Below are 72,089 nucleotides of genomic sequence, written 5' to 3'. Positions count from 1 at the left end.
AGGGAGAGTCTCAAGTGACATGTCAAATACTAATTGTATGACCAAAAGAATTTAGATATCTCTACAATGGTATGATATGATCCACTTTGGACCTAAGCTCTCATGGTTTTATTTTTAGGCTTTACCCAAAAGGCCTCATATCAATAAAGATATATTTCTCTTATAAATCCATGATCTTTCCCATGTGTTTTTAATGTGGGACTATATTTGCAACCTTTCAACCCCGACAATTCCCCCTCAAATGAAAGACCATAGGGTCCCCTCAAGCAGAAAGCATATTCGTTTGATGTTTGATTCTTGACCCACCAGGTCTTCCTACTCCTTGGTCTAATAGACCTACTAGGGCTTCATTGCCTAGCCATAACATAGGACTTCCTACCCCTCAGTCCAACTGACCTAATAGGATTTCATTACCTATCACATGGCTTGATTAGACCATAGCTCTTATGCGCAGTCGACGGTTAGACCTTCTGGCAGTCCAGGTTCTGATACCAAATAAAGCTAAGGTCGAGAATATCAATCAAAAAATTTGTTTCTTGTGATTCCAATAATCTCTACTTCATAGGATTGTGATTGTTCTACATATTTAACATGAATAATTAATCACAACACACAAAGAATTAGAGATTACCGTTGAAGTGTGCTTTAACAATTCTTCTCTTCACTGGATCTATGCTTTAAACCTCTAAGCCTTCTCTAGTGTTCTCCCAAACTCAAACGTAGGATTATTATGTGTGTGTGGTCACAACTTTCTACCCAACTATGTAATTTATAAAGTATCCTAGAAAGATGAGATAATTCTAAACCAAGATATGCAATTATCTCTTTTCCATAAATTAATAGATTATCAAATCATATCATAACATATCTTATCATATTAGGAAGATTCTGATATAAACTTTCCATAGATAATGACATAATTATCTAATTAATTTATTCTTATAAATTTCATAAATTATAACTCATATAATTTATTTGAGTTTATATTCGAGTCGCCAAAGGGACCTAATTAGACCCAATTAAATTAAGCTCTAATAAATTAATTTGATCTAATCAACTCATGATTAATCAAAATAATTTATTAATCTTATTCTACTCCACTAAAAGAATAAGACTTCACTCTCAATGTAATTGAAATCACTGAAGCCTAAAATCAATAATCATATCCTCTAACTGATCGACCCAATAAATACTGGTCGAGCCATATGGGCTGAGAATGCAAAGTGATAAATACTAATTGATCCACATAGACACATTGTATCCTGATCTATCCATTACGAGTATTAGCATTCATACTAAAATCATTTGGGTTGGTATAATTCAGACCCTAGATTCACACATCTTCTTACTCTAAATACCAACTTCAATGTCACTCAACTCTCAATGTGGGACTAATGTCTCGTTCATATTATAGTCTATTTCTATCTATCACTTTGTTTCATTCATATTTTTCTAACAATCCTCCATATGAATGGAAATAATATATGTGATAACCTTTGATAGTTGAGTCAGGTATAGGATAGGTAGTTGGTTACCCTTTAAACCTTCCCTTATAAAAAGTTGTTTGCTCGCTACTAACTAGTAGACGTGATATCTTTAAATTGTTATATAACTTGTATAAGTATGGATAGATCTCACTCAGGATTCTCCCTAATATAGCTCATTTCTCATGAGTATGTTCGTTTATGGCTATGAACACACTTAATTTTGTAAAAAGTCCTAAGAATTGTGTCTTTAATTATCTTCGAAGTGATCCCACTTCTTTATCACATAAGTGATCTATCAAGAGTATTATATTACTCTATTGCAATCATTAAAAGTAAGAATGCTTACCCTTTATCCTATCACTAATTCATCGAGTTGTTCCCCCATAGGATTGTCATTCGGTGTAGTTATGTTATTCATTTGAACCTAGTTCTTGGGATCTCCAATTAACATAGGTTGGGTTTCCTTTGAACTTACATTTGGTATTGGCATCAACACCAAGATCTTTCTTCATAATGAGCTTATAACTAACTCTCTATTTTGTTGGTGCGGGAAGCATCCGACGATCGAACCCAAGTTTTGATAATGGCAAAGGAATTCAAAGTAAAGTTGTTTTGTTATCTTACAAGTGTGAATGAGGTTTTTCAGGAAAGACTTAACTGCGGTTAGGCAGGTGGAAAATTCTAGGGGGTGGTAACCCAAGTTCTAGGGGGTGGTAACCCTTGGTGAAGGAAAACCCTAGGGGGTGGTAAGACTAGGTCTTAGGGGGTGGTAACACTAGGTCCTAGGGGGTGGTAACCCTAGGTGGAGGAAATCCTAAGGCGGGGTAACCTTAGGTCCTAGGGGGAGGTAACCCTAGGTGGCGAAAAACCCTAGGGGGTGGTAACCCTAGGTCCTAGGGGGTGGTAACCTTAGGCAAAAAGTCCAGTTAGTCTGGAGGACTGGACTGGTATCAAGTATGCTCTCCTGAGTGGAGTAGGTGAGGACGCGTTCCTCGGAAGAGGGAGCAGTAGGCGTCGGTTGAACCTAGGGTTTCTAGTCAAAAATTCAAAGTCAGAACCAGACAGTCCGTGACTGTCAAACATTCTTATTATTATGATTATTGTGTGTGATAACTTTGTTTTGTAGGATATATAGTTGGTTTATGGACTAATATGTTTTATAGGAACAAAGAAGCAAGATTAGCCTCGGATGAACAGTACCCGAGGCGCCCTCATAGAGCTTGAGGCGCCTCGGGTGCAAGGCAAAAGCAGCGCTGGAAGCTACATTAGAGGCACCCACATAGAGGCTTGAGGTGCCTCAGACAGCAGGTTAGAGGCACCTTCAAGGCTTATGGAGGCACCTTCAAAAGGATTATCGAGGACTTCTTCAGTGTTTATCCACGCGGTTGACTCGGCTCGTTGGAGGCGCCCTCAAGGGGCTTTAAGGTGCCTCCAATAGCCTTTATATGGGGTATTCAACCAGTAGCTCAGATAATCAATTCCAAAGTTATTCATCCTTCGTGTGCTGCTCAAGAAACGACCTGGCTAAGCTACGACAAGTCCCCGATAACCCGAAACTTCTAAATTTCCATTTTTTTTGTTGGTATAGCTTTTATTGCACTTATTGTAATATTCAATTGTAACTTTTGTGCTATATTAGTTGTTGCCCAAAGTAAACGCTCAAGAAGTGTGGGCCTTGAAGTAAGAGTCACCCAAGGCTCCGAACCAAGTAAATCTTGGTGTCTTTGTGTCTTGTTTTTATTTCTTATTCCACTACTTTACTCTTGTCGATTTTTGAATCTAAAACGCGTGAAAGCCACAAGCGCTATTCACCCCCTCTAGCGCTTCTCGATCCAACAATTGATATCAGAGTGGGGGCGCTTCGACTCAGTGCAACCACCAGTCAAGCACTTTTTCGTGGTATTTTTTAGTTTTTCAGAGTCGATCGGAATTGGTATTCTTGCCATCTTCCGATCTAGTTTTTCGTAATTAGATTCTTCTCTTGAAGTAAGTACAACACCACTCGAGATCGTATTTCATTTCTATTCTTAAATCGCACTACTAATCCAGGATCAAGTCCTAAGACTCATTTTCTGTTCATTTTTTTCGTGCAAGATCTTTAATGGCTCTCCAAGAAGGATATAGCACGGACCGCCCACCGCTCTTCATCGGAGATGACTTTGGTTACTGGAAGGGTCGGATGGAGGCATATCTCCAGACTCACTTTGAAGTCTGGATGATCGTCAAAATCGGGTTGGAATTACCAATTGATGGCACCGGCAAGCCACTACCTTGCGAGAATTGGGATGCAACCCTAATCAAGAAGGTAGAAGCTAATACCAAAGTAACCTGCACCCTCTAGTGTGGCCTGACAAAGGAGGAACTCAACAGAGTAGTGTTGGTGCAAGTTGCACCAGAATCAAACCTAAGTTTTGATGTTGTCAAAGGTTCAAGTTAAGTTTTATTGTGATCTAACAAGTTGACTGAGTGTGCAGGTTGTTTACTCAATCAGAAAGACCTAGTTGGAGGCTAGGCAGGAAAATCTTAGCAGATCGTGGAACTCAGGTGCAAGTCCAAGTGGGTCGAGGGACTCGATGCTTGGCGGTGTGATCGAGAGGTTTGGAGGACCGAAGATCAAGGAAAAAGTCCTGGAGAGCCAATCAAAGCTAAGTGAAAAGTCCAAACTAGATCTGGAGGATCTAAGTTTGGCAGGTAGGTTGAGGTAAACAACTGGAGGAGCGACAGTGAGGTCAGGTTCCCGTAGGGAATAACCTTAGGTCACTGATCCAACTGAAGAAACCGAGAAGGTTTCAAAGTTGAGATCAAGACAGTTCTACTATCTTTTATATTACTCATGCATTATAATATTATTACTGTGCTAATATCTGTTTTACAGGTTTATTGTCTAACACTGTTTTGCAGGTTTGGCTGGATCGGTCGACCGAACCAAAGAATCGGTCTACCGAACAAGAAGAGATCAAAGTAGTGTTCAGATCAGACCAGAACAGATCGAGTCCGATCAAGCCATGATCGGTCGACCGAACCGTAAGATCGATCGACCGAACCCTAATGACTTAGTATAGATAGTAATGATCAGGAGCAGAAGGAAACTACACTGATCGGTCGACCGAACCGGATGATCGGTCGACCGAACGATTAATATTAAATGCACAGTAAATGAGAATCTCAGCGAATCTCGACGAACAGGAAAGGAGCCTGTTCGATCGACCGAACAAAGGGATCAGTCGACCGAACTTTTAATAGGCATTTAATGCCGAAGATTGAATCAGCAATCGGATCTCAGCCAGGAAGGAAGGGAGCTGGTTCGGTCAACCAAACATTGACGATCTTATAAATTGAAGCTCGAGCTCCGAGGCTGATAATGCAATCTATTGTGATTCAATTCTATGCTATTGCTGCTCGTGCGACTGCTCTACAATTCCTCTACACACAAACAAGTGTCGACCAAGCTTCAACTCTTACATACAGTCGATATACTTTATTGTTTTTGTATTGCACTTAATCTTATATAAGATAGTGTTAGTATTAGCCCTAGTACCAATTATGAGATGATTGTAAAGGGCACATTATTGTATCATATATCATTATTAATAAAAGGCAAAGTTGGTTATTATATTTATTTCAGTTCAGTGCCAATTAAATAAGTATAATAATATCCTTGAGTAGTAGGTTCTTATCTACAATATACAATTAGTTGAATTGATAGTGAGATATTGTAGAGAACACTACTCTTAATTATTTCTAGTCAAGCATTAATATATAAAGGACAATATTAATGCGTTGAGACTAGCATGTAGGTCAACGGATGACTTGATCTCACAAGTCATGGATATGAGATATCAGGTTGACACATAAGTATATATTAGAGAATATATACTGAATGACCCGTCATGAGAATGTTTCATGCATCGTTATATGAGTGTCATAAACATTCTCATGTGACTATTGGTATGAATAGTCCTTTGACCTGAAGTCACTACGGTTCCCTACATAAGGAATTGTATACTTTGGTATCGGCAAACGTCATCTATAATAAGGTGGACAATAAAGTCGATCACTGGGTATGCAATGAATTATGCGAAGGGATATGAGTGATGTAGATGAGATCTATCTCTTCTATATGATGGAAGCGATATCTATGGGCCCCTTGATTAGTAGGACACAAGAAAGCATGGTCATGCGTAAATGAGTCAATATGAGATATTGAGCTTATTTTATTGAATGTGTCTACTTAGAGATCAAGAAACACAAAGGTTGATAAGAGGATGACACGGTCTATACCTCATTGATCAACCTAGATATCAAGAATAGAGGGACCAAGTCATACAAGATAATAGTCACGGACAGGTTAGGTCGGATCTTGACCTTCTCGTCACTTGGGTAGCAATGATGCTTTGCTAGATGTCACTCATTGCTTATGTATCTAAATGGTTTTAGATACATTACCAACGTTACGAGAGCCTATTGGGTCACACACAAAGAACACGCTGACTTGAAGATGGATTATGGGGTTAAGTTTAATCCGAATTATACACATTGAGTTAGACTCGAATGAATTCGGATTAGACTTATTGAGTAATGGGTTAGACTCATTGGTTTATTGAGTTAATGACTTATTGGGTTAATGGTTAATTCAATATTCTAAATCCAACCTATTAAGATTAATGAATATTAATAGATATTAATATATCATTAATCAAAAGGAAGATCAAGAGACAAAAGTATTTCATATTCATTGGATGAATACAAAAGTCGTTTGTAAAAGTAACCTTTAGGTGAAGTAATCTTTTTGGTAAAGTAACCTTTTTGGTGAAGTAACCTATTTGGTAAAGTAACCCTTTTGTGAAATCGCCTTATATAGATGAAGTGACCTTTTGGGTGAGTGTGCTTTTCTTGGTTTTGCTCTTCTTCCTTTTCTTCTCTTGGCCAAAAACAACCTTGTAGAGTTGCTAGCACGACGAAGGTTGTTTCTTCTCCAAGTTGTGAGTTTGTGAGACGGACGGAGAACGTGTTCGTGTGGATACCGTAGAGGCGCGGACGTACTGATCGCGCTGAGATCCGCATTTAAAGAAACGTTGCTGTCGGGATTACGAAGGGCACGCAACAAAGGTATAACTTTCTCATGTAGAAGAATTAGTACTTAGTATATGGTTTCCTTTCACATGGATCTTCTGGAAAGGAACTATATGTTTTCTGCTGTACTTTCGCGTGTTTAGCGCCCTAGTTCCTAACAGATAGTAGGTTGTTACTATCTTATATCATTGTATTTTGTACGCATTACTTCTTACCGAGGTTTTCAGGAAGAAGAATCTTAGTGGATTGCTCATCAGTGCGGTCAAGGACCGCGGGCCTTCGAGTAGGAGTCGACCTAGACTCCAAATGAAGTAAACAAACTTATCTATTTACTTTCCGCTGTGCACAACTCTGATTTCAAAGCAAAAGAGAAGTTTTTAAAAAGGCGTGATATTCACCCCCCCCCCTCTATCGCACTCATTCGATCTATCAATTAGTATCAGAGCCTCGTAAGCTCTGAAATAACTTAACCGTTTTTCAAAGCATTTTTTTTAACTTTTTCTTTTCTTTTAGAATTGTTTTTCTCATATCTATTTTTCAAGCACTACTAATCCCAAGACGAAAGTCTTGGAAATATTTTTTCTTTAATTCTTTTCTTACAAGGATGTCGAACTCGTATCAAGAAGGTTACAGTACTGTCTGGCCTCCACTATTCAAATGAGAACATTTCAATTATTAGAAGAATAGAATGGAGTGTTACTTGAAATCCGATATCGAGTTATGGTTCACGATCTTGAAAGTCTACATTCCTCCGATGAAAGATGGAATACTATTAGAACCAGAAGAATGGACTCCCCCAATGATTAAGAAGGCACAACTGAACTATAAGGTGATCAATACCATTCAGTGCGGGCTCACAATGGAGGAGTTGAACCGAGTCGGTCCCTACGACAACGCTAAAGAACTATTGGACTCTCTAGTCAAACTACACGAAGGGACTGATGAATCTAAGGTAAATAAAAGATATTTACTTTTAAATAACTTGTTTAACATTAAAATGTTTCCCGGAGAGACGACATCGCAACTACACGCCCGACTGAAGGACATCCTAAATGGCCTACATCTGATCGGACACAACTTGGAAAATCGTGACACAATAAGGTACGCGCTGAACGCCTTTCCAAGGAATACTTTGTGAACATCAATTGTAGATGCTTACAAAGTTTCTAAGGATCTTTCAATTCTAAAGTTAGATGAATTATTTTGTGAATTGGAATTACACGAACAATCTAACGTAAGCCATGTCAAGAAAGGAGTTGCTTTGTATTCAGGTCCAAGTAAGGAAATAAAATCAAAAACAAAGATCGAGTCAGAAAGTGAGTCAGACTCTGACTCGACAAATGAAGAAGAACTAGTCAACATGGTCCGGAGACTTCTGACGAAGAAGAAATTCAGAAGAACTGCCAAAAAGACACCTCTTAACCAGACCCAAAATAAATCAGAAATGATTAGTTACTGATGCAACAAGAAGGGGTATTTCAAAAACGAATGCCCAAATCAGAAGGAAGAAAGACCTAAATCAACAAGACGAAAGAAAGCTCTTCAAGCGACATGGGGCGAGACTTCTTCCGACGAATCCGACATGGAGCAAACAAAGCATTCGAGCCATCTTTCTTTTATGGCAAGAAACAAAAGATTCCAACTCCGAGTCCGATGAAGAGTACGAGTCCAAGATCGACATTGATTCTAAGGGAAGCCATGAATCAGAAGATCCAAATATGGTAACGATTTATTCTAAGTCTAACTTGCTGAAAGTAGTTAAATGTTTGTTTAGAAAATTGTCAAAATCTAAAAAATAAAATAACTTGTTACTTAAGGAAATAGACCACCTTAAGCAACAAGTTAACTTGAGTGATTCGACTTACCAAGTTCAAGTCGGAACCTCAACTCAAGTTGAAAAACTTGAAGAAGAGAATTCTAACTTGAAGGGTCAAGTCGAGCGACTCAAGAAAACGTTGGAAAGGTTCGAACTGGGATCCAAGTGTCTAAATATGGTACAACAAATCAGGACTTGGTTACAACCCTAAACAAACAAACAAATCATATTTATCATTAATTAGCCAAAATATTAGAAGTCAAGTCCAAGCATGGGTCCAAACAAAACATTTAATAAAACTAATTAAAACAAACATCTGCTTAGTCCTTAAGAGTCAAATTCATTACTTAGATAGACATTATCTAAGCTATAACTCAGGGGGAGCAACTAGAAAGACAATTCAACCAACATGATTAACCAAACTCATACACTTAGGATTAAGTTTGCTTTATGCTTAGAACGGTTAGATAAAAAAGGTTTACCAAACCTTACAACATAGCATCAGAATAGATTGGGATGATAGTACGTTAAGGAAACTTTGTCGAAGACATGTTTAGGCTGAATCTTGTGTATTCTACCTGGTGCACTAGACTTAGTGGATTTTGAGTGATTCGACTTACCAAGTTCAAGTCGGAACCTCAACTCAAGTTGAAAAACTTGAGGAATAGAATTCTAACTTGAAGGGTCAAGTCGAGCGACTCAAGAAAACGTTGGAAAGGTTCGAACTGGGATCCAAGTGTCTAAATATAGTACAACAAATCAGAACTTGGTTACAACCCTAAACAAACAAACAAATCATATTTATCATTAATTAGCCAAAATATTAGAAGTTAAGTCTAAGCATGGGTCCAAACAAAACATTTAACGAAACTAATTAAAACAAACATCTACTTGGTCCCTAAGAGTCAAATTCATTACTTAGATAGACATTATCTAAGCTATAACTCAGGGGGAGCAACTAGAAAGACAACTCAACCAACATGATTAACCAAATTCATACACTTAGGGTTAAGTTTGCTTTATGCTTAGAACGGTTAGATAAAAAAGGTTTACCAAACCCTACAACATAGCATTGGAATGGATTGGGATGATAGTACGTCAAGGAAACTTTGTCGAAGACATGTCTAGGCTGAATCTTGTGTATTTTACCTGGTGCACTAGACTTAGTGGATTTGACCGAAGCTATCCCAGTCAAACATGGGCTAGTTAGACCAAAATTTAGTATTAAGTTTTTTGAGCGGGAACAGTTTGGAAAGTTTTTAGCAAGTGGCCCACCGTTGATACACAAGAAGGTCATAAGCTTCGCCACTGTACTGAAAACATATCTTTAGGAAGCCTGCTTGATTAACGCAAAGTTAAATTTGAATCTAACATGTTCAACAACCTTTTTCAATAATTCAATAATAAGATAATTTAAAATTATTTTAAACTTAACTTAAATTATTTTAAAACTTATTTAAAATTATTTTAAAACTTAACTTAAAATTATTTTAAAACTTAATTAAAATTATTTTAAAACTTAACTTAAATTATTTTAAAACTTAATATTTTTTTTTTAAAACTTAATCAAATTTTTTTAAAACTTAATTAAAATTATTTTAAAACTTAACTTAAATTATTTTAAAACTTATTTAAAATTATTTTAAAACTTAATCAAAATTTTTTTAAAAACTTAATTAAAATTATGTTAAAACTTAACTTAAATTATTTTAAAACTTATTTAAAATTATTTTAAAACTTAACTTAAAATTATTTTAAAACTTAATTAAAATTATTTTAAAACTTATCTTAAATTATTTTAAAACTTAACTTAAATTATTTTAAAACTTAATTAAAATAGCTAATTAAAAATTATTTTAAAATTAATTAAAACTATTTTAAAAAATTAATTAAAATTATTTTAAAACTTAATTATTTTAAAACTCAATCAAATTTTTTTAAAACTTAATCAATTTTTTAAAAAAACTTTAAAACTTAATTAAAACTATTTTAAAAAATTAATTAAAATTATTTTAAAACTAAATTAAAACTATTTTAAAAAATGATCGGTCGACCGATCATATTTACCGGTCGACCGAACAGACGTTGTTTTGAACCAGTCAATTTTCTTTTTTAAAACGGATAAACAATAAATTTATCGGTCGATCGATCATCATTTTCGGTCGACCGAATACTATATGATCAACCGTTCACTCTGTGTTGGTGCACGAAAAATCATGCATCTTTAAGTTATCGGTCGATTGAACCCCTTGGATCGGTCGACCAAACATCCAACACTCGGATTCGGATGACAACAAATTTATTGGATCGGTCGACCGAACCGCTTATCGGTCGACCAAACCGCTTATCGGTCGACCGATCGCGGTCTATATAACACCCACAGAACCGAAATCTATCATACACCTCTCCTTTCCTATTTCTCCACATCTATCCGGTGATTTTTCGAGTTTCTACGTTCACAAGCCATGCCTCGGTATGAATTGGAGTTTAGTTCTTTCTTCTCGCACATTTACTTATTTTTTATCCTCTTTTTTAGTGAAAAACTGCGTAAACTTGCCCAAAAGGGGGCTAGCTCCTCAAATCCCAGCCATGACCCTAGGTTCTCCATAGAAGACTTGCATCAATCTTTTTCCAACAAGACTTTTTTAGTTGCGGGTACTAGATGCCTTGATCTACCATTTTATCAAACCTACTGTCCTGAAATAGTCGATATTATATACCATTACTCGTTAGACAGTCTGATTCTCTGTAGGCATGCATATAATCCCACACTTTACACTGAATTTTATCATAATTTATGTGAGATTGATGCATATCATTTTAAAACTAGAGTTGCTTCGAGGGATATGTTGTTTGATTTTAATATATTTTCTCGCTTCTTACGCATGCGCCCCTCAACTACCCGGATCTTTCCTTATCCATCGTATCCTGACATTTTGCCCGATCCATTTTCCCATCTCACACTAGACCTCATGTATGCTGATTTCTTCCAAGGTCCTCGACCAAGGAAGATGTCTTCCATCCCACTAAGCCCAAATGACAATGCATTATACAAAATAGTCGTCTCATGCATTCATCCTCTTTCATCCAGAGATCAAGCAGTTCTCCGTCGATCGATCATTCTGTTCAATTGACCGAACACCAGATCGGAGACGCATATTTAGTGCAACAGGCAAGCGAGCGAAGTTTTTTTTGGGGGGGGGGATCGATCGACTGATAAAAATATTTGGTCGACCAAACGATGAATTATCCGAACAGAAGTCGAATCTGGATGCAAAGCCGGGCAAGCTCAAGAGATTCGATCGACCTATCAAAAGGATCAGTCGATTGATAAACTCTGGATCACGATAACTGATCCCAAATGGTCAGTTCGACCAAGAGAGCTATAAATAGAGCCGTGAACCTCGAGTTAAAAAAACATTTGTGTACAACACTCATTTCTATTGTTTACTGCTCTCCAGTTTTTTGTACTTAATTGTTGTAAGAGGCTACTCCACCAGAAGGAGATTTTTAGTAGAATTTTCAAAGTCTTGGACTAACAACCTCCTGGTTATAATCAAGTAAATCGTTCTTGCCTCTTACTATTATTTTATGTTTTTTATTTCTAATTAATTAATGTGTGTTGTCTTTGCTAAAAAGAAAGCAAAAGATAGTTGATTTTTACTTGTAGGAGGATATTCACCCTCCCTCTAGTCACCCTAACGCGGACCTACACATATTTCCTTAATTTTATTTACTTTCTCTTTAATTGCCTTATCGACTTCAGCCAATTGAGGATTTTGTTTTACTATTTTTAGTAATTTTTATATTTTTGATATTTAAGATATTTTAGTCTTACAATTAGGATTTTGGATTTATATAAACATCTTATTTATTTGTTTTGAGACAATTTTAATTAATATTATTTTTTTGCTGCCATTTCCTCTTTGGAAATGTTGAGTTTTTCCTATTTTTAAATATTTCTATTTGAATCAATAGGTTATAGAAGATTACTTTCAATACTCATGTGGGAATCAATGAATTTAATAGCTTACACTCTGTCAATCATCCTACCGAATGCCAGAGGTAATACTATTGGTAAGCATCATAAGTCTAAATGACACAATCCTCTTCTTTGAATTGGAGTCCATTTTCGGTGTTCAAGTTTCATTTACAGAATCTTTCCGGAGCTTTGTTTCAACAAAAATATAATAAATTCCGTGCCAACTCGTTTTGACGGTAAACTTCATTGCCTTTTTAAGAGAAGTAGAATTAGATCTTATTTATACTTTCCTCTAGCATTTCAGTCCATCATTGATATGTACTTGTAGTTCATGCTCACTGTCCCCAGGGCGTAGCACAGATGGAGAGTGCATGGTTCTGTGGCTAAAAGGTCCAGGGGCCGATCCCTGGGGTGTCACTGCCTGGGGTTAACGTCTCCGCTATGCACTTTCCACCTGTGTACCTGCATTTACCTCCCTCCATATCCGTGGGACCGGCTCTAGGGGGCCGCTGATGTGACAATTCCATATTTTTTTTTTTTTTGTAGTTCATGCTCACTTGAGGGGAAGTGATTTTCGACTATAGCTCCTAAAAATAAACTTAATAAAAAATATATTAGAATTACATTTGAATGAGTTTTAACCTGGGTTCGAACCACCTTTTCTAGTTTTTTTTTTTTAAAAAAACTAACTCAAAATCCAACTTTTGAACTTGCAAAGCTCAACTTAGTCCTACACAAACTATTACCCACTAATCACTTATAGTCTTCTTAGCCATGTGGATCTAGTCTTCCTATGTGGCAGCCTCCCTTTGTGGACCAGGTTGATTGAATGCATGGCATATTATATTTTGCTCCCTTTTTAAAATTGGGCCTTGAATGAGATTTGGGCCTTCGATTCTATCTAGTTAATGTGCTTCGAGTCCCGGACCATTTCACTTTTGGAGGGAATTAAAGAGAGTGTGGGTGTGCGAAAGAGGCGGTGTTGAGACGGGGAAGCGACATGCCGCCCAAGCCCGACAGCGCTGAAGGTAACGCTCTTCTTCCTTTCGATTTACCTTCTTCAACAGTTTGAATCAGATTGATTTGCCATTATGTGTTATCGTCATCCTTTATAGGTTTTTTTTTTGGTGTTTTTTCTTCATTTTTTCGCAGGCATTGTTCTCAGTTTCGTCGATGAGGTAAGAAAAATGTTACCTCATGATCTAGTCGGAGCTATTTTGTTCTCGTTACTCTAGTATTTCTTATCTTTTGCTGATGGGTTTAGTTCGATGGGATGGTTTTATCTGGTTGAAGGGTTTCCTTTCTCTGTTCGCTTTATTTTCGGCCTGCTTCGCCCAGTTTTCCTTCAGGCTTATCAATTGTTATTTTCTTCTAATCCACTTTATCTCTGAATTGCCACTGTAAAGTTTCGATGAGTAATTCACTCTATTTTGGCTGGAGCATCTATTTGATGAGCATTATATGTTCTGTTGTTTTTGCAAGTCAATAGGTGTGACTATGTGTGGCTTATTATTTGATGTTCTCTATACCTATTTGAAATTTCATTCATTTTTGTGAAATTTTATGCTTTCTAACCTTCTGAAATGGTCCATTAATGTTGACGCACCAAGCCGTAATTTGAGGGGCTTGGGACACTACTGCTCTTCATCATTTCACTCTATTCTTGTTTTACCTCACAAAATTCATTCTCGTTGGGCATTTATCTATTGCCTTTCTTTTCTAGAATCATGCAGGTGTTAATCAGACCAACCACCAAACAACAACATGCTATATAAAAGTTCTTGTGAAGTGTTTGTTTGTGTTGAAAAAGTGTGTTGTGAATTGACCTATAGTAGTGAACTATGGCATGGCGAAACCAATGATGATGAATTGGATTCAACATTTGTGACCAGGTCAATTCTGAGACACCATCTCCCTCCTTACTTCCTCATTTGGCATCATCAAGTTTAAGGAAGATTTTTTCAATGGAGAACAATTGGAAAAGAAAGAAACCAGTGAGGATAAGAGAAAAATTGAGGATGATAAATTGTCATGAGAAGTTAAGAGAAGATGGCTGTAGTTGGACGGGGATGAATCATGGTGTTTGTGGTGGCTTCAAGATCAGGAAGCTACATGATTCCTTATGTCATGACGTACAGAATGTGGAAAATAGTTTCTTCCACCCTTGCCACAACATTGTTGCCAACAAAGTGAGATTCCTATAACTTGTCATGAGTTGAGTTTTCTTTGGTGGGAGAGAGACGGGGAAAAACTAGAAATTTTAGAATTAGGAATTTTAATCTATCAAGCTTTAAATTTTATCAGTTTTCAAAAGTTGATAAATTTTATTTTGGTTAAGTGATAACAAACTAGATAATTATTGTTATTTTTTTGCAATATATGTTTAGATTGGGGATAGGTTATTTATTTACCAAGTTTGTAGGAAATAGAGAATTTGTTTTCAAATTAGGTTAGGGTTAGACCATTAAAAGAAGTTGTCGTCTTTCTTGTTATTTTTTCTTTCAAATTCATTTTATAATCATCATCATCATTATCAAATTGTGTTTTCCAACTATTTGATGTCTATTAAGTATTTTTTTCCCTTCATTGAACTCTATGCATGCCTATATCATGCATACAAAAGAAAAGTTATTTTATTTAACAAACAAAAGAAAAGTTAAGGTAGTAGTGAAAAAAGGTAAGTTAGATGTCAAGTTACTAAACAATAATAACAATCAAACTTATCCCATTAGGTGAGTCGGCTATATGGATCCTCCTATTCCATTAGTCTCCATCCTCTACTATATCATTATTTATATTTAAATAAAATTTATATTATTTTATTGTTGCTAACCAAGTCTTCTTTGGTCTTCCTCATTTAATGTGCGTATTTATCATAGTTTCACATCGTCTAACTGAAGCATTAATTGATCGTCTAAATACATGTCTATACTATTTTAAATGTCTCTTGAAGTTTTTTCTCAATAGATGCAACCTCAACTCCACCTAGTGAGATAAGACTTGGTTATTGCTATTGTATATGTTCATCTTCGTATGTCCGTACATCACTCTCATCTTCTGTTCCTGTGCTCGAGTTATAACCTAACATTCAGTTCCATATAACATAGTATATCTAACCGTCGTTTAAAACTTTCCTTTAAATTTTATTCGTATTTTACGATCATAAAGAATACCTAATATCCTCCTTTATTTTCACCATGTTGTTTATATTCTATGTACGACATTTCTTTCAACTTTTCCTATCCTTTTATAAAAATGATACTAAATACTTAAGCCCTTAGCTATAAGTAGCTTGTTATCTCCTATTTTAACAATTTCCTTACCATGTCTAATATTGCTAATGTAGATTTCATGTATTCTGTTTTTATTTTAATAAGTCTAAAACCAATGTTCTAAATGGCAGTTGAGGCAGCCGCTTAGCCGGGAGGTGGGTCTCAACCACACTGCATTTGGGAAAGGCGGTGGTTTAGGTGGTGACACAAATGAAAAACCTAACTCTTAGTTTCATGTTTCGGCTTCAGACACGTCATCGGGCCCGGACGACTTGTCTGTGTAGGATCGAAAAGAGCTAGGGGGGGTGAATAACGCTCATGACTTTCATTTTCGTTTTGAAATAATCGATCAAAGATACGCAGCGGAATAATAAACATCAAACACAAACACCAAGATTTTACTTGGTTCGGAGCCTGTAGCGACTCCTATTCCAAGGCCCGCACGTAAGAGTGTTTTCGATGGACAATCACTATAGCTTCGGAAATTTACAAATCAAAGTACACTTTAAATGCAATAAATAAAAGTATATTGACAAATAAGAAAAGAGAATTTAAAGCTTCCGATTGTCGGAGTCGAGTTACGGCTTTGTCGGATCGTCCTTTGAGCAGTGCGCAGTAGAAAGATTACTGAAATCAAGTCTTGTTTAGCCTCTGCTCGAGACTGCCTTAAGTAGCCCATTGAGGGCGTCTCCAACCTCCATAGGAGGCGTCTCCAGCTGGGACTTTTATTCGAATTCACAGCGTCGATAAACTCCGCAGCTCCCGCTACTTATCCACCCGAAGGCGCCTTTAAGCTCCACGGAGGGCACCCTCCATCCAGCGTCCAAGGTGCCTCCAGCAGCCTTGGAGGGCGCCTTTTGCCCTGCTATGCGGAGTCTTCGACTAATGCACCCGAGGCGCTTCTAAACTCCATGGAGGGCGCCTCGGGGATTGTTTATTCGAGGTTTTAAGCCCTTTTCACTCATTGCAAGATGCGTTAGTCTAAAATACCAAACATATCCTGCAAAATAGAGTTAGCACAATAAAATATGAAATAGTAAGTTATTTTGACAGTCTCTGGACTTTTCGGTTCTGACTTTGGATTTCACCTCCGAAAATCCTAGGTCGAACCGACGCCTGCTGTTCTCTCACCGGGGAATGTATCCTCATCTACTCCTCTCAGGAGAGTTTACCTGTTGCCAGACCGGTTCTCTAGACCGACTGAACTTTTGCTCAGCGCCCGAGGCTTCCGGTCTTCATGTTGGACGCCCGCTCCACAACCCGTCCAGATTTCCACCCGGTCCGCGACTACCAGGATTTCAACCTAGAGTCCTCGACTCTAGGATTTTGCCCGAAGCGCTCGACCCGCCAAGACTTTCCGCCTAGGGTTACCACTCCTAGGACCTAGGGTTACCACCTCCTAGGGTTTTCCACCTGCTTAACCGCAGTTAGGGCTTTTGCCTAAGAACACTTAGGACTATCCTGTAATCTCATTCAAACTTGTCAGACAACAAATAACCTTAACTTTGAACCTTTTTACATAATCAAAACACAGGTTCGATCGTCTGGTGCTTTCCGCACCAACAGTCCGGGCTTGTCGTCAGGCTTGGGCAATGCTTCTGGGCCCGTCGCCAGGCTCGAGCGACGCTTCCGGGTTAGACGATGAGTCCGAATGCGTCGCTCGGGTTTGGCGATGTGTTGCCTTGGTTTGGCGACACGTTGCATTGAAGCCGAATGCTTTTTTTTGTTTGAACTTAGAATTTAATCGAAACTTTAGATTAATAATTTTAATCAACTCCCATTTATGATTGAGATAATTTAAATAGGCTTAATTAAAGCCTAATAGAATTATCCTATTAATTTGATATATATTTAAAAAAATATTATATATATATATTTTAAAAATATTTAGATTAACTTGTTTTTAGTTAATATATTTTATATTTAGTTTTTAATATGGTTATTAGTTTTTATTAATATTATGTATAAAATAGTAAAAAAATTCAATTGTCTAGGTGATCGAGGGAGTAGACGATCACTACCATTCCCCACTGCCTATCGCCATTTACAACATTATCTAAAATCTTTCATTTATAATGTTTGCTACCAAGATTTGAGCGTAATATATACTCCTTCATATGTCTTATCTATCAAAATAATATTATTTGTAGACAACATGTACTATGACATCATGTCTTAGATGTGTCCCGTGAGTTCATCCATCATTAGTGTAATAAGATAGAGATTTAGAATTGATTCTTGATGTAATCTTATTTGTATAGAAAACACTTCTATTAATTCGTCTAGAACCTTGACTCTTATCATTATATCCTCACATATATCCTTAATTATTTCAATATACGTTACGCTAATACCTTTCTTTTCTATAATTTTTCACATAATTTCCCTCATGATTTTGTTATAAGTTTTTTTAGGTCGATGAATGCTATGTGTAAGTCTTATTTCTTTTTTTTTAGAAAATTGTCAATTAGTTGTTTGAGAAGATATACAACTTTTATTGTCGATCTTCTAGGCATGGATTTAATTTGATTTTCTATCACTGTTGTCTCCTTCGTATTTTTTTATCATTTTTTTCTAAAATTTAATGGTATGATTCATTAGCTTAATACTCTTATAATTCATACAATTTTGCATATCTCCTTTGTTTGTACATCAATAGAGTATTTACTCTCTACCGATGAAATATCTTTTTCATTTTCAATATTAGATTGAATAATTTGCGTATCCTCTACTAATTAAATATTTTTTCATTTTCAATATTAGATTGAATAACTTCGTAATTTATGTAATACTCTGCTTCCCTAGTCACTTTCAATACCTTTATTGGAGACGAGTACTTTCATACCTCTATCGGAATATCATCTAATCCAACCACTTTTTTATTTTGCATCTCATTTGAAGTCTGTTTTGCTTTTGAATTTCTGTACTCCTCTAATCTATTTAAATAACTTAAGTTAAATTGATCATCTAAACTTTTTAATAAACTTTTATTAAAATGTTAATGAAAATACCTCTTTTATTTCCTCATTATTATATTCATCTTTAATACATCTTATTTGGGTAAGAACTTGTGTCTTCCTCCTTCTCGCTTTAATTATTTTATAGATGTCTTTTTCTTCTTTTTTTTTGTATCTAGGTGTTGGTATAAGCATTTCAAAGTTATATTCTTGGCTTCACTCATCGCTTTTTTGGCCTCTTTCTTAGTTATTGCACATTTTTTAAAGTTTTCTTGGCCGCTTTAAGTTACAAGTGTATAATAACTTATAGTCTGTTTTTTTTTCCTTTACTTTCTCTTGTATTTTCTCGTTCTATCACTGAGATTTTTTACTTGGTGGTCCATATTCTTTTGACTCTCCAAGTATACTCTTGGTTACAATTTTCAAATTTAAGTTCTTTTGATACAAAATATTAATTTTTCTTCTAATCATTATATCTACTATCTTCATTGAGCGAACATTCTTATGTTCTATGTTCTAAATCTAAGACTATTAAAGATGCAAATTACTAAAATGGATAAATAAATTATCAAATACTAATATTGGTTTGTTTGTCCATTCACCACCTTGATCCTTCAATATCGAGCTGAACCTGGGGACACGTGGTGCTTCTTGGGCAACCTTGTTACTTCGCAAAGTTTACCCTACATACATTGACCACCATCTAAAACAAGGTCCCATATTGATCCTTATTCTCACACTTGGATCACACCACCATCTACACCATCTGTCGTAGATTTGGCAATAGTTGGGTTTGAAGGTTAATATCCTTATATTAGTCACTACTCTTCATATTGCAATTTACTAGAATTTTTGTAAAATTTGATATGAAATCCAGCACCCCATCTCCACTTTTTACTTTTCCTCAGCAAAATTCCCCACTAGCTCTTTTCCTCTTTCCTAAAAATTTTCTTTTTCTATAAATTTAGGTGCCTTTAAATATAGAAGAGGATATAGTAAGAGATTGAGTCCAACGACGTAGAAGAATTCATATAGCCGACCCCACTTAGTGGGTTAAAGGCTTAGTAGTAGTAGTTGTTGTTGTATAAATAAAGGTGCATGGGGTTCAAAAAATTACTTTTTCTTTAATGCTCCCTAACCTCTCCAAACCACTCTGCTCCTAGTTCAGTTTACTCTGATTGTCATAGGTGTCGCTTCTTACTCTTCGTGTTTTGAGTTTTAATTTTTGTTTTTCTAATCATATTGCAGTTGTTCTTTCCTCTTGACCACTACGTACCTTAAGATTCCCTTTTTCTGTAGTTTAATCAAGGCTTTTCACAGATCAGTCAAGTTGCCCTCTTATCACCTACCTAGCTCAAATTAAAGTCATGTTGACCCACTTTGGTAGAACTGTAGGATTTGCAGCTCCCTTTGATTAAACTGTGGACTACCAAGACAGACCCCTTGAATCTTGAGAGGTGAACATAACTAGTGTAAGGACTATCTCAAAACCTTCCACTGTTAACGAGGTCAAACTTGCTAAAAGATTCTCTCTAAAATTACTTTATCCTAGAGTAGTTTCCTAATAGATTCTTTCAATCAAGACAGAGCTTACAGTCTTCCCCTAACTGTCTTACTTTCTTCCGAGAGTTTCTTGATGCGGTACTTCTTTCCCCTCCTTGCATTAGGAATGCCATCCTGTGGCATTACTTGCTAAATGCTATATATTCTGCGGAGACAATATCACAAGGTGACATTTCTTGCTAAATGGAATTTCTTCTATGAGGACAATATTTTCACTTGTTCTGTCCCATGGATTTTCAATTTTGGTAGGGACCTAAGATTCATACTCTCACCACGCTCTTTGTCTTAATAGCTCATTCTTTTACCAGTTAAGATTGTTTCCCCATTTATCTTTTACAGTTTAATAGCTTATCCTCTTTCATGTTTGGTAGGTACCTAAGAACGCTCTTTGACTTTCCCATTACAACTTAATAGCTCATCCCCCCCCTTTTTTTAAAATTTGGTAGGGACATATGAGAGACTCTCCATTTGCCATTTTAATCTAGTCAATGCATAAAATCAGATCGTTTGAACTCAGTACTATATTTTCATCTCAACTAGATTGGTCAACTTGTTTGCTCAAGTCATTTGATAGCTTATTATCACATGCTTCAAGGATTTCTTTTATGATACATAAAGATGAATACTTCAAATGGTAAACAGCCTTAATTCAAAGCTTCTCTTGATTAGATGACTGAGTCCAAATGTCTATCCAAACCTAAAAATAATATTCTAAAATTTACAAAATTTAAGCATACAACTTTATCAGTTTTGTTATATTCCAGGTCCGTGATAATTTTTTCCCTCCAGTGCTTAGCCTGTATGTTTTTGGATACACCTCAATAATGACCATATATAAGCAGTCCCAATTGGATGCTATCTTCTCTTGTTTCATTAATCAATTGACGTTTTCATTTCTTAGTGCCAATCACGATTAATCACAGTCAACATGCACTAGAAGTAATTCTTAAGGCTTTATGACTCATACAATTCACTATTCAAAAGTAAATGCCTCATATAACATTTTGATTATTCTCAGCCTAGTTTTGATTAATTTGCCCCTGGGTTTGTTTCCAGATTGACTCTCACAAAACTAGGTTTAGTTTGCGGATTCCATTTCTTTTTTATCAAAGTTTGCAGTCTTGAAAGAAGGAACTTGGATTTCAAACCGGGACACTGTTTTGGAGCCGAAGATTAGGTTGAAGGGGGACACCTAAGTTGTGGTCTGTAGAATGGTCCTATGTGACTATAGGATGGAAGCACCTCCCCCTTGTTAGTTCTAAAGCCCACAAGTCTATTCTTTATAACCTCCAACATAATTCGGTGGTTGCTTTTGTTTGCACATGTTCTATGAATGAATAAAACTATGCCATATTCCATACAATTCTTGAACTTGAACTTATTGGATTTTTCATCATTAATCATGACAATTATCCTAGGAAACTCATTTAGAGTGTTAGTGTTTCTTCATAAGAAATTGTTTCTTGAGATTGTTTTAATTGATTAAGCTTTAACCCACTTTGAGAAGTGGTCCATTCCTATAATTAGAAATATATATTTTTTTAATTATTTCCCATTCTTAAATGAACTTAAAATATCAACACCTCATTAATAGAAGGACCATACATAGTCTAGTACGCTTAAATCAATGTTGTTCATGTGGAACCCTAGAAAACCACAATTTCGTACTTCACCAAATCAACATCTTCAACCCTATAATAAGAGATCCAATTGATTTGGGTACTAAATTTTTGACTCTAATGTGTTTTTCATATATCCTTCTTGGAATTAAAACCTACACCTTCAGGGTGCAAACATTGTAGCTACAGAAATGAAATTGCCTTCTTACATAGTAACCTCATTTATCAAAGTATATTTGTTCACCCTAGCTTGAAGTGCTATAAACTTTTATAGCATAACCTACCCTTCTCTTTGAGAGTGCATTGTTTCAAAGATAAGCTATGATCTCATCAACCAAACATTGCCATCCTTCTACTTTAACTATAAAATGTTGTGCATTAGGCGTGTTCACTTATTCTAATTTGGTCTCTTGTCTTACTTCCTTAGAAACTATGATTGTGAAATTGGAAAGTGAATTATCCTTAGCATATAGTTTCCTTCACTTCAAATCCTCTCTTGTTTCACCACAAGCTAAGGATATTAAACACCCAAATGGCTTGCTAATGTTTTTTCGGTCAAAATGAGTCTTATTAATCAATGTTTGGTATTCAACAATGTTGTTAGTCACAAAGAATTAGGTGTTTGATTTGTGGATAATTTTCCGTTTTTTCTATTTTAATTTTAAAAAAAATAAAAGTTGAGCATATAGCAGAATAAAATAAAAATTAAGCTTTTCCCATTAGGTGGGGTCGGCTCTCAGACCGGAACGTACCGATACGGTTTCGGTATTTTTTTTATTTATATATAGTAATTATAAGATAAATATGTTTATGGTGTGTATAAAAATAAGTTGTATATTGATTTTGTATAAATTCTCAATTATTGAACAACTTGATATTGTTAGAAAAAATAATTAAATATAATTTTTTTTAAATAAAATTGATCTATCTATAATAATAAGTATATAAATTAATACAAAGATATATAATAATTATATAAATTAACTATTTATTCATTTAATTAATTATTAATTAAATAATATATATTTAAAATATTAAAAAATATCAAGTAAAAAAATATAAAATAATAAAAATTATCAAAATATAAATCTAAGTTATTATAATTTTTTAAAATTTTTTAATTTTTTATAGAATTTTTAAATGAAATTTAATATAATACAAAATAATAAAAAATAGAATATAAATAGAATTATTATATTTTTTAAAATTTTTAAATGAAATTAAAAAATAAATTTTTAGAATATTAATTAATAAAATTTGTTTTAATTTCAAATATATATTTTTATATATTTTATTAGGATAATTTAATTAGGGTTTATAAAAGTCTGTTCAAAATATCACACTTACCACGAGGCGCGGCGGATCGTGGGGGAGGACGAGGACGCGTCCGGTGGAGCCGAAGCATCGCCGAACGCGTCCTGTAGTACCGGAGGCGTTGTTGGACGTTTTCGCGGGTGCCGGAGGTGTTCCGTGACGCCTTCGACGTTGTAGGTGGTGTCTCGCGCCGAAGGCGTCGTGGACGCTTCCGACGCCTCAGGAAGCGTCCCAACTCTTTCGGCGCCGTCGGAGGCGTCTCGCAGCTCCGACGCTGCTTGCGACGGCGTTGAGACTGGGACACCTTTGGTGCCGATTTCGACCGCCGCTGGTGTAGGTTAGTCCTAAGAAAATCGTACCGGTTCCACTGCATAAAAATTTTTTGTACAAGTGTCGAACCTTTCCTTAAATAACCTATTGTGTTCTTTAGAAGTTAAATTAGGAATCGCAGACGAAACTTAACATCATTGATTCCAAATTTAACTTATCTGTTCTTAATGGTTTAGATTTGAATATCAAGCGGAACTTAACACTATTGATTCAAATGTACCTAAGTTATTAATTCCATAAATATTAATTTCCAAAATTGACTTCCAGGACTGCATGACGAGGCACATGACCTTCTTGGATATGGGAGCAACCACCACCGCCTAGGCAAAGCCTTTTAAGGAAAGCTAATATTTATTTCCTTAAATAACTCTAGGTTAATCAAAAAGAACAATCGAATCACAAATTCGAAAAAGAAGAAAACACAAACTCGAAAAAACTATTTCGAAAACTCTAGAATCATATGCCTCTTGTGTTTGGTATTTCCATAAATAACTATACAAAGAAAACTAGTATGATGCGGAAAACAATTACTAGTTATACCTTTCTTTGTAAGCAAAATAACCTCTTGATCTTCTACCGTATTCTTCTTATTATCTCGGACGTTGTGTGGGCAACGATCTTCCGAGACGAGAACCACCAAGCTACTTCTTCTCCAAGCTAGATTCGGCCACCAAGAATTCTCCATTAGAAGTAGAGGTCCGACCACCACCACCAAGCTCCAAGGGATGCAAGAAACAAAACCTCCTTTCTCTCCTTCTTCTCCTAGCTTGAACCGGCCACCATCAAGAGCTCCAAGAGGGGATAAAACCGACCACTAGAGAAGAAGAGAAGAGGAGAGGGAGAACCTCTAAGGGCCGGCCACACCAAGGAGAAAAAGAGAGGAAGAAAAGAATAGAGCCATGAAGACACCTCTACCCCCTCTTTTATATTCCTTGGTCTTGGCAAATAAGGAAATTTTAATAAAAACTTCCATAATTCCTTTGCCATGAAAAAGAAAAAATTATTTAATTAAAAATAATTTTCTTTTCTTAATATCAATGGCCGACCACTTATTTCCCCAAAACAAGGAGAGTTTTAATTAAAACAAAAATTAAAACTTCCTAATTTGTTTCCAGAAATTTTAAAAAAAAATTCTCCAATAATTTTTCCCTTCATGGTGGGTTATAAAAGAGAAATTTTATAAATTAAAATCTTTCTTTTAAACATGTGGATAATTTCCAAAAGGAAAGTTATCTCTAAAAATTAAAATCTCTTTTCAATCTACTAATAAGGAAAGATATCAAATCTTTTCTTAATCTTTTGTAGAAAAGAATATTTAATTTTTAAAACTCTCTTTTAAATTATGATCATGGTTAAAAAGGAAAGTTTTCTCAAATTAAAATCTTCTTTCAATCTACAAATAAGGAAAGATTTCAAATCTTTTGTAGAAAGCTATAAAAGGAAAAATTTAAATTTTAAACTCTCTTTTAAAACCATGATATCCACATAAGAAATAATTTTAATAAAAATCCTTTTAAATATTCTAGTGACCGACCACCTAAGCTTGGGACCCAAGCTTTGGCCGGCCACCAACTTGGCTCATCCACTTGGTCTTGGCCGGCCCTAGCTTGGGTTCCAAGCTATCTTGGCCGGTCCCATTAGGATGGGTAAGGTGGGTATGTGGTGGGTATAAATCTCTATATAGAAGAGGCTACGATAGGGACCGAGAGGAGGAATTGGTTTTGGTCTCCCGATGAAATTAAGCTTCCCGTGTTCGCCCCGAACACACAACTTAACTTCATCAATAATAATTCATACCACTAAAGAATTATTATTGAACTACCGCACCAATCCCAAATTATATTTTTGGGCTCCTTTTTATTATGAGTGTGTTAGTCTCCCTGTGTTTAAGATGTCGAATGTCCACTAATTAAGTGAGTTACTGACAACTCATTTAATTAATATCTTAGTCCAAGAGTAGTACCACTCAACCTTATCGTCATGTCGGACTAAGTCCACCTGCAGGGTTTAACATGACAATCTTTATGAGCTCCTCTTGGGGACATTATCAACCTAGATTATTAGGACACAGTTTCCTTCTATAATCAACAAGTCACACTATAAGTAACATCATTTCCCAACTTATCGGGCATTTTGATTTGTCGAGCTAAATCTCATCCTTTGATAAGTCAAAGAAATAAATATTAAATATATGTGCTTGTTATTATATTATGATTAAGAGCACACACTTCCATAATAACTAAGGTCTAGTTCTTTTATTAAATCATTATAAAAAGAACTTACCTTAAATGGTCCTACTCAATACACTTAGGGTGCGTTTGGTTCAAGTTATCATGTATAACCTTGGTTATATGATTACCAGGTAATCACATAACCAAGGTTATGGGGAATAAAACATAATCAAATGTTGTTTGGTTCAACCTAGGTAATGCAACAAAATCTTGTTTGTTTGAAGGTTTTAATGAATATCCTAATTTAATATTTTATCGTATTATCCTTAGTTACAAAACCAACTATACATAATATTATTATTATTATTTATTTTTTTTATGTTTTTTTACTTTTCTTTTTCCTGTATATTTTTTTTTTACTTTTTTATGTTTTTTTTATTTTTTAATGTTTTTATATTTTTTATATTATTTATATTTATATTTTTTATTTTTTTACATTTTTTTAATTTTAATTTTTATTTATTTATTTTATTTTTAAATTTTTTAAAATTTTTAAATTTTTTAAAATTTTTAAATTTTTATAAATTTTTTATTTTTTTTAAAAAAATTAAAATTTTTTAATTTTTTATTTTTAAAATTTAAATTTTAAAATTTTTAAATTTTTTTTACATTTTTTTTATTTTTTTACATTTTTTCTCTTTTTTTTATGTTTTTTCTTATCGGAGGGTATTTTTGGTAAAAAAAATTTGTTAACCCCGGAATCAAGAAAAACCTTAGTTTTTTGAGGTTTTCCGATTCCGGGCTGCATAACCCTTTTGCTGACGTGTCGGGCATGGAACATTACTCGGGAATCATCGAATACCTAAACCAAACAAGGTTTTGTTGATAACCTTGGATGGATAACCAAGGTTATCAAGAATAACCCGGAACCAAACGTACCCTTAGAGTGTACTAGTGTAATCTATTAGTCAAGATAAACTAATACCTAATTACACTATGACTATTCCAATGGTTTGTTCCTTTCCATCTTAGTCGTGAGCTACTGTTTATAATTTATAAAGAACCGATAACACGATTTTCTGTGTGTGACACAAACACACTATGTTATCTACAATATAAATTAATTGAACATCTACATTTGATATATATAAATGTAGACACTTGACCAATGTGATTCTTATAAATGTTTATACAAAAGCTAGGCTTTTAGTATACACTCAAACAGGAATGGTAAAGCCGTCCGTGCCGGGTGACACAAAACGCCATTTCATTTCCTGGGGTCGGCTATATAGATCCTTCCACGCCATTGAGCTCTATCCCCTTACCGTATCATCATCTATACTTCAATAAATTTTATCTTATTTTATGGTTGTTAACCAAATCTTTTTTTGGTCTTCCTCTTCCTTGTTTGATTTGCGTATTTAGCATAGTTTCACATCGTCGAACTAGAACATTTATTGGCCGTCTAAGTACATGTTCGTACCATCTTAAATGTGTCTCTCAGAGTTTTCTCTCGGAGTTTTATTTTTTTTAAAAATTGAGCATAAAAATAAAAATATTTGTCCTTACATTTTTTACACTATTATATGGAATTTAATTTATTTATTTCATAGAAAATGTAAGATATTTTGTAAGAATGAGATTTTTTTTAATGAAAAGTGTTAAAAAATAAAATAGAAAAATAGTGATTGTTTTTGTATAGTGAACCCTCAAAGGTTTATCTAGACCAAATTTAACCTACTATGCCAATTGGTCTATATGCAACATTAACTTTATAGTGGTTTGAATTTCTCTATATTAGGCAAAGTAGTTTCCACAATAAAATTATCAGGGGCTTGGACTTTTGATAGTTGACTTCCTTTGATGTACCAAGCCAACTCATTGAATTCAGATTTTTTATCACAATATTTTGCCTATTACATTAGGTTTATTCAATTTGTCTTAGGACAATTCAACCATATGCAAATTATATAACATTGAAAGTAAGCTAGTAATTTGTGTGTTTCTAGGGTAAGTGAGTACAATGGTTTCTATACAGACACCATTGCCCTTTACTTTTCATTGCAAGACTCATATAGTAATTGGATGTTGTATGTAGTTCTTGCCAACAAAACAACACTCATCACATGATTAGACTACCAAATATAGTAACTACTCTCATTCTTTTGGTCATACTAGCCAGGGAGGCCAGTTTAGATGTCATTTTAGCTCTTAAATGACTTGTTTCGAAGATGCTCATTTAAATTCTTCTCTTGCTTTAGAGAATATATTGCATCTCTCTATTAGCCTAAAAAGAATATGCTCAAGAGCTCAAAGAGAGTTATCAAGTCTTTTTTTGTCTTTCTCTTCCTTGTTTTATATGCGTGTTTGTCATAGTTTCACATCATTTAACTGAGCATTTATTGGTCGTCTAAGTACATGCTTATACCATCTTATCTATTGGAGTTTTCTCTCAATAAATGTAACTTCAACTTTCTCTCTAATGCTCTTATTTCTTATTTTGTCTACCCTCATATGTCTATACATCCACCTTAACATCCTCATCTTTGCAACTTTCATCTTCTGCTCATGTGCTCGAGTCAGAATCCAACATTCAACTCCATATAACATAGCAGGTCTATCTATGGTTTTGTAGAACTTTCTTTTAATTTTTAGAAGAAATACTCGATGCACTCCTCTATTTCAACTATCCTACTTGTATTTTATATAAGACCTCGCTCAATCTCTCCATCATTTTGCAAAAATGATCCTAAATATTTAAACCTCTCTGTTCCGAATAACTTGTCATTTCCTATCTTAACAATTGTCTCATTATGTCTAATATTGCTAAACTTAAATTCCATATATTCTGTTTTTATTCTACTAAGCCTAAAACATTTCCCTTCTAGTGTTTTTCGTCAAGATTATAGTTTAACATTTACTCTGTCACGTGTTTCATTTACCAAAACAATATCATTTGCAAATAATATGCACCATGGTACTGTTTTGAATATGTGCAGTGAGTTTGTCATAATTAGTGTAAAAAGATAGTGACTTAAAGTTTATTCTTGATGTAATCCTATTTTTATTAGAAATGCTTTAGTTACTCCGCTTGAAATCTGTACTCTAGTTGTTACAACCTCATATATATTCTTAATTAGTTCAAGATATGTTACGCTAACACTTTTCTTTTCTAGAATTCTCCATATTTCTCTTGGAACTCTATCATAAATTTTTTTAAGTTAATAAATACCATGTGTAGATTGTTAGTGCAGGGTGCACCAGAATCGAACATGAGTTTTGATGTTGTCAAACGTTCAAGTTAAGTCTTGTTGTGATCTAACAAGTTAACTAAGTGTGCAGGATGCTTACTCGATCGGGAAAGTCTTAGGGGGTGTTTGGTTTTTTCCTAGGAATATAAATCGGAATGGGAATCATTATATTATGGAATGGGAATGGGTATAAGCATGGATATCACTCTTAAAAGTAATGTTTGGTTAGTTGCATATTTTCTATCTGAATAAATCAAAATTTCTTTATTATCCTTAAAGGAAAATAAGAGAAAAAAATTAGATGTGAGAGAAAGATGAAAGTGAGAGAAAAATATGATGAAAGAGAATGATGAGAGAGAAAGTATGAGATGAGAGAAAGTGTGATGAGAAAGAATGAAGAGAGAGAAAGTGTGATGAGAGAAAATGAGAAAAGAGAGTGTGATAGGAGAGAGCATGATGAGAGAAGATGAGAGAGAAAATATAATGGGAGAGGATGAAGAGAGAGAAAATGTAATGAGAAAAAAATGAGAAGAGAGAGTGTGATGAGAGAGATGAGAGAGAAAGTGTGATGAGAAAAAAAGAGGTGAGAGAGAAAGTGTGTTGAGAGAAAAAAGGAGGGAGTGTGACAAAAGAGATTGAGGAGAGAGAAAGTATGATGAGAGCGAAAGTGTGATGAGAAAAAAAAGAGAAAAGGGAGTGTGATGGGAGAGATTAAGGAGATTGAAAGTATGATAACAGAGAAAGTATGATGAGAAAAAAAGGAGTGCACAGGCAGTGACACCCAAACAACAATCTCATGATCAAATTTTGAGGCACACACGTTGATTAGAAAATCGATTCCATTGGCAATGTTTGCATTGTGATATGATTGGACGCAGCGATGGAGTCACATGCCTAAAACAACATTTTGTTGGTGGATTTTCGGATGTTTCTAATTGCCCAAAAGTTTCCCAAAAATTCATCGTGCAATGAAAGAGGAACTTGATGGCAAAAAAACATTAAAATATAAACAACAACAATGTAAACTTGTTGATAGCCGAAGCTCTAAAGAACCAATCTATGATGAATTTGAAGGTCGTGGTGAAGTTCCAAATGAAGAAGACTTTTTAGCAGCTCTCAGCATCTCTCGAACTCAATATGACTATGAGCAAAATATGCGACATAGAAGTGGCTCTGGTGCCAATGGAAGTGGCTCAACTACTGCATCAACATTAGGAATGAGTGCAAGTGTTCGTATTCCTTCAACACAAGGTAGTATTGGTCGTTTTTTTTCCTTCTATGGGATGAAGACGTGCAATCGATATTGCTGATATTGATCCACTAGCATTCCTAGACCAAGCTAGCAAACAGACTAGGATTGATGATGCATATTCAAAAGAGAAGAAGAAATCAATGGTAAAAGTATTGCTAAATTTTTTTATTTTAATCATATTCCCCCTAATGCAACAAACAACACATACTATCGTAGCATGATGTCCAACATCTAAAAATTTGGTCATGGTATTCAACTTCCGACTGCATATGAAATTGTCGGTTCATATTTAGATGAACAAGTGGAGGAGATCAAGACTTGGATCCTATCATGCAAGAAGCAATGGAGCTTATATAGGGTTACGTTGATGTATGATGGTTGGACAGGACCTACACGGATGAACATTATCAACTTTCTACTATACTGCAATAGAAAGGTGATATTTCATAAATCTATTGATGCAACTATAGACTATCATGATACACTCTACATATATGTTTGATGGATAGTGATGGATAGTGCAGTTCAAGAGATAGGTGCAGAATATATAGTGCAGGTAATTACAGATAATGATGCCAACTTTAAGAGGGCTGGAGAGTTATTGGAGCAACAGTATCGAATATTATTTTGGACACCATGCGCAACACATAGGGGTGTAATCGAGTCGAGCCGAGCCGAACTCTTGGATGTTTGAGTTTGGCTCGTTTATAATCGAGCCGAGCTCGAGCTTTACTTAACGAATATATTCATGGCTCACGAGCTTATTCGAGCTTTTATCGAGCCTAAACGAGCTTAATAAATATAAATTATAAATTTAAATATTCATTAAAAACTTAATTATATATTTTTAAAAAATTATAATATTCTTGTTAAAATTTATAATTTTATTTTAATAAATAAATTTAATATATTTGTCTATGTTTTTTATAAGTAGAGTGTAAAATTTATAAATTCAATATCAAAACTATTATTTTTTTATTTAAAAGTTGATGTATGAGCTTAACGAACATGTTCACGAGCTAACGAGCCGAATATTGCGAAGCTTGAGCTTGGTTTGTTTACCTTAACGAGCCTCATTAAACGAGCTCAAACGAGCTTTTATCGAATCGAACTTCGAATAGCTCACGAGCGGCTTGGCTCATTTACACCCCTAGCAACACACTGTATCGATTTGATGATGGCAGATATCGGTAAGTGTGATATAGTGAAAAAGGTAGTGAAAAAAGGTCAATCTTTAACAAAATTCCTCTATAACCATCATTCGGTTCATGGATTAATGAGAAAATTTATTAATAGGGAGATTTTGCGACCAGGAGCGACTAGGTTTGCCACTCACTTTCTCCTGTTAAAGTCGTTGAATCAGAAAAAAGTCGAATTAAAGGTCATGTTCTCTTATGAGGATTGAGAGGCCTCTCGATATTCTAACACAACCAAAGGTAAAGAGGTGCAAAAAATTATTATATCTGTCAGATTTTGGGACTATATCACAGAGATTCTTATAGCAGTAGAACCATTGTACGTCGTTCTACGTAAAGTTGATATGGACAAGAAACCACAAATGGACAACGTTTACCGCCTAATTCATGAAGCAAAAGAATAAATTAAGAGGCGTCTACAATCACCAACTAAGTATCAACATTACATTGATATAATCACTATAAGATGAGCCAATCAAATGGGAAAATATATTCATTTGGTCTGTACATATTTTTTAATAATAAAGAATCTTTAATATTATTATTAATAATTATATATGTTTAATTATCGTAGGTTATTATCTCAATCCGACATATCAATACCGTTATAATCTTGACACAAATGATGATTTATTAGTGACTCTTAGACATGTAATATCAAGACTGCATACAAATAGAGAATAATCAATTGCTGAGACTATTAATGAAAGTCGATTATTTCGAGAGGCATGTGGTTCTTTTAGCGATCCTATTGCAGTGTCATGCAGATATAAAATGGATGCAGGTAAGTATAGTAAAAATTACTACTAATTATTGTCAATAAATATAAATACTATTTTAATTTTGTTCTTATTTATCTTACAACTGAGTGGTGATTACAATATGGAGGATCAGTTCCAAATTTGAAAAAGATTGCAGTACGAATTCTCTCACAAACAACATTTTCAAGTGGTTGTGAAAGAAATTGGCTAACTTTCTCCCTCATTCATACAAAAGTACGAAATCGTCTTTCTTATCGTCGCTGGGAGAAGATGGTCTACGTTCATTATAATATGCGTCTTCAACTAAGAGCAATAATAGAAGAGAATGAAGAACAAGAGTCTGGTGATGTAGACCCATTTGATATTGGATTTGTCCAAACTGAAAATGATCCAATGATGGATTGGTGGAGCGCTGTTGAGGCTGAGAATTCATTACTTGATGAAGCAGGAGACCTATCACGACCATCTCAATTTCTTACTCAACAAATTGAAAAAATACAAGCTAGAGGAGATATCTGTGAGGAAGAAGATAATGATGAAGTATTTGATTAAGAATTTCGATTTTCTAGATCTCGATCTAGACATTCTCAAACATCCCAACCCCAAATCCAACTAAAGTCCATAGATAAAGGCAAAAGCAAAGGCAAAGCTCCTACAACTTTTACTAAAAAGAAAGAAAAAGGTAAACCTCCTGCTTTTACGAGAAAGGGTCAATTAAGCATTAGAGAAAATCCACTCGATACAATTGATGAGCAAGAACATGATGACAGTGATGAAACTTCATCGCCTTCTGACACTATAGTCCGACAAGAAGTTTGAAATGAGGATAGTGATGTTGATAGCAGTGCTAGTACTCATGGAAGTGATGACAGTGGTGATGCATCTAGTGATAAAAATTATGTTCCCCCTACTCTAGCACCGGAGGCATGGACATGTGAGATAGATTACACACATGCAACTTAAGATTATGATCATGGAGCTAGAAGTAACGCTATTCAATATCAGCGTCGATATAAGGGTGACAAACAAAGAAAAACTCATAATTATCAAGATATGCGGGAGAGTTTAGCTGAGATTGATTCTGGTCGAAGTTCATCATACTCGCAACCTTCTTATTATAACTCTGATGCATCATATGGTGATCCATCATACCAGAGTTCGGGGAGATATGCTTATCCTTATCCTTATCTTGTGTCTGTACTCGTTCCGATTTCAGCGGTGCCAGTTCAAATCCAACATCCAGTGATGAATCGAGACACGCTGATAGACATGTGGAGAAATCAATATCAATATTGCATGTCATGGGATGATTATTTAATCTGGGCGTTAGAGAATTATAGAGTTGACCTAAGTAGAATGTTACAAGAACCAATGCTTCTATCTGATTCACACCATTTCTTTTGGTATTAGTAAGGTAACATATTGTAATATATCAATTTAATTCAAGTTATTGATAGATCAATTTTTTAAAATAAAATTATATTTAATTATTTTTCTAACAATATTAAGTTGTGTAATAATTGAGAATTTATATAAAATCAACATATAACTTATTTTTAAAGTTGTTGCCATGTGACCAAAAGGTCATGGGTTCGAATCCTGGAAACAGCCTCTTGTAAAAAGCAGGGTAAGACTGCGTAGAATGGATCCTTCCCCGGGACCCCGCATGGCGGGAGCTTCGTGCACCGAGCTGCCCTTTTTTTTAACTTATTTTTAAATTATAAACAATAAACATATTTATCTAATAATTACTATATATAAATAAAAAATATCGAAATAGTATCGGCATGGTACGATACGATACCAAAATCGTATCGTTCCGGTCTGGGATCGAAATCTCGGCACGGTTCGAGATTTTAAACCTTGATCATGCCAACCTTAGGAATTGTTATAAATCTGAATTATAATTTATTTTCTTAAACTCACCTAGGGCATATGTGCAGCGGCAACAACGCGATCACGCCGCTCGGCAGCAGCGGATTGCAGGGGTCCGGCGACTCCTTCGGTGCCGCCTGCGATGCATATGAGACGGGGCACTGACGAATAGGGGAAATCGTACCTCTGCCGTTGCTTGCCTCGCCGCTGCTCGCCTCCCTGTTGCTCGTCTCGTCGCTGCCGCTGCTCGCCTCGCCACTGCTCGCCTCGCCGCTGCTAATCGATCGCTCACTAGTACATTTTATAGGGTTTTTGCGAGTAGTAGAAGGAATCGATTCAATTTCTTCTGTCGCGCAATTGATTACAGAAGGAATCGATTCCTTCTGTAATCGATCGCGCGATAGAAGGAATCGAATTGATTCCTTCTGTCGCGCGATTTATCGATCGCGAGTGTCGCGCATGCTGGCGCGCATCAACGCGCGTATCACGCGCCAAAAGCATAGCGCCACGCCCGCGTGTATCACACGTCGAAATCACTGCGTGTCGGGTGCCGGTTTCAGTCGGCGCGACGGAACGGTAAAAACCGTCCGTGCCGCCCGGCACGAAATGACATTCTTTTCCTTGACCCAATCTGAATATTTCGGATCTTTAAGGTTAGGAGGGCTGGACAGAATATGTTCCTTCTTCTTGTGAGACTTAGGAATAGTTTAAACGAACGTGACCACAAGAGATACTTGGTCCCATTCATTTTAATAGTGGTAGCTAAATTGGGTTTAGAATTTAAAGACTTCATCACAGGAGGAATTCAGGGATAGAAACCTGCGTAGTAGTAGATTAGAACAATTCCGGTTGATCCCCTTCTCCGGTGATCCAACATCACTTTAGATCCAACAAAAAAATTAGGTCAGAAAGATTAGCCTTGCTCACATACCATGCAGAAGAGGAAAAAATATATCTCCAATAATATTTTTTTTATCAAATACACAAGTATTTATATACATAAGACTCTATATAATTATGTCTATCAATTGCAATTACAATCAATCACAATCAAGCTAATCAATCATAATCGCTATAATTAAGCTACCGTATTAGCAATCTAAATTGAGGGTGCTAGTAAAGATCAATATTGGACCACATATGGAAGGTGGTTAGTCTATGTTTTTGAAAACAAGAGAGGTAAACTAACATGTTCACCATAAGGAACAAAAACTCGCTTAACGAAGTTCAAGGTTAACATAAGCACTGAACACAAACCAAACAAGTTCCCACAAATCAATAGAGAAAACTCTCTCATGGTAAACAAGAGCAAACAAAAACTGATGCAGAGCTAACCACCAACATCTGTGAAGTCAGCTGTGAAGTTAACACAAGGCTTTACCCTTTGGACAACGTCTTCAATGATGAACAAAATCTGTCTACCACAATAGCGATTGTTCTGCATCTAGTTTTCTGTTCTTGAAAACGGCATCACATTCAACTTCTCAAATAGTCAACCACCACCATTGAATAAGAGAGGCATAATAGCTACGCAATGAAAAATAGGTACTCCTAGGATTCGAGAACTCTGGAGCACATCTCACTTCTCTATCAATGGAAATTTGCTTTTGGGCAACACCTCTCTAATGTTGAGCTTGCCAAGGACCATAAGCCATGCCAAAATTTAAACCTTGGACCGAGTACCATCTCACTAATGTGGCATGTGGCAAAAGGTGATTCGCTCGCCCCCAGCGTCTCCGCCAACCCGTCCCTAGGCCAACACGGAAGAGGTAAATCACGGGTGGCTACTAGCCATTAGTGCAAATGGCCAAGACATGGGGGAGGTCATGCTCGGTCACGCCGAGTTTCGACCCCAAGACCTCATGTGGCAACATCCCATGTCTTAACCATCGCACCGCTTCGAGAGGACAAGTACCATCTCACTAATGATTCTTGTTTGAAGTGCTTATTAGAAAAAATTAACATGTTATAAGTCAAAGCCACCAAAAACTCCCCACTAGGTTTTCACCTCCAATGACACTGATTAATTCTTGAAACACCAGCTATATTTTGATTTTTTTTTCTCCAATTCCAAAATACAACTCTACTCAACTAAATGATAGAAATAATGCCCTCCAAGTGGTAGTGAGAAGGGTATGTCCACCGTATGGAGCCACATGATTCAGATAATTCCAGATATTTGGAGCAAAGTTTGGCCATCTGGCCAACTAATGCATCACAAATTTAACTTGCCGTGTTTCCCCACCTCTGATTGGATGCTCAGAAAACAAATGTTTCTTAGCGTCAGAAGGCCCCTCCATAAATAAGAGCATCTACTGTCAGCACAAGTGGATGATCAAGAGTGAAACTTGAGATAAGAGATCCAAAGAAGTTTTGCCTTAGCAAACAAGGTCTAGGGCCTGAGAAGATTTGCCAAAGGATAGCTGAAATATTTGATTCAAAGGGCAAAGTATAACTGAAATGCTGAGCAAGTTGCTTCATCAGGGATTCTAAGACTAGGATGGGAGTCTAAAGCTTTAGAGGCCCCCTCTATCTTCAAAATGAGAGTGATATAGAGTCTATTCAAGTTGGTCACCGAGGAAGGACCACAGCAGAAACCTTGGATATGCCCATTGCATTCTCACTTAGTCTCCCAAGAAGCTAATAAAAACTCAGCCATAAATCCATCGGGCCTGGGACTATTATTGCTTTTTAAGTTCCAAATTGCTTGCCCAACTTCTGGTTCGAAAAATGGAGAAGTGAACCATGCAAACAGATCCAAATTCGAAGGAGATTAGAGATCCTTGCTAAGAGAAAGCAAATGCTGATGAGAACAACCTGTGATGGAAGAGAAATGAGAAGATAAAACCTCCAAGATAGATGCCTCGATTCTAAGGGTTTCGCCATTGTCCTCTAAGTAAGTCTTCTTTGTCGGGGATAGAGTAGAAGCATTTGATGTTCTCCCCATCTTGATCCAACAGATCTTGGCTCACTGTTGCCAATACTTGACCTGCCGTTGGAGATTGATGTCTAATTCATCCTTGAATGATTTGTTTGCTTTCTCAATCGCATCAGTGGTTTTGCCTTGTTTTTCGTTTTTTTTGAATCTTTTCAAGTTCACTAACAAGAAAATTCTCCTTGCTGGAAACCTGTCTCTTCAGCATGCTAGCCCATTTCTTCAAACAGTACCTAAGAGCCCTACATTTGGATGACCAAGTAGAGGAAGGGGGTTTGGCGCTTGAACTGGGGAATAGATCTGAGACTAAGTACTGAGAAATTCTCAGATCTGAAAACTTTTAGCTGCATATGGAGCCTCAATCCATCTTGAAAAGTAGAGGTGAGTGGTCTAAAAGACTTGAAGGCAGTTGAAGAAGACTGCCCAGACTCAGTAGGCCTGCTTGCACATTCATGCATACCAAGTGGACTTGTTCTCTAAACTGGGGAGGAGTATTGTAGGTTGGATTGAGATCTATTCTTTGTTGTTGTGCTAAGATGGTGGCATTGATGGTTCTGTTGGACTGTTCCAAGGTCTTTCTTGCCCAGAATAGAGCTAAATGTCAGCTTTATGAAGTGGATGAAGAAGATTCTCACATCTATTTTTCTTGTTCCATTCACACATCATCACACAACCAAGACAGATGCCTAAAATTATAGTCATGAGTGGAAAATTATCTGTAATCAATTCATCTGAGTCGTACCTTTGCTTGATTCACCTCAAGAGTTTAGGTTTTGCTTGAGTCATACCTTTGCCTAAAATTATAGTTTAGGTTTTGCTTACTCACTAAAGTTATGGTGTTAGCAAGTTATCTGAGTGATGGAAAAAACATATTTTGGTTAGTCAATGTAGCATTTTATTCAGTAGACATTATTTTTTTTTTAATGGCGGTCTCATGCCTAACTAAATTCCTAGAGCATGGAACATTCGAATTGATCCAATTTATACCTACAACAATAACAACAACAACCAATCCCTTGTCCCACTAAATGGGGTTGGCTAATGGATCCTCCTACGCCATTAGGCTTGATCTCTATTATATTTCTCTATATTTAAATGAATTTTATCATGTTTTATTGTTGCTAATTAAATTTTCTTCTCTTCTTCTCTTCTATTAATTTGTGTATTTTTTTTAGTTGACACTAGCTATTAATTTGTGTATTTGTTATAGTCTCATATTGTTTAATTGAAGTAGTAGGGAGAATGATCTAATTATATCATATTTTTTTTTAAAAAAAATATGCCCAGTCAAGCGGTTAATGCTAATTATCTTATCAATTTAACCCTTTCAGCACTGCAATTTAATTCTCGCAGCACTTACCCCTGCATACACTTGATCATTCCAAAATAAAGCATACTGAAGTTTTTTATTTTTGGAAAAAGGATGAGATCCTTACCGATTCTGTTGTATCTACTCCAGATACCTCTTGTTTTGATTTCCATTTTCTTTTATCTCCTCTGAAGTTGAGATCAAATCTTGTAATTTTTGCTGATTATAATTACTTATCTTTGTTGTCTTCATGCAGACAATGATTGTCAGTTGCAAATTTCTAAAATTTTATTTTCCCCCCTCAGCAAAATAGGCCATTGAACTCTCAGAATGTTGCTGACGCTCTGCAGAAATACAATCTTAAGAAAACTGCAGTCCAGAAGGCACTGGACACGCTATCAGATAATGGACAAATTTCATTTAAAGAGTATGGCAAACAGAAGATCTACCTTGCTCGTCAGGATAAATTCAAGATACCAAACAAGGAAGAGCTTGATCAAATGAAGGAGGACATTAGGAACTTGCAGGATGCACTTGGAATTCAAAAGAAAGCTATAACAGAAGTCGAGGCTGGTATGCTTGAATTTCCTTCCGACATAATAAAACACGTGGGGTGTTGAATATTATATTTTTGTTATTTTTACTCTAGTAATATGCAAGCACTTATTTTGGTTTGCAAATATATATAGAAAAAGTTTTCATCAAAAAGATAATGGTTGGTTGGGTCAAATGACATGCTTATGGTTAAATATGAAATTTTGTGTCTTGTAGAAATTAAAGCTCTCCAGTCTAATTTGACATTGGAAGAAATACGAACAAAGGAGGCTGAGCTGCTAAGTGAGGTAAATTTTCTCTTGCATTCTTGCTCCACTTCTGTGAAAAATTCACATATGCTGGATCAAGTGCATTTTCAGGTTGATGAAATGGGAAGCAAGCTAAGTAAGCTGCTTAGTGGCGTTGTTCTGGTAAAACCAGAAGACAAAAAGTTGATTGAGGGCACCTATATTGAAAAGATCAATCATTGGAAAAGACGTAAGAGGATGTTTAAAGAGTTGTGGGACGCTATTACTGAGAACTCGCCAAAGGATTTAAAAGAATTTAAGGTCCTTTAGTTTGGGTGAATACCTTTCCTTATTGCTTAATTATGATCTACCTTTTGAATTAAACATTTATATTTATGGCAGGAGGAACTTGGGCTAGAGTATGATGAAGATATTGGAGTGAGTTTTCAAATGTACGGCGAGTTGGATAATCATAGTAAGAAAAGGAAAATAGCACGTTGAAACTACCTCAATGTCTTGTTTGACAATGCTATGTTATTCATACGAAAGCATGAATAGATTCGCAGGTTTGGCACTTTAAAATCCTAATCCAAAAAAATATATGGAGCAAAATTATATATTTTTGTTTGTTGGTCTTCTATGTTTGCGGATCTTCATAGCACCTTAAACTGCACAAAACTTTCTTGCATGTATGCATCCTATATTGATAACTGATATTGATTGTCTCACCTTTTGCTAGATTTATTTTAGAGCCTCTGTATCTGGCCATCCAGTCGCATGTTACACAATAAAGATGAAGCGATTTCCTTGTGCATTGACAATGGCATAGAATTCTCTTGTTGCATTCACCAGCACTAGGGTAATACGGGGTAGGGGAATTAACTCCATTAGGAGCTGGACCATCATTCGACTTGCTTTAAGCATGGCACACAATTGCACAATATACTGAGGTCCGAGATAATGGAGTTGATTTGTCTAAAGTAACGGATGCCATTGGAAAATCCCTATATCTCCACGTGCACAAGAGTAATAATTCCTAGAACTTGAGCCATTGAAGTTCTTCACTCTTCTTTGCTTCCAGCGACCATATTAGCATGTTTGCAATTCTTGGATGCACTTTGGCACCCCTTGTGTTGATCTAGCTTTGCTTGGCTCAGCTAGGGTCGAGCTGAGCTTTAATTGTTTTTCAATTTTTTATTTATCTCATCAAGTTTATTTATTAAAATTTTTAACAAGATTATTTTTCTCTCTATATATTTATATTTTCAATTCAAATACGATCTAATAGATGGGATATGTTTTTTTTTTAATTTTTAATATGATAAATAATGTAAACCATAGAATTTATAAGATATCCATTATAACTCTTATGTATGTGTTTAAAATTAATAAAATAAAATTATAATTGGATTTTATATAAGTTAATAAGTACTTTTTTGTTATAAATTGTTAACCAGTGTTGTATATGAGTACTAATACGATGAATTTACTAATGTATAATTTATTATTATTATTTTTATTTTTAAATATTAAATGAACAAATGAGTTTTTATCGAGTTAATATTGAGTTTATTTATGAACATTTGTTCTTTTATAGTCCTAATGGTTTCTTTGTATAGGTTAATTCACCTATTATTGTATTTTGGCCACAATAACCCTATTTTCTACTGAGGAATCATAGATGGTTCTCCCAGCTACTCTATGGGAGAGTTACCAAATGGTGAGAAGCAACTATTGTTGTATAGCTATTGTTCCACAGAGTGATCCATAGATGGTTCTCCTATCTACTCATGGGAGAAATTTATGTTTTGAAGTCCTGATAACCTGACTTTGATAACAATAGTGTAGTTAATGATACCAATAGTCATAGGACTCTTAGCGGAGTTTATTGTGTGTTGTGTTCATGCTAGGAATGACTCCCACATTACCTTATCTATGATGGCTTGAATTTTTCACAAGATTTGAACTAGATTGCACTAGAAGCTTTTGGTGAGATACTCAGAAAAAAAATACAATTGTAAATTGCAAACAATGTGATGTTTTTGATATTGCTCAAAGAGCCATTTGAGGAGAGTGAGGAGTAAAAGCACACCTTAGAGGTATGTCTGCCCGACAAATAGACAACATCTCCTCCTTTATGACAACATATAAAATTTGGATACATTGTCACAAGGTTGTACATATATAATAATTACAGCTCACACAGTTGAAAACAAACACAACGGAAGACATATGATAACTACATAGACCATAAAACGACTGATTGACTATGTGTCGGCATGACTTAACACAACAAATACCACAACCGAATAAAAGTACATCACTAGACTGAAATCCTTAAACAAAATCAAGTGCAAATACCAAACAATAAGATATAACGTGGAAAACATGATCTTGAGTGTGAGGTGGGATTGACAACCAAGACTTCTGAGCGACACAATATAATATCTATTTTCTAACCTGAAATCCAAAGAAAAGCAAAAGGTAGTGAGTATAACAACTCAGTGGGTATAAGAAAATAGTGCATGATACTATATATAAGGAGATAAAAGGAAGTAGTCTCAGGAGAAATATTTATTACAAAAATAAGGGAAACAGTATAATCGTCTGCTAATAAAACATAACAATAAAATAATCCTCTACTGACCTGCTCAACCAGGCATAACTAATAAGTAGGGAGCACATATAGTACATCCAAAATCCTGCACGAACAAATACACAACTAGCAAATAACAATCATATAACAAGTTTTGAGTTCGCACAATAATATGCTACCATGAATGTGTCTCGTGGACAGTCAAGGTATATAAATAGTCACTGTCTGTGGGAGAAACACTTTACCATGGATAGTCCTATGGGCAGATAGGATGAGGTAGCTATGAAGCTCCTCAATCACTAACTGCGGGAGAATGCTCTATCACGGATGGTCCCATGGACAGTTAGGGTATGTAAATAGTTACTATCTGCTGGAGAATACTCTACCATAGATGGTCTCATGGGCAGATAGAATATATATAAGCAACACCTATCTGCGGGAGAACACTCTACCACGAATGGTTCCATGGGCAGACAGGGTATATATGTAGCTATCTAGCTATGGACTAAGGGCAAACACGCTACCACGAATGTCTCGTGGGCAGTCGTATATATCATGATCACTAACGACTCTTTCAACTACGAATGGAAGACAATGGTCGACAAGATATGTTAACGGTTGCTGACAACTTTCTTAACCACGAATGAGAGACAATGGTCGATAGGATATGACAACAGTCACTGACGACTTTTTAACCACAAATGAGAGACAATGATCGATAAGATATATATATATATATATATATATACACACACACACATACACGATATAATGATACATAGAAACTCAATAATCACATCCAATATAATACTTGATAACTACACCTCGGTTTAACCTAACTATCGTATAGGCATGAGCCCAAATAACAAACTAAGGTCTAGTATGATACTCAATATTTTACACTACTATATGATCTTACTAATGTATATGTCTGAGCCTAAATAATAAACAAAGGTCCAATCGAACCAGGGGTGCTCTGATTATGCCGTTGTACCTTTTGACTGAGGTGCTAGGTTCGAGCACCCCCTGCGCAGGCTCTTATCAATTAAGTGGTATCGTTCACCCAAAAATCCCTTCGGAGGTTTCTGATAAGGGGTCGTTTCGGCGGTGGTGTCGGTTACTATAAAAAGTTTTTTTAGTCCCCTCGGATGGGTCTAGTGGCTAGCGCATAAGGTGTTGCCACAATGAGGTCTGGGGTTCGAATCTCGGCAAAGCCGAGGCAAATACCTCCCTTATGTGTTAATCACTATTCCAAAAGCTAGTAGCCGCCCGTGATTTACCTCCTCCGTGTTGGCCTGGGGACGGGTTGGCGGGGGCGCTGGAGGCGAGCATATTCACCTTTTGCCACAATTAAATAGGTTTGTGTTATATTCTCAATTGATTTATAATCAATTAGTTAATTGATCTTTGAATTAATTAAACTATTAACTAGTTCATTTACCATTCCAATTAAATGGATCTGTTATCACTTTTAAATCCCACACTTTTCAATCTATAGCTATTTAATTAAGCAATTAATTAATAAACTATTAGTACTTAATTAATTGCTGTCATTAATCAATTTGTTAACAAAGTTAATCAAATTAACAAATATGTTGTTAATCATAACTTGAAGTCTTAATTTACTCAAATCTTTTTTAACTTATTCATGATTCAATTAATTATACGATTAGTAAATGAATCTGTTATCACTTTTAAATCCAACACTTCTCAATCTATAGCTATTTAATTAAGCAATTAATTAATAAACTATTAGTACTTAATTAATTGCTGTCATTAATCAATTTGTTAACAAAGTTAATCAAATAACAAATATGCTGTTAATCATAACTTGAAGTCTTAATTTACTCAAATCATTTTTACCTTATTCATGATTCAATTAATTATACGATTAATCTCCAACTAATCGATCTTTAATCAATATTCAAATAATCTATTTAAAATTAACTAGATCATCAGCTGAACAACTTAATAGCAATTCTAGTTCACTAATTGTTATAATCCATCATGCTATAGCTAAGCAATTAATAGACTAATTAATCTAATTAGCCAACCTATCCATCAAAGATTGATGATTTTGATTAATTAACTGCATTACCCCTATAGTAGTTGGCTTCCTCTTCCTCAGTGGTGGCGCTTGACAGCCAATAGTGGTAGCTATTATGTTGCCGTAAGTGTACGACTATGTCGTCAGTAATATAAAATATTATCAAATCCACATAGATTAATTATAAGTACTAGTGATTTCTCATAAAAAATTAGCTAAACAATTGATGGTTGAAAGTCACGTACTAAGTAAAGAGAAATGATATTGAGAAAAGGAAAGAGAGAGACTTGATTTGGAAGATGTTCTAGGGGTTTGGTATCATATGATGTTTATCAATGTATCATGGTTCTCCAATTGCCCATCTTCAATTCCCATGCATTTATAGGAAGTCAGATTCATTACCGACTCTTCCCTGCAGTGGTCAAGCCGGAATACTATTTGGATCAATATCCTATGCTATTAAATAAAAATGATTCCTATGAAGTCCGGTAATGGGACCCCTGTCACTAGGGCCTCTTGGTCATAAATCACAAGAACGCACTTATACTCAATAACCATAGAGATAGAGATAACAATCACATCCAATTCCCTACTTCCTTGTGGGGAATTGCTTCTCCTTTCAAGGTAATACTCTAGACGTTCAAAAACGGATTACCCCTATCACTAGGGCTCCTCGGTCATACAATCTAGGGCATTCCCTCTATGATATTAATAATTCTACATAAACATTCAATAAAACATGAGAATTAAGCTCAAACACAATACATGCATATAAGATCAAATAGATACAAGACATCATAATGTCATATAGATAGGAAATTGACATATCCATGAGTTCTTACATCAATCCACATCACAATTACTCCTTTAATCTTAGAACAATAGATCTACTTCATAGTACAAAGGGAGGAATTTAAAGACATAAGAATTGAAAGCATCAAAACTCAACTAGAAGAGGAAGGGAGAAAAAGCTTATCTAATTGCATTGAGTGATCTTCGAATCCAATCCTTTGCTTCCGGAGTCAATGAGATGATGAAAATAGCCTTGGATCGTCAAATGGAGAGCGGTGAAATGTAGATTGGCACCAAGTTGAATCTTGCAAAGGGAGAACCTTCCTTTCCTTGGAAAGGGGAAGAAATCCCCTTAAATAGTGTTGGGCATGGGTCGTGTTCTGCTTAGTCTTTGGACAAACCACATGACCGTGTGGGTTTCACACGGCTAAGGTCTACTCCTCCTCTGGAGGGCCACACGGCCGTGTGGCTTCACACAGCCGTGGCTATCTCCTCCTCTACTTCTTGGCATGGCCGTGTGGAATCACACGGCCAGAGTCTTCTCCACCTCAAATAAGTGGCACGACCGTGTGAACTTAACACGACCAAGCCCTTTGTCTTTGCTTGTTCTCCGAATCATCTACGAGCGTAGTTTTCATCCCAAAAATAGCTCTTGTCAATAGAAAAATACACAAATTGTAGATCTCCGATAAAGAAGAGTAATTATGCTGAACATATGAAAAGAGGTGTAGAAATGCACAGATCAAACGCAAATAAAGTATGTGAATATACGTCAAAGCATGCATAAAAGTGTATATAATCTACGCACATCAGTAGCTCATGCGAAGGGAGCGACGACGCTCGACATCTGAGCAGTGGTAAAGGAGACATGGTAACATCAGAACGAGTCAGTGGTGGTGTAGCATGGTGGTGCGGCGACAGTTGGGAGATCGACAACGGGGAAAGAGTGGGACGCTGCATCTGCGAAGGTGTGTGGTAGCAGCATCATCACTCGACAGCACGGAGTCAGATCCGATTGTAGAAGAACGCCTTGAGCAAGCGAACAAAGAGGCGCGGAAGGGTGGCTTGCTTGAGGTCAACAACCAAGGCAACCGACGGAGAAGGCGGCAGTGGTCGAGCGGGACACGGTTATGCGATTGAGGTGCTTTTGCAACCACACTCTGATGGGAGAGTGGCACGGCTAATTGTTGACAATGACGAGGTATGATGGCAGGAAAACACGGCACCGATAGTGGGCCACAGGAAACCGACGTGGCGGCGGCATCATGTGTGCACAATGAGAGAGGGGGTGATGGCGGCGTCGAAGAGAAGGCACGGACAAAGTTTTTTTTTTTTAGATTCATACTTCCGGCGATAGGTACTTACCTGCCACACGCAAGGTTCGTTCCCCTAAAAAAATGCTATGCATCATCTACACAAGGTCTCAAAGGAATACTCAGTATCAAGAGAAACATAGCATTCATTTCCCCAGTAACCTAACTCGGTCTCAAAGGGGTGAATTGCTTGTTTCCACTCACTATAACTATTTTTTTATCCCTTTTTTTTCCTTTTTTTTTTTTATGTTTGCAAAGTATCAAACTTGAATAAACTTTCATTTTTTTTAAATTTTATTTTATTTTATTATTTTTTTTGGATTGATTTTTTTCCAAATGAGCTTACATGATTTGAGTTTATCCAATAACCAAAATGTAGTTGAGAGGTCACCATAGAAGCAAGAGTACTAGTCCGGTTCTATGAATTATAACTATTTTCAAAAATATCTACCATCAAAGTCAAGCATAATGTGAAGAGATTCTAAAACTAGGCCAACATTCAAATTCTTCTAGTAATAACAATGTTCACTTCATGCTACTATGGATAGGAAAATAAAGATCAATAGGTATACTAGCATACCAAATCACACAACATGAATATCTAGATGAAACATGCTAGTATTTTGCATTAAGGAACAAACAATCATAATGTGATGAATGATACAATTAGGAAAAATTTATTATGCAAAAGAAATAAACAAAAACTAAACTAAACAAAATGCATCTAATGCATCCCCCCAGACTTAAACTTTTCATTGTCCCAATGAAAACTAAAAACAATGTGGAGGAGATTAAAAGTAAGAGAAGTTACCAAATGATATGTGCCAAATACCCTCATTAACTTCTCCATCATGTAATTGTCCTCCTCATAAACTCTACTACTTAGCCTGGAGGTCTAGAGCTCGAATCCTGAGGAAGGTAAAAATCCACTGCCAGGGGTGGAATGTCCTAGTGAGTAACGGCACGGCCAAAGGGTAGTCGGTCGACGACATGAGAGGTCGCCAAATGAGCCGACGACATAAGGGCCGCCAGTTGGGCCGCCACAAGGGCCGCCCAAGAGGCCAAAGGGACGGGTCGTTACATAGACCTCTTGATCTTCTGTTGTATTCTTTCCTTCTCTTAGACGTCGTGTGGGCGACGATCTTCCAAGATGAAATCCACTCAAGTTTCTTCCAAGGCTTCCAAGATCCGGCCACCAACTAACCTCCAAGGGATGTTAGACAAGAGAGCTTCCTTCTCTTCTTCTTTTCCTTCAAGCAACCGACCACTAAGAGATTACCACAATTGATGTCGCCGGCCTCCAAGGAAGAAAAGAAAAGGACAAGGGTCGGCCACCAAGGATTGGAAGAGAGGAATAGAAGATCTATTAACTCATGAGGCACCCCTCCATCTCTTTTATAATCATTGGTCTTGGCAAAAAAGGAAATTTTTAAATATAATTAAAACTTCCTTATATTCCTTGCCAATGACTAAAAATGAAGCTTTAAAACAAAAAATTAAAACTTCCTTTAATGCTTGTCATGGCTGGCCATATACTTGTGCTCCAAATAAGGAAAGTTTTAAACACAAAATTAAAACTTCCTTATTTGTTTCTGGTAAGAAATTTTAATAGAAAAATTTCTCTTTTAAATCCCTTGTTGGTTATAAAAGGAAAATTTTATAAATTAAAATATCTCTTTTAAAACATGTGGATGGTTACAAAAAAGGAAAGTTTTATCAAAAATTAAAATATTTCTTTTAACTACAAATAAGGAAAGATATCAAACCTTTCTCTTAATCCTTTGTAGAAAGCTATATAAGAAAAGATTTTAAAATTTAAAAACTCTCTTTTAAAACCATGGCTTCCACAAAAGGAAAGATTTTAAAAAAATTAAAATATCCTTTTATTTTAATGTGGCCGACCACCTAGCTTAGGCTCTAAGCTTGGTCGGCCATAAACTTGGCTCCAATCTTTGGCTTGGCTAGCCCTAGCTTGGGCTCCAAGCTTGGCTTGGCCGGCCACCATAAGATGAGTAAGAAGCTTGACTTTAAGTGGATATAAGGCTTTATAAATAAGAGACTACAACAGGGACTGAGAGGAGGAATTAGTTTTAGTCTCCCGATGAGCTTGAGCTTCCCGTGTTCGCCCCGAACACCCAACTCAAGTTCATCAATAATATCTCATTCCACTAAAGAGTTATTATTTCACTACCGTACGAATCTCATATTACAATATGGGCTCCTTTTTATCATGAGTGCGTTAGTCTCCCTGTATTTAAGATATTGAATGCTCACTAATTAAATGAGTTACTGACAACTCAATTAATATCTAGCTCCAAGAGTAGTACCACTCATCCTTATTGTCATGTCGGACTAAGTCCACCTACAGGGTTTACATGGAAATCCTTATGAGCTCCTCAAGGGGACATCATCAACCTATATTACTAGGACACAGTTTCATTTTATAATCAACAAAATATTATATAAATAATATCATTTCCCAACTTATTGGACCTATTAATTTAACGAACTAAATCACACCCTTTGATAAATTAAAGAAATAAATATTAAATATACGTGCTTGTTATTATATTATGACAGAGTACGCACTTCTATAATAACAGAGGTTTATTCTTTTATGTAGTCAATATAAAAAGAAACTGCCTCAAATGATCCTGCTCAATACACTCATAGTGTACTAATGTAATTTTATAGTCAAGATAAACTAATACCAAATTACACTACAACCACTCCAATGGTTTGCCCCATTCCATCTTGATTGTGAGCTACTATTTATAATTTATAAGGAACTGATAACATGATCTTCTATGTGTCTCCTCATACAATGTTATCTACAATATAAATTAAATGGACAACTACACTTAGCATAAATATAGACATTTGACCAATGTGATTCTTATTTCAACAATTAATGTTTATACAAAAAGCTAGACTTTTAGTATACTCTCTAACACCTTATACTTCCGGCGATAGGCACTTACCTGCCACATGAAAGGTTCGTTCCCCTCAAAAATATTATGCATCGTCTACACAAGGTCTCAAAGGAATACTCAGTATCAAGAGAAACATAGCATTCATTTCCCCAGTAACCTAACTCGGTCTCAAAGGGGTGAGTTGCTTGTTTCCACTCACGATAACTATTTTTTTATCCTTAATTTTTTTTCCTTTTTTTATATTTGCAAAGTATCAAACTTGAACAACCTTTCATTTTTTTAAATTTTATTTTATTTTATTATTTTTTTTGGATTGATTTTTTCCAAATGAGCTTACATGATCTGAGTTTATCCAGTAACCAAAATGTAGTTGAGAGGTCACTATAGAAGCAAGAGTACTAGTCCGGTTCTATGAATCATAACTATTTTCAAAAATATCTACCATCAAAGTAAAGCATAATGTGAAGAGATCCTAAAACTAGGCCAACATTCAAATTCTTCTAGTAATAACAATGCTCACTTCATGCTACTATGGATAGGAAAATAAAGATCAATAGGTGTACTAGCATATCAAATTACACAACATGAATATCTAGATGAAACATGTTAGTATTTTGCATTAAGGAACAAACAATCATAATGTGATGAATGATACAACTAGGAAAAATTTATTATGTAAAAGAAATAAACAAAAACAAAACAAAACAAAATGCATCTAATGCATCCCCCCAGATTTAAACTTTTCATTGTCCCAATGAAAACTAAAAACAATGTGGAGGAGATTAAAAGTAAGAGAAGTTACCAAATGATATGTGCCAAATGCCCTCATTAACTTCTCCATCATGTAATTGTCCTCCTCCTAATCTTTGAGTCCTATAAAAGAAAATTGACAACAAAAATTAAGTAGAGGATACATGTTTATTATGAGGAAAGAAATGAAAACAAGAAATAACTAAAGACATAAATAAAATAAGAAAGAACTTGGGTTGCCTCCCAAGAAGCGCTTGTTTAAGGTCATTAGCTCGACCACCTCATTAGATTCATCGAAATCTCGTTCTTGGAGGGGTAAGATATTCATCACCCCCTTACCAAGGACTCTTATTATGGAGGGAGCTTTCATCAAAAAGTGAAGAATCGCTCTCTCCATCTTCGTCTTCTTGGAAATTCTTTCAGGAGGTCGAAGACGGTTCAAATCGAGCTTCCAATTATAGGCCCCATGAAAATCTGCACACCCAAAAGAAAAATATACCTCTCCAAAGCATGCTATATCAGATAGAACTAGAACCTTATTAAGATGAACTGAGTGTGTATCACAAATTGAATCACATCCATCAAAATCTACTATTGGTACATCTATGAAATTTTCCAAAAGATCACAAAAGATACTAACCTTGCTTTGCTGAGAGATATCTGAAAGTTCTAAACATGTGGATGTGACTTCTAAATCTTGTATTGACTCTAGCTCTGGCTCAAGTGGTGGTACTTCTAAAAGTGATGATTCTTGGGGCTTTGCTTCTATTGTACAAGCCCCTACACATTGGTCCACAACATGTTCAATCCTTGCAACTCTCATAATCTTAGAAGATTGTGTGGATAAAGGAGGTGATTCTTGAGATGCTGCTTCCACAATACAACTCCCTACACTTCTTTTCATAACATCATCATCAACACAAACATCAAAAAATAAACCAACATCAATATCCTTAGTGGGAGAATCATCTATAGGAGGATTACTAACTTCATTTGCAGTTTTAAGTTGATCTACCACATCACATTCATCATATGAAAATTCAATTTCATCATAACACCTTGTAAACCCAGAAGGTAAATCTGAAAACTTATTATCCACTGCATTATCATCACAATCCTCATCTGAAGAGTCCTCATCTTCATATACATCTAGAAATCCACACTCAACCATATTAGTGTCACAGAATTTGTTAAAGTCTTCGTTTTCATTGACTCTCACTAGCCTTTGTGGAAAAGGAACCTTTAGTGAAGGTCTTGGGAAAGGTACTTCCTTTATCCTATATTCTCTTTGAGCTTATGGAGGAGGTCCAACTTGTTTATCTAGTGTTGATGTGATTAATCGTTGAGGGAAGAGTACTTGTGGCCTTTGGGAACTTCCTGGAGTAATGAAACTGAGTTCATGTGGTCCTTTATTGTTCTTCTCCTTAATTCTAAACATGTCCTTCTTCAGAAGTTCTTCATGATTCTTGCCACTTCTCAACTTAAGATCATTATCATTTACACTAGATCTTGTTTGTGTAGTAGGAAGGTCTTCTTTGAACCATTTTTAAACTATGCTTTCAATCTTTGCCCCTAAATGTTTGAACTCCTCATTCTGTGACTTGTGAATTTCAACATTCTTGGGTGGTTAAACTATATTTTATTTGACAGACTCTCTTGCATTTATGGCTTGCACTTCTTGAATTTTTGAAGGAAATTCCATCCAACTCTTGTTCGACTATTCATGGAGGTTCAATGCCACTTGATCAATTAACGTATATGCTTTATCTACACTCTTGTCCATAAAAGAACCTCCAGCTGATGAATCTAACAAACTCTTATTTGAGAAAGAAATTCTCCTATAGAATATGTACAGGGTCAGCCATTTTTCCAAACCATGATGAGGGCACTGTCTTTGTAAACTCTTGAATTTGCCCCATGCTTCAAATAATGATTCTCCATATCCCTGAGCAAAATTTGTTATGCAATTCCTCATATAAATCATTCTACTTGGAGAAAAAAAATGATTCAGAAATTGCTTCTCCAATTGTTCCCAACTTGTGATGCTTTGAGGACGGAGAGAATATAACCAAGTCCTTGCTTTATCCTTGATGCTAAAAGGAAATGCCATCAATCGAACTGCATCTGCTGACACTCCTTCACAATTCACCATATCACAAAGTTCTAGAAATATCTCAAGATGTAAATAAGGACTTTCTGATATTTCTCCTCCAAATTTGTGACGTTGTATCATGAAAATTAGCTCTGGATCTAGTTGGAAACTTTCTGCTTCAATATGAGGCTGCACAATGGGAGATAAAAATATTACAGAAATGGGTGCAGAGAAATCTCTTAAGGACCTGCTTGACATGTTAGTGCTCATGGTATCTAAAAAAAATTATGAGAAAAGAACAAAAATGAAGAATTAAAGACAAGAAAGAAAATGCTATATGAAAAGCAAGAAAGAAAATGCATAATAAAAACAAGAAAGAAAATGCAAAGGAAAAAAGAAAAATGTCTAGGGTAATTCATATACTAATCAACTAATGTTAATCGAAAACAGTCCCCTACAACAACGCCAAAAACTTATTACGATTCTGCAAGTGTACGGATTCGTCGTCAGTAATATATAAGATTGTCGAACCATAGGGACTCTTGATTAAGCACTAGAGATGTCACAAAGTAAGTTGTCTAAACGGTCGAAAGTTGGCTTTGACGCTTACGAACTAACGAGTGTAATTTAAGAGAGGGAAAGAAGGTTGAGACGAAGAGAGAGGAGAGAGAGGGAATTGATCTTGGAGGGAATGAGCTTTGGGAGATGAATTATAGGATTTCAGTTTCATTATAATACTAGGAGATATTACATAAATTGCGTAGTTTCTACCCTCTATGTCCATGCTCTTGCAGGAAGTTAAATTGGTCAATATCCTTAAGTATCGAATAGAGACGATTCCTGTGAAATCCTATAACTGTTAACCCCTGTCATGAGGCGCCTCGGTAGATCACAGGAATACATGTCTAGTAAATAACAATAAGGATAAAGGTAGAGATTTGGTACGATTTCCTACTTTCTTATGGAGGAATTGCCTCTCCTTTTAAGAGAATGTCCTAGATGTCCGTGAACGAGTTACCTTTGTCAGTAAGGCCCCTTGGGTATATGATCTAGATCACTCTTTCTACGAGAGCAGCAATTCCTAAGGGATTGTTTCTCCTTTTAAGGGAATGTCCTAGACGTTCGGAAAGGGTTACTCCTGTCACTAGGGCACTTTGGTCAATATGCTCTAGGGCATCTCCTTTGGGTGATTAACAATCCTCCACATCAATCAACGAAGCATGCAAAGAAACATAAATATGTCACACACACAATTCATCATGAACAAGGCATTAACAAGTCATTGAATAGAAATATGACGAATCTACATAGTTCTACATCTCCATCACATTACAAATACTTCCTAATCCTAGAAGAGGATATCTACTCCATTGTGAGGGAAGAACAACCTCAAAACATAAAGTAAAGCATACTTACAACCCTTGATGTGAGAAGAAGGGGAAGAAGAGATGCTTGTCGAGGTTTCCGATGTCTTGGGGATGCCTCCTTGCTCTGGAGATGGACGGAACGTCAAGGGATGGCGGTGGATGAGGCTCTAGGGTTTCCCTCGAGGGGAGAACCCTTTTCCAAGGAGAGGGACGGAGTCCAAAACCAAAGATACCCCTAAGAATAAGTTTCTTGACCCTTTTGTAAGTTAGGGCACGGGCGCCGCACGGCCCGTGCCACGACCGTGCGGATATGGGATGACCGTATTATCTTTTGTCTCTGTGCCATGCTGCACGGGCGTACAGATATGGCACGATCGTGTGGATCTGGGGCTATGCTTCTAGGGCATGGCCGTGCAGGATTGCAGCATTGCTTGACTACGGTCGTGGGGGGGGGGGGGGGCACGACCATGCATGGATCCTCCTCTGTTTGGCCGCACGACCGTGCAAGAGTTGTACGACCGTGCCATGTTCTTCCTCTGTTTGGCCACACGACCATGCGAGGTTGCACGACCATGCTCTCTGCCTCGTTCCGGTGCATCAACAATTGCTGTTTTTGCTCCGAAAGTTGTCCCTGTCAATACAAAATAAAACAAAAAACAGATCTCCAAACAAAAGAGTATTTATGATGAGTATATGATAAGAGAGACGATCATACAAAGAATATATACGTATAAAGCAAGTGAATGTGCGTTAAAACATGCATAAACGATCATAATATTTACGCACATCACTTCCCGCACCAACAAATCCCTGTGTCCCTTCCGCTCAGCCTTGCTCTTCCAAGGGCATGTGGAATAATGCTCGGTCATAAGGGATCGACGCATTTAGTATCTCTCAGAAGGCCCCAGTTGGCTTGTTGTTTGGCTTGCGAACGACGGGGTTTTTCGCTCAGGCTCTAGGATCAGTTGGCTATCCTATCATCGACGTTGCGGGGTCATTTGCTCGGCAGTCGGCTGCTATTTGCTGCTACTCCATCTTTGTAGCTCGGGCTTGTATCAACATCTCCAAGTCTTCTTGTATTAGCATCACCATGGTAAGTCGTCAGCCTCCTTCATCTTCACGTTTTGGATTCAAGTAGAGTTCCCACAAATGACGTCAAATATGATCCTGTCCGAAAGTGGAGATGATAGTAGGCTAGGGATGTGGCTCACAGGTTGATGGGGCAAAGACTCCACGCAGCCTTGCAACACAAAAGACATTAGTGTTGAGCTGGGAAAGGGTTCCCGGTGTTAAACCCTCCGACGATCAAGTTAGTACTCAATGGGGAATAGATAGTGGGAAGCTATAGCCTTGAATGTATTGAACAGTAAAACAACGCATACCTCTGTCTGTAGATGAGAACCCCCTTTTATAGTGTTATTGTAGTGTTTGTGCATGCATTTCCAAGTGCACGCAGATTTTCCAAAGTGTCGTAGGAAAAACAAGTCAAAAAGTGTCGGTAACACCTTTCCTTAAACGAGCATATAAATCCCTAATGTGGCAGGTTATAAGCTTATAAAATACAGTTTAGCTGCTAGACATGCTCTATTGTTAAGTGTACAAATCTCGAAAAGGGTACAATGAGATACACAGTTGGGTTCTACTATAAGTCTACTGGATCCTGCTTAGACTGACTATCCCCTTTCGATTGTGTCGTTCGAAGCTGCTGGCTTATCACCTTCTTTGCTTCCCACCTGTTAGTGGTTACTTTTGTCCGACCGGTCATATTGCTCGATCAGCACGGACTGGAAGCTCGTGGATTGTCGCTTACCTCTTAACTCTATTTATTGCTATCGTCCTCGCCCAACCGACTGGAGTTCTCGATCATCTGATCCAATCAGTCGACTAGGGTCTTTAATTATTTTTGACCATGATCTCCATGTTAATAACATGGATCTTTTTTCTGTTTTTACCCTTCTTTGATGAGACCCTTATTCATCACTGTATTACTCGGCGACTTGACACTTTAACTCCAGCGACCTTCTCAAACTCGACTGACATTGTAGCAGAGCTACGCGTCCACTACGTTTTGACATTAGCTTCCCACTCGGGCTTGACAACCAACGAAGTCCATCGCCTGAATTGTATTAATTATAAATTTAATTCAGATTACCATCCCTATGTTTCGGGAAATTGTGGAATAATAATATTTCAACAGCTCTTTAACAGCGAGGCGGTGTGGCAGTCTACACATGTGGGCGAGGGATGCAGGGAATAATTTACTCGAGCATATCTTAATTAGTTTTCCATGGAGAATCATTCCACACGAGATGAAGCTTTTTTTTAATTACTTCTCAAGCATATTTCCAGCTCACATTTTACAGATGATAGTTTTAGGAAAATATTTCTGTATTACTTTTGAAAATTGAGTCCGACAATAAAATTCTGCCAATTGATCAAGAGTCGGATGGCAATCGATTTGATTGAATCGATCACTCCTCGCAGGATAAGGAGATACAAAAGAACACAAGGAAAGGTGAGGTCACGCGCGTGACCTTCAGGTTGATAACTCTTTTACTTCTTGATGTTCTTGGTTTTTTTTTATTTTCCACAGTCAGAAACTAAAGGACAACATCAGTCTACACGTGCCATCAGCCGTACCGGATGCAAACTCGAGTAGCCGACGCCCTCGACATTACTCACCGGTGGGAGGCCAGGGCGCGGCGGAGAGGCTGGACGAGAATTGATGGGGCGCTGAGGTGGGGGAGGTGGCCCTCAACGGGCAAGAGCTCCACGGTGGTGCGGCCGCCTAGTTGAACCTTGAGGTAGGAAGCGACGGATAGAGGGACGGACACATCCTTAGCGGTCTGGATGACGACGCAAGGGGCGCGCACTAGGCCGAGTACGCCGCGCAGATCACTGTTGAAGACCGTCCTGCACACGAACAGAGAGATGTCCGGACGCATGTTGAACAACGTCCGGCTGAACTCCTGGACCGCCGCCGGCACGTCAGCCCCGACCGCCAGCGGAGCGAACCCCTGCACCCACGCCTTGTAGTTGGATTCCATCGCGAAGAACACCTTTTCCACCTCACCCCTCTCGAATCCCCCGTGGTAGTCCCCGTCGTTCAAGAACCTGGATCGGATCCCCAATTTGTACATAGAACAAATTAAAGACCAAAATCAGTTATCTTACGGAAAGAGAAGAGGGTTTTCTGGATCCAGAAAACATGCACCTTGGCGATGCGCAGATGAGGATGAGCTTGAGGAAGAGGTCCGGGCGGCGGATGGCGGCGATGATGCCAATCATGGCGGAGATAGAGTGGCCGATGAAGAAGCAGCGGTCGACTCGAAGGGCGTGGAGGATGGAGAGGAGGTCATCGACGTAGGAATCGAGAGTGGTGTAGCGGCGGAAATCGAAGTGATCAGGGTTGACGCTTCCGGCGCAGATGAGGTCGTAGAGAATGAGGCGGTAGTCGCGCTGGAAGTAGGGGAGGATGCGGTTCCACGCCGACTGGTCCGTGCCGAAGCCATGCGACAGCACCACAACCCTCTCTCCGCTCCCCACCACCCTCACGTTCAGCACCTGAAGCAATTTGTTGCCGCTGCCGCCGCTGCTAGCCTCTGGGACTTTGCTCCCCCCATGATTATGATTATGATTATGATTATGATTATGATTTTGATTTTGATTTTGGTTATTGCTGCTGCCCCCCATGGCCTCCGTTGTGCTATAGCTAACTGATCCCCAAATTCTGAAACCTGAGTCCTTAGCACTCGCTCGCTAGTCGCAATATGGAATTGGGCGACGGTGGGGGGTGAGCATATATCGTTAAACCCTTTCTTCTCTTCGGTCGGTCGCTGCCGCTTGCTACTTCTTTCCTTTCTGCGGTTCTTGAAGGTCTTCCATATTCTCCTGTTTTATCATGTCTAATTCTGCTTTTCGAGAGAGGGGCCATTGCCCATTGGTTAATTTACTATCCGTGCCGATAAGATAAGATGCATTTCTCTAGCCTTGTCCTTTCCACTTGGGAATTCGTCCACACATGTGTATAGGATTCTTGTCTCTTGTTGAAGCAGACAACTCAAGTCACATAGCACTAGATGGCTCGGGGCCGGTTCTCACAGTGGTACCCGAATTTATCCATTTCAATAATTTCCCATCAGTGAAAAAAAGCATCCATTTTAATCAATCCAGATTGCAACTTATATCTATCCGTCGGCGCTGAAATACTAGATAATCAAATTTAATTTTAATATTAATAAAGCTTTAAAATTAAGATTGATTATGATCTAATAAAAGTTGATTAAGTGTATAGGTACTTTAGCCAAAAAATCCTAGTAAAATTAGACAAATGAAAGCCTTAGTAAATCTAGGTAAGTGTAAATCCTAGTAGGTCAATTGAATTAAATTGTAAGCAACTAAAAACTTTAGTTGGACAGCTAGATAAGATACTAAATAAATTAAAAATCTTGGCGGATCAAAAATATTAGACAGAAAGATTAGACGGGTCAACAGATTCGATGGCTAATAAGTCGATGGATGAACGAGTACCAGACATCTAAGGAACACCAGACACTATATAAAAAAAGGTCATTTTTGTGATGAATTTTATGACAAAATCTGAAAAAAAATTTGTTGTAAATTTTTTTATGACGAATTTTATAATAATTTTTCGTTACAAATAAGTTATCACAAATTTTTATGATTAAAAAAATAAAAATTCATCATAAATTTTACAACAAATTTTTTTTTTGTCACAAATCTATGACACAATTTTTTTGTTGTCGTAGATTTACCATAAATTTTTATTTTTTTGTAAAAATTTGCGACAATTTTTTTTCACACGGTAGATTTTCAATTTTTTTCATCCATATCTTAATATTTTTTACAACTGAAACACTTTTCCCTCTCCTCGCTCAATGAACACACTGGCATAATCCATCCCCTCCTATTATACAAGGCATCGTCAGGAGCAGTAGGTCTCTTCGTCGATGTGCCTTTCTTTTTGGGCTTAACGGCCTTTGTCAGCCGAGCAACTGCCTTTGGTTTTGGTTTCAACGCTGGCTTCCTCTTCTAACCCGATTCTATCGTTGGAGTAGCTTTCTTCACGACCTTTGCCACTGACTTGGGCTTTGGCTTTAGCTTCACCTTGGGCTTCGTTAGAGCAGTTTAAAAGAAAATCATCATGATTTATCAGATAAAATCATCAAATCAAATCAAATTAGTATTAGGATTATTCTAATAATTTTGTTATAATCATTAGAATAATTCTGTTATTTATTAATTGGTTAATTGACCAAATATTTTTTAAACATTATATATTGTACTATCGTTATAACAAATATGAATGAACAATAAGATTAATTATTCCTCTCATATTCTTTCTTACCTTCTCCTTCTTCTTCTTCTTCTTCTTCTTACATAGTATTAGAGCCCACATTCCTCTTTTCTCACGGCTCTCACCAATAAAGGTAGAAACCCCATTTTTTTTCATCCACGTGTTGAACCCTCAACCTCAAGCCACTCATGTCTACAACTTCAAACCTTCAACACTCTTGTTGGAATGTATACTAAAAGCCTAGCTTTTTGTATAAACATTTATTTAGAAATAAGAATCACATTGGTTAAATGCCTATATTTATGCTAAGTGTAGTTGTCCATTTAATTTATATTGTAGATAACATGGTGTGAGGAGACACACAGAAGATTATGTTATCATATCCTTATAAATTATAAATAGTAGCTCACAACTAAGATGGAAGGGACAAACCATTGGAGTGGTTGTAGTATAATTTGGTATTAATTTATCTAGACTATAAAATTACACTAGTACACTATGAGTGTATTGAGCAGGACCATTTGAGGTAGTTTCTTTTTATACTGACTATATAAGAGAATATAACCTCTGCTATTATGGAAGTGTGTGCTCTTAATCGTGATATAATAACAAGTACGTATATTTAATATTTATTTCTTTAATTTATCAAAGGGTGTGATTTAGCTCGTTAAATCAATAGGTCCGATAAGTTGAAAAATTATATCATTTATATGGTGTATTGTTGATTATAGAATGAAACTGTGTCCTAGTAAACTAGGTTGATGATGTCCCCTTGAGGAGCTCATAAGGATTATTGTCATGTAAACCCTGTAGGTGGACCTAGTCCGGCATGATAATGAAGTTGAGTGGTATTACTCTTGAAGCTAGATATTAATTAAGTGAGTTGTCAGTAACTCATTGAATTAGTCGACATTCTTATATCTTAAACACAGGGAGATTAATGCACTCATAATAAGAAGGAGCCCATAATATAATTTGGGATTGGTGCCATTCATTAATAACTCTTTAGTGGTATGAGTTATTATTGATGAACTTGAGCTGGGTGTTTGGGGCGAACACAGGAAGCTCAAGCTCATTGGGAGACCAAAATCAATTTCTCCTCTCGGTCCCTGTTATAGCCACTATAAAACCTTGTATCCACTAAGTCCACTTCTTATCCAAATAATGGGTCGGACACAACCTTGCTTGGAACTAGGGGGTCGGCCAAGCATAGGCTTGGAGCCCAAGTAGTGGCCGGCCAAACCATGCTTGGTGTCCAAGCATGGGGCCAACCACATAGGATTAAAGAGAGATTTTATTTTTGTTAAAATCTTTCCTTTTGTAGCCATTCATGAAAAGGGATTTAAAAGATAAATTTTATTTTTAAAATTTCCTTTAATAGTCATCTTCATGATTTTTAAAAGAGAGTTTTAGATTTTAAAATCTTTCCTTTTATAACTATCTACAAAAGATTAAAGAGATATTTTAATTTTATTAAAATCTTTTCTTATTTGTAGTTGTCTATAATATTTAAAAGAAAGATTTTAATTTATGATAAAACTCTCCTTTTTTGTAACCATGATTTTAAAAGAGAAGTTTTAATTAATCTTTCCTTTTTTGTAGTTGTCTAAAATAAGAGAGATTAATTTTTAAAACTTTCCTTTATTTTCATGTGCAATAGGAAATTTAAAAAGAGAGATTTTAATTGTTATTAAAATTTCCCCTTTTAAAGGGAGATCACAAATAAAGAAGTTTTAATTATGTTTAAAACTTCCATTTTTGTAGACATCATGGTTTAAAAGGAAACTTTAATTTTTTTGTTGATTTTTTTTTTCCTTTTTAGACTCCATGATATGGCCGGCCATAGGAAGAAGAAAAGGAAGTTTTAATTAAACTTTCCTTTTTTGCCAAGATCAAGGATTATAAAAGAGATGGAGAGGGTGCCTTATGAGATAACACAACCTAGGCTTTCTCCTATCTTCATTGTGTGGTCGGCACCCTTATTGTTTCTTTAATGGACGGCGACACACAAGCCTTGATTCCTTGGTGGCCGAATCTCTTCCATGCTCTTCTCTTTTGTTTTCTTCCTTTGAGGCCAGTGGTTCTTCAAGCTTCATCATCTTGGTGGCCGGTTGCTTGGAGAGGAATAAGAAGAGAAGAAAATTTCCTATTTTGGCATCCCTTGGTGGCTCAAGAGTATTGGAGAAGAAGAAGTGGTCCCGGTGGAATTCATCTTGGTAGATCATCGCCCACACGACGTCCAAGAGGAGGTGAGGAATACAATAGAAGATCAAGAGGTCTTTAGCTACAAAGAAAGGTATAACTAGTTGTCTTATTCCGCATCATGCTAGTTTTCTTTGTATGGATTTTGAATTACCAAACACAAGAGGCTAACGATTCTAGGCAATCAAATTTATGTTTCGATTTTGTGTTTCTTTTGTTTTTCGATCTTGTGATTCGATTATTCTTAATGGTTAAACTTAGGGTTACTATAAGGAGATTAAATATTGAATTTCATTGAAAGACTTTGTCTATGAAGTGGTGGATGATCCCATATCCAAGAAGGCCTAGTACCTCGTCATGTTTATCCTGGAAGCCGAACTCTGAAATAAATATTTAATTAACTTTGTAACATGGGTGGATTTGGATTAATAATGTTAAGCATCATTTGCGATCCAAGTCTAAACCTCTAAAAACAGATAAGTTGAATTTGGAATCAATAATGTTAAGTTCTGTTTACGATTCCAAATTTAATTTCCAAAGAACACAGTAGGTTGTTAGGAAAGGTTCGGGACTTGTACAAAATTTTTGTACAGGGGAACCAGTACGATATTCCAAATAGCAACCAACAATTGGTATCAGAGCTAGGATATTGCCTCTGTGTATTTGGTTTTTCAGTTTAATTATGCACATGTTATACATGTTTTAGGAAGGATAATAGTAGGATGTGCAAATAGATTAACTCTGTGGTTGCAGACATCCTAGATCCAACTATTATGACCCTAATGTGATTGTGTGTGATTGGACCCTCGGACATGTCTGTAACACCCCGCCCCTTCCTGCTTAAGCTGACGGGGGTTACTTATCATTTCTTCTTTAAAACAGCGGAAGTCTTATCTATAGTATATATATTTTTTCCTTTAAACTTTTACTTTACTTTTCAAAACATTATCACTAACTACCTATCATATGGGTCATATAACATGCTTAGCATAAATTTAAACCATAATACTAAAGAGCATGATGAAGTGTCATAGAGTCATAAAAGAACAATATGAACAAAATTCTTATTAACTAGAAGCAGGTCTTTCTCTTTAGCCGAGTCACTACTACACACGTCCTCTTTGCCCCCTCCTGCTGCTCCCTTAGTACATCCATTCTTTGTCCTTATCTGTGGTATAAGGAAAGTAAGCTGTGAGCACTTAAGACTCAGTAAGATCCTTTCCTACTCACAAAAACCGTAGAGCATAAATAAAGCTTCAAGGCATAAAGCATAAAGACAACTCATCATATCATGTATAGAAGCATCATATCATAACATAATCATATGGTATCATGACATATCCTAATAAAGTCATAATGTGCATCCTAACATAACATAATCATGATCATAACATATCCTAACATAATAATAAGGTTCATCCTAACATAACAAAACATAATCATAGGGATCATGGTGTATCGTAACATAATCATAATGTGTTATGCAAGATGACTTTCAAAAACATGATTCATGCAATAACATATGCAACATGTCCTTTGAAAACTTATTACTTGTATACTTAAACATATTCATTGTTGGAACCCCAAGGTTATTTTGGTGTGATCAACAAGTTAAGTTAGGTCCTGTTTGTTTCTAACCTTGTGTCTAAGTGTGCAGGAGCTTAGGAGCACAGGTACTCGAGCGGAAGACGCAGCTAGCGAGAAGGACGGCACACGGTGCGTCCGAGGGACGAGGCGCTGCGGAAGAGTACACCGGCGGACGAGAAGGAAGTGCGCGCGATGGTTCCGAGGTACGAAAGCCGGAGCGAAAGATTGCTCGGGGAGCAAGAGACGCAGCTAACGCGAAGGTCGGCACGGGGTGCGATCGAGGGACGAAGTCTGCGGATGAGTACGCTGGTGGACGAGAAGGGGCACGCGGCAATTCCGAGGGACGAGAAGCCGGAGGGAAGCACACTTGAGAAGACCGGAAGATGGGTTCGGGTGAGCCCTATTCCGGATATCAGAGATCACCCAAATCAAGCGGATCCGGAGCAGAAGACCCGGACCGAGACGGGGACTTAACGAAAAAGTGGTCCCGGACAAAAAGTCAACTACAGTTGACTTTTTGCTCCGGGGCGCCCGGAATGCTTCCGGGCGCCCGGACCCTGACTTTGACCAAGATCACGATTTACGCGATCTGAACGTTGGGGGATAAAGTTTTATCCCCCCTAGGGCGCCCGGAACCCTTCCAGGCGCCCCGACCAAGGCTATAAATATAGCCTTAGTCCAGAAACTTATAATCAGTTCAGAAATTGTAAACAACACTTGTGTGCTTCCACTGCTTTGATTAGCTTCTTTCTTTTTGTGCCTACACTGCTATAAACGAGGCTTCTCCACCTGAAGGAGTTCTTAGTGCAATCATCTTCCTTGGATTAACAATCTCCCCGGTTGTAACCAAGTCAAATCCGGTGCCTCGTTTTTATGCTTTATTTTCTGCTTAATCTATTTTTCAAGTGTTAGCTTAATTGTTCGAGAAAGGGTTGTGTTTAATTCAGGGCTATTCAACCCCCCTTCTAGCCGGCCCAACGGTCCTACAAGTGGTATCAGAGCCGAGGCGCTTCAGGAGGACTAACCGCCGAACGAAGCAACCAAATGGCCGGACCAAGCATCCACCCGCCGAAATACGAAGGGGATTTCACCACATGGAAAAAACTGATGCAGGTATTTCTTACAACCGATATTGAACTATTTTTAACGATGAAATTTGGCTTTGAAGCTCCAGAGGACAAGGAAATAGATAAATGGACAAAAAAGGAGCACGCTGACTTCGTGGCGAACGGCAAAGCAGAGTACCATCTGCTAAGCGTACTTCCGCCTCAAGAAGTCAACAGGATCGGTAAATACAACTCGGCAAAGGAACTTTTGGAAAAGTTCCTCGAGCTGCACGAAGGGACGTCCGAAGCCAAGCTCGCCAGAAGAGATCTGCTTCGGAATCAGCTCACAAACCTGCGACTTGGGGAAGACGAGACAGTCGCACATCTGCACTCCAGAATTAAAGAAATAATCACCGGACTCACGAATCTCGGAGAAGAGGTAAGTAACCGAGATTCGCTCAGGTACGCGTTAAATTTATTTCCGAGAAATTCAAAATGGGCATCACTAGTAGATGCTTTTTACATTTCTAAGGACTTAGAAAAAATTTCATTAGAAGAATTTTTTTCAACATTTGAAGTCCATGAGTCAAGATGTGCAGGGATGAAGGAGCCCAAGAACAACGTCGCCCTCAAAGCTTCGAGAGACGAACCTGAGTCGGAATCCTCTCTCGACGACGAGGAAATGGTAATGATGGTAAGAAGATTCAAGAAACTTTGTAAATCTAGATCTGCTAACCATCCGCAGGGGAAGAAGAAAAGGATGATCCGCTGCTACCACTGCGACGAAGAAGGGCACGTCAAGGACAACTGCCCCAAGCTGAAGAACAAAGACAAGGAGAAGGGAAAGAAGCCTATCCAGAAACGAAAGGCCCTGAAAGCGACGTGGGACGATACGTCGTCCGAATCCGAAGTCGAAGCATTCTCCGGACTCGCACTAATGGCGAGCCATCAAGACGACGACTGCGATTCAAGCTCTTCCGAAATGAGCATCGAGAGCATCGATGAAGGGGAGACACGTTGGAAGAAAGCAGCAGCTCAGGGGGAGAAACGGACAACGAGATCGACAAGGTAAGTCAGGTACGATCTCTTCCTCCCGATAAAATGTTTAAGTTCGTTAAACTGTTAACAAAAGACTGCTGCAAATTAGAAAGTGAAAATAAAAATTTAAAAGTAATTCTAGCTAAGTCTTGTCCCTTAGAAGAATTAGATAAATTAAAATTGAAAAATGAAAAATTGGAATTAGAAAATCAAAATTTGAAAATTCAAATAGATAACTTAAAGAACTATGCATGTTCATCTAAAACCAATTTTAGAAGATTTAATAATTTAAATTGGTACTTTAAATATCACCTGGGATAAATCAGGAACATCTCAAGAAAATATGTCCCTAAAAACCTCTTAGTTAATCCAGTAGGTTGGAACCTATATTGGGTTCCTAAATCATGCTTAAATTAATTTTAAAATTAAAATTAGCGCTTTAAGTGAGACAATTAAACAAATAATTTCTTTATGAGGCTTTGTCTAAGGAAGTGGTTGTTGCTCCAATAACCAAGAAGGCCTAGTGCATCGCCACGACCTGGAAGCCAAAATATTGAAATAAATGTTTAATTAACTTACTAATGAAGCATTAATACAAGAATTAATTAATGCTTGAAAAAGGTTATTCAAAACATTTTATTTCAAATTAGAAATTTACTTAGAATTTTTTATATTCTCAAAAATCATTTTTTAAGTTAAGAATCTTTCTAAACAAGAAATCTCAGCTTAAATGGCTTGGAAAAATTTTCTAAATTTCTTAAAAACTTAGAATTTTTTATACTTTTTCTAAGTATTTAACCCTTAGATTGTTTTTCTTGGAACCCCATTTTTTTGTGATCAAAGGGGGAGAAGGGAAAGTATAAGTCTAGGGGGAGGTAGATAAATTTACTTTGATTTTTATCTTTTCTCTATCTTTTTGCACTTAAATTAAAAATTAAGTTAATTTACTTAATGTTATTTAATGTCTATTTTTAGCCCTAGCTTAACTTGGGTTGATCACACCAAAAAGGGGGAGATTGTTGGAACCCCAAGGTTGTTTTGGTGTGATCAACAAGTTAAGTTAGGTCCTGTTTGTTTCTAACCTTGTGTCTAAGTGTGCAGGAGCTTAGGAGCACAGGTACTCGAGCGGAAGACGCAGCTAGCGAGAAGGACGACACACGGTGCGTCCGAGGGACGAGGCGCTGCGGAAGAGTACACCAGCGGACGAGAAGGAAGTGCGCGCGATGGTTCCGAGGTACGAAAGCCTGAGCGGAAGATTGCTCGGGGAGCAAGAGACGCAGCTAACGCGAAGGTCGGCACGGGGTGCGATCGAGGGACGAAGTCTGCGGATGAGTACGCTGGTGGACGAGAAGGGACACGCAGCAATTCCGAGGGACGAGAAGCCGGAGGGAAGCACGCTCGAGAAGACCAGAAGATGGGTTCGGGTGAGCCCTATTCCGGATATCAGAGATCACCCAAATCAAGCGGATCCGTAGCAGAAGACCCGGACTGAGACGGGGACTTAACGGAAAAGTGGTCCCGGACAAAAGTCAACTACAGTTGACTTTTTGCTCCGGGGAGCCCGGAACCAATCCGGGCGCCCGGACCCTGACTTTGACCAAGATCGCGATTTACGCGATCTGAACGTTGGGGGATAAAGTTTTATCCCCCCAGGGCGCCCGGAACCCTTCCAGGCGCCCCGACCAAGGCTATAAATATAGCCTTGGTCCAGAAGCTTATAATCAGTTCAAAAATTGTAAACAACACTTGTGTGCTTCCACTGCTTTGATTAGCTTCTTTCTTTTTGTGCCTACACTGCTGTAAACGAGGCTTCTCCGCCTGAAGGAGTTCTTAGTGCAATCATCTTCCTTGGATTAACAACCTCCCCGGTTGTAACCAAGTCAAATCCGGTGCCTCGTTTTTATGCTTTATTTTCTGCTTAATCTATTTTCCAAGTGTTAGCTTAATTGTTCGAGAAAGGGTTGTGTTTAATTCAGGGCTATTCAACCCCCCCTTCTAGCCGGCCCAACGGTCCTACATTCATAACATGATTAGGGCCCCGGATTGTACCACATACATAAATGCGCGCGTCCCATGTAGATCCAAGGTAGCAAGTCTTGAACCCTACAAGGCATACATAACTAGGCCCGTTTCTTAGTCCATCGACCTAGGGGCACTTAGGAGCCCATCCCTAACGAGGCCCGTTTCTTAGTCCATCGACCCCGGGGCGCTTATGGAGCCCACCCTTGGTACAAGCCATATAAAGTAAAGTAGTATGTCATACATATCATGGTTCTTATCATTTCTTGCACATCGTATTTCTTATCATATCATACCATATAGAATTTTAGGCACACAGCTCATCATAATGGTATGTAAAATTTGGGCACACAGCACATCATAAATACAAGCATAGTTTGGGCACACAGCTCATCATAAATAACATGCAAACTTGGGCACACAACTCATCATATATATCATGCATAAATTGGGCACACAGCTCATCATAAATAACACACAGCATAACATATGGGTTTCCATCATGTATAGATCATAAGTGTGCATAATTAAACAAAGAAGCATAGCAATCTCATAAACATGGTGTATAAGATACATGGGAAACATAATTAGATTTCTAACCCTAATGTCTTATAGTGGCCGAAACATATAGATTGGGTTTTTAGGTAAAAACTCCATACCAACATGTGAACCCTAAATAAGTATGATTTCTTATACCATAAGAAAACACCATGAGCAAGTTTAGGTAGAGTTCTAGGTTTCTTAAACTTACAACTTATCATGGCCGAAACTTATCAAGCATACATTGGGTAAAAAATTATCATTCAAGTTTGTGAACCCTAAACAACTTTCATAGCAATTATTTCAAAGAACAACATGAGCATAGTTGAGTTAGGTTCTAAGTTTCCTAGGCCCTTAAACATGATATGGCCGAACCTTGTAGGACTTAAAGCTAGGGTTCAAGTGTCCTAAAAGCATGAGAAACTTAAACAACTTTCATAGCAAATATTTCAAGGAACAACATGAGCATAGTTGAGTTAGGTTCTAAGTTTCCTAGACCCTTAAACATGACATGGCCGAAACTTGTAGGACTTAAAGCTAGGGTTCAAGTGTCCCAAAAGCATGAGAAACTTAAACAACTTTCATAGCAAATATTTCAAGGAACAACATGAGCATAGTTGAGTTAGGTTCTAAATTTCCTAGGCCCTTAAACATGACTTGGCCGAAACTTGTAGGACTTAAAGCTTGGGTTCAAGTGTCCTAAAAGCATGAGAACCTTAAACAACTTTCATAGCAAATATTTCAAGGAACAACATGAGCATAGTTGAGTTAGGTTCTAAGTTTCCTAGGTCTTAAAACCTTGTGTGGCCGAAAGTTATAGAGCATGTAACCAAATTTCCATGCAACAAACAAGCCTAAGAACATTAAGTTAGTTTCATATCATTTCATCAAGAAGGTCATGAGCATCGTAGAATTGTTTTAAACTCCCCTAGGCCGCAAATCTAAACATGGCCAAACCTTCATAGACATGAAATATAGTTCAAATCAACATGCAATCATTGGCATATCATAATAGCTTCATATCTTATCTTAGGGAGATCATGTCATGCTTAGTTTTAAGTTAAAGCTCTCCTAGGCCCTTAGTTATACCATGGCTGAATATTCATGAGCATGAAAATGAAGTTCTAATCAACATACAAGTAGGAGAAAATGTTAACAATACCATTATCATAGGGCACCTATCATAAGAACAAAGGAGCATGTTTTAGTTTAAGGCTTAAGCTTACCTAATTCTTTTGTTCATGCTTGGCCGAAAGTCTAGGATTATGAATCTAAGTTCTAACTAAACATTCTAGCATAGAAACATAAAATAAATCCCTACCATAAAATACCTGTCACAAGAAACATATCAAGTATGTCGAAATTTAGATCTTTACATTCCCTAGGTCCTTCCTTTGGTCTTATCTTGGCCGAAATTCTTCTTGAGGGTTGCTTAGATTTTTATGTAACCGAATCTTCATAGAACACACAAAAGCTATTGTACCACAGGTGAGGGAAACTTACATCCTTTCGCTTGTGGTTTTCCTTAGAGAGAAAAGTATTCTAGGTGCCAAGGAAGGAGAAAGCTTCTTCTTCTTGTACCTCCTTTTGTTTCTTTTGCTTGGAAGGGCTAGGACTTGAAGGCTTCTTCACGGAAATTAGTTTTCTTGGAGAAGAACTTAACTTAGCTATTGGGATGAGGAGAGGAGAAAGTTCTTGGTTCGGTGAGGAATGAAGAAGGAAGAAGGAGGAAGAAAGAAAAGGACTTACTCTCTTGTTTTTTTTTCTTCTCCCAAATCTATTTATTCCTTTGTTAAATGAAACATGTCTTCTTTCATTTCCTCAACTCTTCTTCTCCATCATTCCTTTAATTCCCACGAAAATTGAGAGAGGGAGGGAAGTAAGCAATTCCTCTTTTGCTTGCTCCTTTTCTTAACCAAGAGGAAAAGAAGGTAAGTCACTTGGTTTCCTCTTGCTCTTTTGTTTAGTTTTCTTTTATTTCCTTCTCACCTTTAATTAAGTTTTTCATTCCTTTCCATCCAACTATTACTCCTTATCCTAGTGGTCATCATGCATCAATTTATCTCCATCATTTGTGGGAGGTTTAAGATTCAATGCTTGACCTCACCCCTTCTTATTCTATATTTTTGTTTTTATTTTCCCTTTTCTCTTATTCTTTTCATTTCTATGCTTTAAGGAAAAATAATACTCATATACCTATCTTATAATTTTGTGGGTGTTACAGTACCCCATACCTCATAGAAAGTTCGTCCTCGAACTTATAATAGCGATGTCAGGTGGCACCGGACTTCCGGCTGAGTGCATCGGCCACCTTGTTCGCCTTTCCGGGATAATAAAAGATTTCGCAATCGTAATCCTTGACCAGCTCGAGCCATCTGCGTTGTCTCATATTCAAATCTTTCTGCGTGAAGAAATATTTCAGGCTCTGGTGGTCAGTATAAATCCTGCACTGGGCTCCATATAAGTAATGCCTCCATGCTTTTAGAGCGAAGACCACCGCTGCTAGTTCTAGATCGTGAATGGGGTAATTTCTTTCGTGCTCTTTGAGTTGCCTGGAGGCATAGGCGATGACTTTGCCGTCTTGCATAAGTACAGCTCCAAGTCCTAGTAAGGAAGCATCGCTATACATATCAAAGCCTTTGTTACTTTCCGGAAGAGTAAGTATCGGAGCACTGGTCAGTCTCCGTTTTAGTTCCGTAAAACTCTTCTCGCAGTCTTCCATCCATTCATACTTTTTATTTTTCTTGGTGAGATGCGTCATAGGGGCTGCAATTTTGGAGAAATCCTCTACGAATTTCCTGTAGTAACCCGCTAGTCCTAGAAAACTTCTGATTTCACTAGCATTCTTTGGTCTGTTCCAGTTACTCACAGCTTCAATCTTACTTGGATCTACCATAACTCCATCCTTGGAGATGACATGACCCAAGAATATTACTCGATCTAGCCAGAACTCGCACTTGGAAAACTTTGCATACATTTGTTTTTCTCGGAGGATCTGCAGTACAATATTCAGATGTTCGGTATGTTCTTCCTGGGTTCTCGAATAGATGATAATATCGTCAATGAAGACAATCACACATTTATCAAGATATGCCGTAAATACCCGATTCATAAAATCTATGAACACCGCAGGGGCATTTGTCACTCCGAAGGGCATAACTACGAACTCATAGTGTCCATATCTTGTTCGAAAGGCTGTCTTTGGTATATCATCTTGTTTCACTTTCACTTGATGATAACCGGACCTTAGGTCAATTTTAGAGAAGACAGTTGCTCCCTTCAATTGGTCGAACAGATCGTCAATCAGTGGAAGGGGGTATCTGTTCTTGACTGTCGCGTTGTTCAGTGCTCGGTAATCTATACACATTCGCATAGTCCCATCCTTCTTTTTCACAAATAGTACCGGAGCTCCCCATGAAGAGTGACTAGGGTGAATAAATCCCTTGTAGAGTAACTCCCGTAACTGTTCTTGAAGTTCCTTCAACTCAGTCGGCGCCATCTGGTAAGGTGCTTTAGAGATTGGTTTAGTACCTGTAACTACTTCAATCGTAAATTCTATTTCTCTATCAGGTGCTAATCCCGGTAGCTCATCAGGAAATACTTCCGGTTAGTTTCATACTACCCTGACCTCTTCTAGTTTCTGGCTCCCGGTTTGTCTTGTTTCAACCACGTGTGCTAGAAATCCAGTACATCCTTTGTCTAACATACTCTGTGCCTCTATAGCTGATAAGAATCTTTCAATTTCTTTCCTAGATTCCCCAATAAATTCAAACATCGGTTCAGCTTCAGATCGAAAGACTACCTTCCTATTACGGCACTTGATTGAGGCGTCGTACTTGCTCAGAAAGTCCATGCCCAGTATAATATCATAATCCCACATGTCAAGTACTATCAGATTGCAGTAGAGTTCTCTGTCTGCGATTCAGATAGGTACGGCCCGCAGCATATGATCCGATGGCATAACTTCCCCGGATGGTAGGGTTGTTAAGAACGTGACATTTAGTGTTTGGGGTGGTATGTCTAATTTCTTTGTAAAAGGTGCTGAGACGAACGAGTGTGTCGCCCCAGTATCAAACAATACTAAAGCATACTAACTGAAAATAGGCAGCTGACCTGTAACGACAGTAGAGGCACTTGCCACATCCTCTTTAGTAAGCGAGAAAACCTTGGCGTTCGTTGTAGTTGGTGGAGCTTCCAATCTCCCTTGGCTAATCGGTGTTCCTTCAATGGTAGCTTGCATCTGATGTAGTTGTGAGGGGGTACTCTTGTTTTGGTTGTTCTGCTGGGGTGGTACCTGGAACCGGTTAGTGCAGTCTCTGGCCAGATGTCCTTCCCCTCCGCAATTATAGCACCTTCTTGTACCCTTGTGACATATTCCAGGATGCAGCTTTCCGCAAATTGTGCACTGAGGGTACTTCGGTTGCTTATTCACTGAGCTACCTTTTGCATTGTTCCACTGTTTCCTTTTTCCAGTAGAGGTCCCTTTCCAGCTTGTTTTGCTACCTGAGGGTCTCTGTCCTTTTGTTTGGGCCTGACTCTTATTCTCGTTTATTGCTTTCTGATAATGTTCTGTGATGAGGGCACTGCTGACCAACTCCTCTGTAGTCTGAGGTCTATTAACTCCGCCGGCCACGTTCAGTGTTATTTCGGGTCGAAGCATCTTCAACATCAGTCTGACCCTTTCTCTTTCTGTGCGAACCAATTCTGGACATAGGCGTGCCAAATGGTTGAAGCGTTTTACTGCTTCGTTCACTGATAGGTCACCTTGCCGAAACTCGGTGAACTCGTCATAGTGTCGGTTCGTCACTTGCATATGGAAGAACTCCTCGAAGAACTCTGTCTCGAAGTCCGTCCAGTTCATCAGATTAATCTGTCTCTTTGCTTTTACTCTTTCCCACCACATCCTTGCGTCTCCGGAAAAACAGAATGATACACACTTGATCTTTTCCGTTACGGGCCAGTCCAGTAATTCCACTATGTTTTCCACTGTCTTGAACCAGGCCTGAGCGTCCTATGGCTCGCAAGTACCTGAGAAATTTTCCGGCTTCAGCCTTAGCCACTGTATCAAGTAGGTCTCCTGTCTGACCACTGGGGCAGGGGCTATCGGTGGTACTGGTGCAACTACTGGGATGACGGGCGCTGCATTCTGATTTACTGGTGGGGTGGCAGGATTTTCTTGCTGACCCATCAAAGTCGTGATCAGCTGCTGTTGCTCCGTGATCTGACGCTGGAGGTCGGTAACTATCTGAGTCAGATCTGGTGGAGTAGCTGCCTCGTCTGTTCGGGTAGTACGTCTCCTAGCCATGCTTATCTTCATTAAATAACAATAATTTATCGTTATTTCTATCCAGGCTAAAATAAGATCGTTATTATTCCTATCCTACCATCATGCATACCTAAACTAGGACTGTGACTTAACATCATAAAAACAAAATAAGAAATCATGCATAATATTGAAGCATCATAAAAAAAATTAATTTTTTAAGCATATAGATTCTTACTTGG

At 37.2% G+C, this 72,089-nt stretch overlaps 2 protein-coding genes and 1 non-coding gene across 4 annotated transcripts; 2 read left to right on the top strand and 1 right to left on the bottom strand.

Annotated features, from left to right (window-relative positions):
• The first annotated feature begins 13,251 nt into the window (after window positions 1-13,251).
• LOC121982769 (homologous-pairing protein 2 homolog) lies at window positions 13,252-39,670 on the top strand. 2 transcript variants are annotated; one of them, XM_042535845.1, is made up of 6 exons: window positions 13,252-13,386; window positions 13,511-13,536; window positions 38,514-38,736; window positions 38,935-39,005; window positions 39,078-39,266; window positions 39,348-39,670. In XM_042535845.1, exons 1-6 carry the CDS (start codon window positions 13,359-13,361, stop codon window positions 39,444-39,446), a joined length of 636 nt encoding a protein of 211 aa, XP_042391779.1. In that variant the 5' UTR covers window positions 13,252-13,358; the 3' UTR covers window positions 39,447-39,670. The 2 variants fall into 2 exon arrangements, with proteins under 2 accessions (XP_042391779.1, XP_042391778.1); XM_042535844.1 differs by having other exon boundaries at window positions 38,469-38,736.
• Window positions 39,671-51,247: 11,577 nt separating this feature from the next.
• On the top strand, window positions 51,248-51,353 carry LOC121983487. Its single transcript, XR_006112537.1, has one exon. It is a non-coding gene; the product is annotated as a small nucleolar RNA R71 (small nucleolar RNA).
• Window positions 51,354-55,205: 3,852 nt separating this feature from the next.
• Window positions 55,206-56,724, bottom strand: LOC121980450 (probable strigolactone esterase DAD2). Its single transcript, XM_042532485.1, has 2 exons — window positions 56,050-56,724; window positions 55,206-55,949 (listed from the first exon to the last, which is right to left on the bottom strand). The coding sequence occupies exons 1-2, from the start codon at window positions 56,526-56,528 to the stop codon at window positions 55,514-55,516; spliced, it is 915 nt and encodes a 304-aa protein (XP_042388419.1). The 5' UTR covers window positions 56,529-56,724; the 3' UTR covers window positions 55,206-55,513.
• Window positions 56,725-72,089: the final 15,365 nt, after the last annotated feature.

This window comes from Zingiber officinale, chromosome 5A (genome assembly GCF_018446385.1).
Source record: "Zingiber officinale cultivar Zhangliang chromosome 5A, Zo_v1.1, whole genome shotgun sequence".
NCBI classification, from domain to species: Eukaryota; Viridiplantae; Streptophyta; class Magnoliopsida; order Zingiberales; family Zingiberaceae; genus Zingiber; species Zingiber officinale.
The sequence above is the reverse complement of the archived record's forward strand: the minus strand, read 5'-3'. Positions and strand labels throughout refer to the sequence as shown.

What these genes read in the sequence shown, in the direction of transcription:
- LOC121982769 (XM_042535844.1), top strand. Translation starts at nt 13,359, where the DNA reads ATGCCGCCCAAGCCCGACAGCGCTGAAG. An exon ending in TATAACAGAAGTCGAGGCTG is followed by an intron (nt 38,737 to 38,934) that starts GTATGCTTGAAT and finishes TGTGTCTTGTAG; the next exon opens with AAATTAAAGCTCTCCAGTCT. An exon ending in AGGATTTAAAAGAATTTAAG is followed by an intron (nt 39,267 to 39,347) that starts GTCCTTTAGTTT and finishes TATTTATGGCAG; the next exon opens with GAGGAACTTGGGCTAGAGTA.
- LOC121980450 (XM_042532485.1), bottom strand. Translation starts at nt 56,528, where the DNA reads ATGGGGGGCAGCAGCAATAACCAAAATCAAAATCAAAATCATAATCAT. An exon ending in CTCATCTGCGCATCGCCAAG is followed by an intron (nt 55,950 to 56,049) that starts GTGCATGTTTTC and finishes GATCCGATCCAG; the next exon opens with GTTCTTGAACGACGGGGACT.